General features: G+C 40.4%; 1 protein-coding gene, 2 long non-coding RNA genes and 1 other non-coding gene across 4 annotated transcripts; 2 read left to right on the top strand and 2 right to left on the bottom strand.

Annotated features, from left to right (window-relative positions):
* Nucleotides 1–14,410: 14,410 nt before the first annotated feature.
* On the bottom strand, nt 14,411–15,214 carry LOC134200501 (uncharacterized). Its single transcript, XR_009975461.1, has 2 exons — nt 14,988–15,214; nt 14,411–14,569 (listed from the first exon to the last, which is right to left on the bottom strand). It is a non-coding gene; the product is annotated as an uncharacterized LOC134200501 (long non-coding RNA).
* Nucleotides 15,215–17,923: 2,709 nt separating this feature from the next.
* On the bottom strand, nt 17,924–23,543 carry LOC119629782 (ecdysone oxidase-like). The gene is made up of 4 exons (XM_038016937.2): nt 23,486–23,543; nt 21,428–21,555; nt 20,434–20,567; nt 17,924–19,839 (listed from the first exon to the last, which is right to left on the bottom strand). Exons 1-4 carry the CDS (start codon nt 23,491–23,493, stop codon nt 18,253–18,255), a joined length of 1,857 nt encoding a protein of 618 aa, XP_037872865.2. The 5' UTR covers nt 23,494–23,543; the 3' UTR covers nt 17,924–18,252.
* Nucleotides 23,544–24,542: 999 nt separating this feature from the next.
* LOC134200420 (uncharacterized) lies at nt 24,543–25,294 on the top strand. The gene is made up of 2 exons (XR_009975341.1): nt 24,543–24,751; nt 25,001–25,294. It is a non-coding gene; the product is annotated as an uncharacterized LOC134200420 (long non-coding RNA).
* A 26,743-nt stretch (nt 25,295–52,037) lies between these two features.
* Nucleotides 52,038–52,152, top strand: Mir3423 (microRNA mir-3423). Its single transcript, NR_107702.1, has one exon. It is a non-coding gene; the product is annotated as a microRNA mir-3423 (primary transcript).
* The last annotated feature ends 18,622 nt before the right edge of the window (nt 52,153–70,774 follow it).

The raw sequence follows: 70,774 nt of genomic DNA on the forward strand, positions 1-70,774 counted from the left end.
AAAACGGTCTTCCTGATGATGGCCCTGGTAATCCTGATGGTCCTGATAATTATAATGGTCTTGATGACCTTACATGTGATTGCGTTGTTCTTTCCGTGCTGAAAAACCGTATTTCACTGGGTTGGTGTGCCAGTTCGTGCTATAAAAGTTTTTTTACAATGGTTTCATGTGCTGCTAGAATGCTCAGCTTTTCTCTCCTTCTCTCTTTCGGTAAACCTCTTCTCTTTTTATTGACTGTGCCACAGAGGTCTGTATTGCGAGAAAACATAAATTCTGTCAAAGGGTCGCTCGTGTAGTAGTTGTCAGTTATCATGCAGCGACCTTCATCAAGTAAACCTTCTGCCAATGTTACTACTATACTTCCGGTATCCAAACCAAATACTTGCACACTTTGACCATTGTAAATTTGGTATCCCCAAGTGTAACCTTCTGCAGACCATAGCTTCTTCATGTTATATTTATGTGTTCGAGGGTATGTATTGGCGGAAAAGTAGTCTGCCGCGGAAGTGAACCATCGATATGGTAATAAACTAACCATACATACGTCTACTGGAACCACTCATGAGTCTGGGGTACACGTTAAGGGTACACGGTAATTTAATTCATAAGTCCGTGTACCGCCCGGTGTACACGGGTATATCCGGGTCAACGACCATATTTTGTTACTTTTAATGCATCAGTCGATAAGTGGACATCGAATAATGGCCAAAAAATATATAATCACACTTGGACATATGGCGTGTTTCGGAACGCTTGTATAGGGACTGTTAACGTGTTAAGTTCAATTCTTTAAGAATGAATGCTTAAATGTGCCTCTACTGTTCAGTGTTGAAGCCATCATATATTTACAGTTTGTAACCTTTGATAAGCAATTTATATCAAATTAAAACGTAGTATTAATTAGCCTTCACTTATTAATAAGTCTAGGAAATTTATTGATGTGATGATCAAATAATAACGTGGCTGTATGTAACCGATACAGTATTTATTCTGTACGTGCCAAATTCTGTACTGATTGCAAAGAAAGTAGTATTGAAATTCGGTTAGAATGAAAACTTCATTTTGTTATCCTAGCTAGTAAAATTATTCTGACTACTTTTATCTTAACAGAATGCGGAGGTGCGCTCTTTACGTTCCTACATTCCTTGATTTACAGCCGGCTCTTTAAGGTAAATACATTCAGAGTTTCTGGTTAAGCGAGAATGTACTCTGTTAAAATAGTTTGAAATAACTATTGCGATGGCTTTGGTCTTTTCATGTTCAAACAAATTGTGTTTAACATATGCGTATTTCTATAACATATAACCGCGCATTTAATAGTTGATAGTAAAATGAGTGTACTCGTTTAGAACTTATTTTTTATTTCAATGGCTATGACACGGTATAAGTCACCGTGTATTTTTGTGTTGTAATTGTAACATAAAAAATTCAGATTAAGATACGTCATGATGTTATTCATAACCTATTCGTGCCCTCGTCTGACTATCTTCCTGAATAATACAAGAGAGAGCGAGCTTCCAAAGTCCAAAGTGATACTTTTAATCATGAAATTAATTAGCCTCAGAAGTGGACTACGAGCTTACTACAGCAACTACAGCGTTGCAGTTTAAAATATAGAATATTCTAATCTAGTACTATATGATCAATAGATTATGAACAATCCTGTGCACCCAACTAGCCGAGTTTCTCGTCGGATCTTTTCAGTGGGTCGCGATTCCGATCCGTTGGTAGATTCTGCGAAGCGCTGGTCTTGCAAGGACTAGTGTTACCGAATTAATTCAAGTTGAGCCCGTTAGCTCACCTACCCATCCGCACGTAGTTGGAATAGTCCCTTAAGTTCCCATCCAATAGGTAGGGGAAAAAAATCGGTTGTCTGTAAAGTCGGCTTACTGACGATAGTTGAACGTGACAACGTCATAAGAAAATACTGATGGAATGGTTTCATTTTTCAAAAGAAAATTTTAATTTTATTTGTTTGGTAGATATTTTGTATGGATATAGAGAAGGAGATATTGAATTGATCAAGTTACATTTATTTGTACGCATAAATACAATTATGTCAATTTTTTTTTACAATTTACATAGTTTTTTTACAAGTATGAATGTGCTTTGAATTGTATTATTGTATAGCAGCTGTCCACGCGGATGCATCGCATCAGAGAGAGGTAACGCCGCATGAGTCATTTTTTCGTGCGTGCAGCCGGCTCCATCGAATTATAAGATGTTGTCACATCAAAAAATTTACAACTGTCCAAAAAAAATAAAAATATACATAATCATACCAGATTCAATAATACCAAGCTAGAATTATCGACTACAAAAAAATGCTAAGGTTTTAAATGCGGAATCATTTTTACCGATCGCTGATGCTATTTGACGATCGGAAGAACGCACACATAATTGTTCTATGCCCGTCCTTGCCTAGGTCTTTTAAATGCAATTCGTATTACTTTCTGAATCATACCACCACAAGAAGCGGTCTGACATATTAAATTCACAAAATATCACTTTCCTTAAAATAACCAAGAGAAGTAATCGAAATTGGCAGCGGTTTCGGCGTGTTTACCCGCAAAACGTGATCAAACCTTGATCCGTGAGATCGTTGCCATCGATCTAATTCTCATTGAATTTGGAGTGTAGCAACAGACGACTGTATTGACTGTAATTTTAGTGGCACGGAAAAAATATAATAAATAATACTATATATGTATATAGCAATTGGTTTTCATTTTGCGCAAGATTCAAAAGATAAATTAAATTTATCGGATCTCTTTTTTACCTTTCTATGCCTATATACTTAATTGTACTGACTAATGCATTGTACCTTTATTAAGGTTTTGTTGTATTCAATTTTGTTGTATTCAACAAAATGGAAATGGAACATAATTAAAAAAGTTAATTGAAGTAAATACTACCAGGCTAAAAACGAATAATTATACAAAAATTCAAATGGAATATATCCAAATCGGTTTATTTATCGCATTCAAAAGTAATTAATAGTGGGATTAACAAACTCACATATATGAATCCTGAAAATATAAAGATCTTTTTTTGGGCAGTCGTGCATATAAGTGGCATCAGCAGTAGGACTACGTAAGACTTCGTGTCTTGAATCTTTGGGTCTTGTACCACGTATTAGGTAAGAGGCATGGCTTGGATTATCCATTTATCTCTATTTTACAATTATACAAACCGTTATCAGTTTATCCTTCTCTTAGACTTCTCCTTAGCCTAAATGCAGACTGCATTTCTAGAGATAGTTTTTTGGTAGATACCAGTAATAAGCAAGGTGACCTCAACATTTGGGTTCTATACCATTCTGTCTAAATTTGAAGACATAAAAAAAAAAAAAACGTGTGGCACTTAATATTAAAACATGAATAAAACAAGACCACGCTATATTAAACATTAATAAAAGCAAAACTGTCCCCTTCACAATCATAAGCTAGACCGCGCGAGAGAGAGATGGGCAGACTTTTCATGATGCGCACGCAGTGTGACGTCACGCCACGCGTTTATTCACAAACACTACACAAGCGCAACGTGTGAATGTGTTGAACGCGAGCTATATGGTAGGTGGAGTGAGGGGTGTTAGACAAAATCATTCCAGTTCCGATCGCAACACGGTTGAGCCCGGACGCGTTTTCCCGAGAAATTGTCGCTGCTGTCGCGATTGTGTGTTTGGATTGCACGACATTGTCGTCGACGTTGTTTTGCATTCCGGACGCTCTGTCGCTGGCATCGCGACCTTGAATCGGTAAAGCGTATTTCGTGTTCGTTAGTTTTGCATTCGAAACGACAACTCATTTATCATTCACTCATACCATATTATTAAATTTATTTATATTATTCGGCGAGCAAAACAGTCTTTAAAAAGACCCCCCACTGAGATCACCGCTTGTTGTGGCACTCACAACCCAGTGGGGCCCCCACCTTCCCAACTTCCACCCCAATCCCCAGCCGACTGCCGTTTTCACGGCAAAGGCACTCCCCCCCTTGTTGCTGGCACAGCGCAGGGGGTATAACTCCAACTCAGGGGACTCGCCTTTCGGCGAGTGTGCCTTAAGTCCCGGGGATGCCCCCCCCGGGCAAAAAACCGAAAAATGGAAGAAGAGCTATTAGGGTTTCTCGGGTTTCTTGCCGAGAAGTACCCGGTGCTATCTAACCTCACGGCCGAATTCGCGGCCTACAGGGCCGCCCGCGCAAGTTCCCCCCCGCCCGCGTCCCTCGCCGCGTCGTTCAGAGCCGCGCAAACATGCCCCGCCCCCAAATCCATTTCGAGCGCACGTATTCACGTAGCGACTCATGAAGCGCCTAGCGCCAGCGAGGCGCCTAACGCACCCGCGACGTTTACACCGATCTCGTCCGTCGCGTCGTCAATCGCCAACTCAGGTTCAGACTCCGATACCGGATCGGAGATGGACTTCGAGTCCGCGACGAGCCCGCAGCCCGGAACCTCGGATGGGTTCCAAACGGTAAAACGCGGGAAAAAACGTACTCGCGCCGTGGAGTCCCGGAGCTCCACGACAAAACAAACAAAGTCAGCGACTGCCTCCCGTCCGCAGGTAGTCGTGACACCGGAGTCGGACTCCAGCCGCCGCGCAACCCCACCGCCGCATCCCAAGCCCGCACCCGCGCAAAAAACCGTCGTCCCGCCCCCGCTGATTCTCCAGGAGAAGTCAGCCTGGAACCGCGTCTCCCAGGCCCTTCAGGCAAACAAAATAAATTATACCCATGCGCGTAACGTCGCGCATGGGATTCAAATAAAGGTCGCAACGCCGGGCGACCATAGGGCTCTATCCGCGTACCTCCGAAAGGAGAACATAGGTTTCCATACCTATGCTCTTCAGGAGGACCGCGAGCTCCGCGTAGTAATACGCGGAGTTCCGAAGGAACTCGACATAGAGTACGTCAAGGAGGATCTGACCGCTCAGTCCCTCCCGATAGTAAGTGTGCACCGGATGCACAACGGACGCGACAAAAAACCATATAACATGGTTCTAGTCGCTCTAGAACCAACCCCGGAGGCCAAGAAAAAGATCGCATGTCTCGCGACAGTATGTGGCCTATCCGGGGTTACCATTGAAGCCCCCCATAGACGTGGCACTCCCGGACAGTGCCACAGATGCCAACTCTATGGCCACTCGGCTCGGAATTGCCACGCGCGCCCCCGCTGCGTGAAGTGCCTCGGCGATTACGCCACGTTAGACTGCTCGCGAGTTAGGGAAACCGCGACCGAACCTCCAAGCTGTGTCCTATGCCTTAAGCAAGGGCACCCCGCGAATTACCGTGGATGTCTTAGGGCTCCGCGAAAACGTCCGACCCACCCAGCCCCCCGTACCGTCGGCCCAAAGACTTCGGTGCCTTCAGCACCGAAACCCGCCTTCGTACCGGCTGCGGTTCCCACCGTCTCGGCGTGGAATAAACCGCTGCCGTATACGAGGTCGGGAACACAAACCGCACCCCAGCCCCCGCTCGCGACACGTCCCGCGCCGCAGCCCCTGCTCGCACCTCCCCCCGCGCCCGCGTACCGTCCCCCGCAACCCTCAGCCGTCAACGACTTCACGCTCGTGCGCGACTTCGTCACGGCGGTCAACTTCGACCGTCTACGATCGTTCGCAGACGCGATGCGAAGGGCGGTAAACCCCGAACAACGGCTCGCGGCCGCGTTCGAATACATGGACGTTTACGAGTCCGTGGTCCGTACTTTCTAAAATCACCGGTAATCAATGGCGCAAAACGCTAGAGAGAAACCATATTCCCTTACGTTAGCATTCTACAATGCTAACGGACTCGCGCGACAACGCGATCAAATTTACGAATTCCTCCGCGACAATCTTGTAGATATTCTGCTAGTGCAGGAGACCTGCCTGAAGCCCTCGCGTCGTGACCCGAAAGTCGCGAATTACGTCATGGTTAGGAATGACAGACTCACCGCCTCCAAAGGCGGGACTGCCATTTACTATAGGCGGGCCCTGCACGTTGTCCCTCTCGATACCCCCTCGCTCTCACATATCGAGGCGTCAGTGTGCCGTATCTCGCTGACGGGACACCAGCCAATCGTCATCGCATCCGTTTATCTCCCCCCGGACAAGCCCCTTCTGAGCAGTGACATCGAGTCACTGTTCGGCATGGGAGACTCCGTCATCCTGGCAGGCGATTTAAATTGCCACCACACTAGGTGGAACTGCCACAGTTCAAACATAAACGGTAGACGTCTCGACGCGTTTATAGACGACCTTACCTTCGAAGTAGTCGGTCCCCCAACTCCAACATGTTATCCGTATAACATCGCGCTCCGTCCGAGCACTATAGACCTGGCACTGCTGAGGAACGTAACTCTGCGCTTACGCTCCATCGAAGCAATGTCAGAGCTCGACTCAGACCACCGACCTGTCGTTATGCAGCTCGGTCGCCCCCACAACCCAGTCACAGCTACGAGGACCATGGTGGACTGGAAGAAGCTGGGCAAATGCTTAGCCGATGCCGCTCCACCAATCCTCCCCTGCGGCCCGGATTCAACTCCATCCTCCGAGGACACAGTCGAATCCATAAACATCATCACGGATCACATCTCTTCCGCGATCATAAGATCCTCAAAAGAAGTCGATGTGGAGGATAGCTTTCACCGCATCAGACTGTCCCCCGAACTTAGGAACCTCCTAAGAGTTAGAAACGCGGCAATCCGGGCCTACGATCAACTTCCCACGCACTCAAACCGGATTCGGATGCGTCGACTACAGCGGGATGTAAAATCTCGCCTAAGCGACGCCCGAAATGAGAATTGGGATAGTTACTTAGAAGGACTCGCGCCCTCTCATCAAGCATACTGGCGACTAGCAAGGACTCTCAAGTCCGAAACTACCGCTACTATGCCTCCTCTCGTACGCCCTTCAGGCCAACCACCGGCTTTCGATGACGATGACAAGGCAGAGTTGCTGGCCGATGCACTGCAAGAGCAGTGCACCACCAGCACTCAATACGCGGACCCCGAACACTCCGAGGCAGTCGACAGGGAGGTCGAGCGCAGAGCTTCCCTGCCACCCTCGGACGCGTTACCCCCCATTACCTCTGACGAAGTTAGAGAAGTAATAGATAACCTTCAACCTAAGAAGGCACCCGGCTCCGACGGCATCCGCAACCGTGCGTTAAAACTCTTACCAGTCCAACTGATAACAATGTTGGCTACCATCTTAAATGCCGCTATGACGCACTGCATCTTTCCGGCGGTATGGAAAGAAGCGGACGTTATCGGTATACACAAGCCGGGCAAACCGAATAATGAAACCGCTAGTTACCGTCCGATTAGTCTCCTCCCAGCGATAGGCAAAATTTACGAACGACTCCTTCGGAAACGCCTCTGGGACTTCGTTACCGCGAATAAAATTCTAATAGACGAGCAGTTTGGATTCCGCGCCAAACAATCGTGCGTACAACAAGTGCACCGCCTCACGGAGCACATCTTAATAGGGCTAAATAGGCGTAAACAAATCCCGACCGGCGCCCTCTTCTTCGATGTAGCGAAGGCGTTCGACAAAGTCTGGCACAACGGTTTGATCTACAAACTGTACAACATGGGAGTGCCAGACAGACTCGTGCTCATCATACGAGACTTCTTGTCGAACCGTTCGTTTCGATATCGAGTAGAGGGAACTCGTTCTCGTCCCCGTCATCTGACTGCCGGAGTCCCGCAAGGCTCCGCGCTCTCCCCGTTATTATTTAGTTTGTATATCAACGATATACCCCGGTCTCCGGAGACCCATCTAGCGCTCTTCGCCGATGACACGGCTATCTACTACTCGTGTAGGAAGATGTCGTTGCTTCATCGGCGACTCCAGACCGCAGTAACCACCATGGGACAGTGGTTCCGGAAGTGGCGAATTGACATCAACCCCACGAAAAGCACAGCAGTGCTATTCAAAAGGGGTCGCCCTCCGAATACCACTTCGAGCACCCCACTTCCCAATAGGCGCGTAAACACCTCCGCCGTTAGCCCCATCACTCTCTTTGACCAGCCCATACCGTGGGCCTCGAAGGTCAAATACCTAGGCGTCACCCTCGACAGAGGGATGACATTCCGTCCCCACGTAAAAACGGTACGCGATCGCGCCGCGTTTATACTAGGACGACTCTACCCAATGCTTTGTAGACGAAGCAAACTGTCCCTCCGTAACAAGGTAACCCTCTACAAAACTTGCATACGCCCCGTCATGACGTATGCAAGCGTAATGTTCGCTCACGCGGCCCGCACCAACTTGAAACCCCTTCAGGTTATACAATCCCGATTCTGCAGGATAGCTCTCGGAGCACCATGGTTCCAGAGGAACGTGGACCTCCGCGATGACCTGGAGCTCGACCCCGTCAGTAAGTATCTACAGTCGGCATCGCTGCGCCACTTTGAGAAGGCGGCACGACATGAGAACCCTCTTGTCGTGGCCGCCGGAAACTACATACCCGATCCTGTAGACCGTTTGGTAAACCGTCGACGTCGCCCAAAGCACGTCATCACGGATCCTCCTGATCCATTAACGGTGCTTTTAGGCAATACAAGCACCGGTCACCGTCCTCGCCGAACCCGTCGCTTGAGACGAAGGGCTCGACGAGCGAATTAACCCACAGACACAGCCCACTGAGTTTCTCGCCGGATCTTCTCAGTGGGTCGCGCTTCCGATCCGGTGGTAGATTCTGCGAAGCACTGCTCTTGCTAGGGCGGTGTTAGCAATTCTCCGGTTTGAGCCCCGCGAGCTCACCTACACAAGCTAGGGTACGCTGAAATAGCCTCTCAAGGCTATCAGAATAGGTAGGAAAAAAAAAAAGGGTGTTAGGTTTTTTTCGTTACGGAATTTCATGATTCGGTCGCCGCGCTTAAGGCCCGCGATAATAGCTATGCAAACTTAAAAAAAGGACTATAAATTTGTATTACTAAAACTAAAATTAAGATAATCAGTTTCAATAAATCCGTAACTTTCATAACGATCAAATTTCTATTATTATATTGCGGAGTTTCTAAAGGGCAAACAGCTTTGTCCTTTCTACTTTGCCTTCAACGATGTTGTTTGATTGACAGCACAGAACGGAAATTGCTTATAAAGTCTAATATGAAGATAGGGCGTGCTTTCACAGGACTTTCATCTCTAAACATAACGACACAAACGGATGACCTAAAAATAAAACGAACAAACCTGATACTTTTATAGATATATATGTAAATACCGCAACAATGACAACGGCATAGGTTTTTAGGCCATGTGGAGCTCTGGCTGAGAAAGAGACTCCCTCGACTCGATATCGAAACGAACGGTCGTTACGAATACAAAGTCTCGTATGCTGAGCACGAGACTGGCATTTTCAGAGATACAACCCTACAGAAAAAAAATTGAAGGGTAGAAAGGGTAGATACTAGCTTTCAAAAGCAATCCGCCAACCGAAAGGTCCTGTAATCGCGTCCCTGATGACTGGCAAACGGGCACCTTGCTAAGTACCAAATCTTACCTCTGTTGCTTCAACTGTATTCTGTCTCTAGCGAAGATCAGACGAGGGTTGTTGAGCAATAGGTAGCTTTAGTTGGTTTGTTAAACCAGGTCATACCCCGTTCGCTATTCAAACCCATTGACTGCTTTAAGCTCCAAAAAAATGATGTCAATAGGATCCCCAAAAATGTTCGATTCTTAAAAATACACATTTTAACTATACCCGTCCTGATGCAAAAACTGGATGTATAATTAAGTCTTTTTTTTATTGCCTTTCTAGGCAGACGAGCATACGGCCCACCTGATGGTGAGTGGTTACCGTCGCCCATGGACTTCAGCAATGCCAAGGGCAGAGCCAAGCCGCTGCCTACCGCTTAATACTCTCCACAAGCCTCGTTTAAAGAAGGACATGTCATAGCGCTCGGGAAACACCGTGGAGGGGAGCTCATTTCATAGCCGGATGGTACGTGGCAAAAAAGATCTCTGGAAACGCACTGTGGATGATCGCAGTGGCTCCAGGTAGTATGGATGAACTCTACTCCGGTGGCGGGCGGTGCGATGGTAAAAACGAGACGTTGGTATCATCTCGAACAATTCCTCAGAGTACTCCCCATGGAACATGCGGTACAAAATACAGAGGGAACCGAAGTCCCTCCGCAAACCCAGAGGCTCCAAACGATCCGTGAGAATGGGATTATCGACAAGTCTTGCAGAAACGAGATAATGATAATGATACGCTGATACCTATTGTAAAACGAAACGAGAAACATATTATGTAAATGTAGTCATTTCAAAAATTTGCAACCGGGGAGTACAGTTTTAATTCGTCTTTAAATTGAGCCGGAAATTTGAGGGTTGTACAGTTATTGAGTTTGTCGTGATGTCGTTTTGAAAAGTTTAGTTTGTTAAAAACTACAATTTGGCCAATCACTGATAAATCTAAAGATATGTCTGGTTTTTTTATAACATCAGCGGTCGATACTGTTCTGATGTGAAAGATTCATGTAAGCAATATAGAATTATTAATATTTATTTATAATATGATAAAAACTTACGCTTCAGCCACAGCGGGTCATAGCAGGACGAAGTAAGATGCTTTCCACCTTACCCAAAAAAACATAATCACATAACACAATTTATTTGATAAAACCCTGAATCGCACAAACAAAAACTTGCTGATGTACAAATAAGCTCCGCATCATATTCGGACAGTCTTTCTACCGGACAAAGATAATATAGCGATCATGTGAAAAATCTCCCCATTGCCGCTTGTTCGAAACCATTATTTAGCGGAATTTAGCCAATCTCTCTGACCTTCGTATCGCGATATCTAAGTAATTCAGTAAATTTAGCAACTTAGCTCTGTGAACGTCATGAACTCATCAAATAATGTGTTGGAGACATTTTTAATTAAAATTTTCAACATTAAATAATTATTTTAAAAAAACCTTGATTTTATTAGTTTAAATGTATGTAAATCTAGCTACTACTCGTAGGACTAGAACGTCAGAGCAGATTTATAATAACGAAAGTAGGTACAAAAGAATAGTTGAAAACTAAATAAAAACTGAATAAGCAAATAAGACGCCACAGCTTTTTACGGCACTAATGAAATAGGAAAGACGAGAAAAAGATTTGCTACAGCTACTTTCGCTGTGATTCAAAAGGACTTTACGCTCTTATTATATGCTTTGAGGTAAGAAAATGAAAAGCTAGATATTATTTTAGTCTTCATGTCATTTTATACTTAGCTATTTTATTTGAAGAGTCTCCCCCAACCCTCGCCACAAAGATCAGTCCTGTGGCGAAAATCTCATACTCTAAGCCTATACATGTGTGTATAGTACTACCCTTCTATTTTTGGATAGAGTCATTCTTGCGTTGAGATTTGAAGGAAGGGATACCGGTTCTACAGTGTTGAACCATTTATCTGATAACTCGGTATCAATACCTCAATACCAGGTTGCCAACGGCATTTGTTTTGTGAGGTATTAAAAATAGAATTACAGTTTCACAATAAGACCCCACTTAAGTATCATAATAAATAATAATCGGAGATGTCGGATATTAACTATGTATCCGTAGACAAGCAGTTGCCGTTGAGTTGTTAGGTCTCCTTTGCAGGCGCTTGGGCAACTGTTAGCAAATACCATCCCCTCCTGCTTGAGCTGTTGCTCTTCCACCTGTCCTAGTGAAATTGGAAAGGCCTCCAGACCACCAGGAGATGGCGCTACGATCGTAATTGCTTATGGGTAGACTTGGTATTGACTCGTTCAATAGACCATGAATTATGGCCAGTCTCAGTAAATCTGTGGATAACGCGTGACGCTTAAAGAGTTACTCTATGACGGTAGGATGACTAGACAGTCATTCGAGAGGGAAGGCATTCTCTTTAGAGGCACCATTGCGATCGCATGCATCTCTGAGATCACTGCGTTTCTAATCTGCTATTATTTAATTGTGTTCTTATTTCGAGTCTGATGATCTCAACGTGATGAGCTCAACCCGACATATATATATATTATATAGACTTAGGTCTTCTTATAGAATCTAAATGTTTTGGTAAGATAATCTTAGTTATATTTACAATAGTGTGCTATTTATTAACTTTGAAGATAGGAAACTTCATTAGCACAAAGTTTTTGTTATCGATCCTACGTTCAGCTCTCTTCATTGTTCTAGAAGTTGTGTTGAAGTTTATCATTAAACTGTAACGTCTATTAGTATACTTTAGAGTTTGAAAGCTTTTGATTAATGAAGTTTGAGTAGTGGTGTTGTGTTTTTATGGTTACGGTATTTTTAAGAGGATCAATTTCTTAGGTGTTAAATCCGCAGCTGCCTGACACCGTACACTAGGGCTCCTTAACAATGCTTCTGTCAATTCATTTGCGATATTATGATAAGCTTTTAGCTATGAAGATGCTATTCTACAATACTGGCCATTTGAAAAGCGATTTATGTATGGTTGCAAATCGATTTTAAACTTAAATTAATTTTATTTAAAAAATATCGAATACTATTTTCAAATTCAGTCATTTGCTTATTGATTTGTGTTTTTGTTTTCACTAACTATATATTTATCATCAATCTGGGCACGATGAAAATATGAGTAATTAAACGAGGAAGAATACGATTTTCATTGCTGTAGCAATGTTGCACAGACGCCTAACAATATTGCGTGGGTGTGGCAAAAGGGCATGTATGTAATCCATATGGAGTTTCATTCATTTTGTTTTTCATGTTCAATTGTTCATTTTTTTAAAGTATAAATCAGATGTGCACCTCCCCAAGAAATGTACGTGGCTAATTCAAAACAAAAACTCGCTTAGTTATTTTATCTCCCATTCGTATAGTCCGTTGTCCGTAATAAACTTAGTGGACCCTGCCTGATGATTTATGACCAGTTTTTTAATATTCAAGTCCTTGATGTCATAACTTGGTGATTTATTTTCTGTAACACGGATTTTTTTTTATTGTTTGGCGACAATTTTCTTCCTATGCTTTCAGAGATGACGTGTTATAACCCTGTCTATACGGTAGCTCTCAACTCGACTCGCCAAAACTGACAATAATTATTAATTAATTAATTAATTATTAACAATTATTACAATGGAAGAAATGGAGTGGTACTATTTTAGACCGACACCACTTAGGCACTAGTACCAAGACTAATAGAAAAAACCTTAAAATAAGGTTCTCTGTGTGCCTTAAGGTGGATTAAGCTTCCTGTTACTACTTAGCATCAAATTGGCCATTACTATGTTCTTCCACACCAAACCCAGATCCCATTCAATTAAGCTTAACTTGAGCGCTACTGTACAACAACAACTCTAAATAGTTTTCCGGACGTTTCAAAAGATCGTTAACAGTTTACTTAATTGAAATTACCCTAGTCTAAAACGTGTAGCTGAATGCTCTAGGTTTGAACGCAGTCCTAATTAGCAGATATACTTTCAATTTTTTATTATGCAAACTATGCTATTTTATTTTAATAATATATTCATCGTCTTTTTTCTTTCGTACATGATCATGCAGTGGGGTTATAGCCAAGTAGAAATTTTCATTTGGTAGGGGCAATTAAATCTATTGTGGCATGCATACCGTAATTTATTTTAAAACATAAAGCTGCCTTTCCCGAGCTAGAGCGAAAAGCTTCCACTCTTTCTGTGACTTTGGCTCGACTCTTCACAGAAACAAACAGGATTGTGGGAATCACCGTTGCTGGCTTCATATCATGTTCTATCAACATCTACAGTTCTAGAGACAAGGAAGGAAAAAGAAAGAGTAGTATTCTATCTCAGCATTATTCTGAGGATATTTAATAACAATAAAGTATGAAAGAGTACGTAGTCGTATGAAATTATTTATTTTATTGCTAAAAAAATATAGCATTAATTTTCTTAGAAAAAAAAAACCAGATGTGATCTTATCAATTATGTAATTTCTTGATGCATATGAGTACTAAAAAGCCATGTCTCAAGATGTAAATGTGAAATATGTTAGAGCTGTGACAGAAGTAATATAATTATATTTACACTATCGAACACCCTATTTTGTTGGAAATAACCCAGTTTTCATTGAGGTCCCACGAGCGAATTGCCTGTCATTTGTATGCATTGAATAATGATTGCTTTCTGCGTTTCATACACGTGTTTATTAGGATCTTCACACACAACTTTTGTTGGTACGACACACCTGAACTTCGGTCTCGAGAATCTTACGTCATAGTTTTGAAACCTCATTTTGGGTAAACAAAGGTCATTGATCGTAAAGTATACTCGTAATACATCTCGTAATATTAAATCTACGTATAAAATCATTTAAGTGTGTAAGATTCTTTGGAAAAAAGTAATAAAAAAAACATTCCTTAATTTACGCAGCTAGTTTGTTTCAATAATACAAAAAGCAACTCAGTGTAATTTAAAAATGAAACAAAATGGTCCATTAAATGTTGCTATATTAAAGTTATAAAAGCCACGTTTTTTATTGTTCTTGTAGGCAGATGAGCATACGCCCCACCTGGTGATGAGCGGGTACCTTCGTTCCTAGACATCAGCAATGCGAGGGGCAGAGCCAAACTGCTGCCTATCATTAAAACGCTGAAGCAATTATCAGAATGAAATTAAATGGGTTCCGATTTTGGCCAATAGCCTACGGAAAACTTATAAAACCCTCACATGTTCCAAAACTTCAGAATTTGCAAGAGAAAGCTAAGCTAAGCTAAGAATAGCTTAAGCTCATTGCATTTGAAATCATCGATCATTCACATCTGAGTCTGCGCGGGTGGGTACCATCGCCCTGCCTATTTCTGCCGTGAAGCAGTAATGCGTTTCAGTTAAAAATCTTCGTTTTCTTGAATATTCAGAAGCTCAAATTGGCTTAGTCTAACTTTTCATTCAACTAATTACTGCAATTAAACATGTATTAGGCCACATTACGCTCACGACATATCTTCGTTGGGTAGCTTCGTTGGAATTATTTTTATTATAATATCAAATGTACACTGATTTTCATTACCGCTAAGTATTCCTTGTATTTCTCCCGTCACATGAACAGTGTTACAGGAAATTGACGAAGCCAGAAACAGAGGGTGAAAATTCCTTTTTAGGGCTATCAGAAAACATAGAAAAAACACAAAAAGATTTTTAAAGATCTTAGCTTAGCTGTTTCAGGGCTCAGCTGAATGCTAACAAGCCGCAAAAAACATTTATTTATATAAACGAGTAAAACGTCACATACGTACTTATACCGCTACTGTCATTTGTCACTTATCCGTCTAATTTTTTGTTTATTCTATTTAGAAGTGGAAGAAGTAATAGTTCCAATTCTATTGTATTTTTCGTTTAAAATTAAACGAAAAATACAATAGAATTGGAACTTCTACTTCTTGACGCAAGGTAGGCAGGAACATTTCTGATGTCTACGGGATTCCAGTGATTATTTAACACCAATAAATTCATGAATTCGTCGGCCTCGGTTTTGAGAGTTCGCATTTTGTGATTCCTGACACAATGAGGCATCTAGCAGACCCCCGGCTCCCGTCTTAAGAAGGCGTTGACCACACGTGTCAGGTGACGTGTAATCGAGTTACGTACTACGTCTGCTAATGCCGCACATATATTTCTGAGCAAATTTTCTAGCGCTATCTTTATGAAATTGAGCAACAATACAGCCCGGATCTGTTTGTATTTTAGGTGAAAGAAAATGTCATAGAGCATGATTTACACGGTGACGGACGTTCGTATGAGCTCAAGTTAATAGATAGCTAAATTTGAAGTGAGGTATGCTCAAATATTTGATGAGCCAAATATTTTAGGGGAGATGAAGGCACGGAGGCTCGGATGGCTCGGACATGTAGTACGTATGGAGCAGGATCGGGCTGTAAAACGGGTGTACGCGGGTGTACCGGAGGGACGCCGCCCCGTAGGGAGGCCCAAGTAACGCTGGTCTGACGCTGTGGAAGGAAATTTACGGGAGCTCCGAGTGTCAGACTGGCAAGGTGTTGCGCAGCGCCGGGATGAATGGTAAAGTTTATTGTCGGAGGCCAAGACCCACTTCGGGGTCATAGCGCCAGCTCAGCAGTAGTAGTAGTATGCTCAAATAGCCTTCTCGATTTGATCGTTACAGTCTTATTAGACTAGATATTCATGAAGAGAAAAAGGCAACTATCAGCCCTATGTCCTGTGTGGCCAGTGTACCCACTGTTCATGTCTCATATTAATCACGTCGCTGGCTTCACGTCACTTGGGATTTTTGTATCGAGTTCTCAACAAGATGGACATAATACAATTCTGTTTAAGAATCTACCGAAAATCATCCGCGTATTTTGTAAGAGCAATTATTAATATTTGGGCTTCCTATGATATTTAATTTTGTTTTACGGAAATTTGGTTAACGAATTGTACGTATTTTTATTGCATTAAGTGATCAGACAATCTATCGGATTTTTTATTATTGCCCTTTTAGGCAGACGAGCATACGGCTCACCTGACAGTGAGTGGTTACCGTCGCCCATGGACTTCAGTAATGCCAGGGGCAGAGCCAAGCCGCTGCCTACCGCAAGCCTGGTTTTGGATTACCTGGTTTTGTGAGTGGTTACCAGAAAACAAATGCATCATAAGGTTAAGGGTATCACTGTTTCATCGGATTTCTTACCAGTACTGCGTTATATGACTATTCTACCCTTTAAACCGGAATATACCGATTCACGGCAGAAATAGGCGGGATGATCCATTTCAGATGCTTAAATCGAATATTATACAAAACGAAATAGTGATTACAATTTATCTGTACAAGCAACGACGAAGCACCTAAAATAGTCATAATTGCATTTAATTTCATATAAAAATATATATATAAAAATATAAATACAAGTTTGGATGGATTTGCTCACCACGGAATAGGAAAGGTGGAGTGACCACTAATAGTAATGGTAGCAGCGTCTCGGCCTTGCTGTCAACCGAGGACAGAAAGAGAGCTCACAACCCACCTGGTGTTAAGTGGTTACTGGAGCCTATAGACATCTACGACATAAATGCGAAACCAACCTTGAAATATCCGTTCTAAGGTCTCAGTATAGTTAAAACGGCTGCCCCACCCTTCAAACCGAAACGCATTACTGCTTCACGGCAGAAATAGGCAGGGTGTTGGTACCTACCTGCGCGGACTCACACGTGGTCCTAGCACCAGTAATTACGCAAATTGTAATTTTGCGGGTTTGATTTTTATTACACGATGTTATTCGTTCAACGTGGAAGTCAATCGTAAACATTTGTCAAGTACGTATTTCATTAGAAAAATTACCTAAATAAGTAACAGAAAAAGTCCCTCCCTTTGGCATATTGCTATGGATATAACTCAAGGAGAGTTAACATCTGGCAGGAGACCGGCCTTAGACTCATACCAAATTCTCATGCAGCTGATCAGAGGAGATGCTGCGCCGACCTCACGTGATGTGAAGCAAGAAGCAGAAGTTTTAGAGGATAAAGGATTTGTAAATTTGTGACGTTAAGTTTTATAACATAGTAAGAACATCCACAAAACCCCTTATTGCAAAAAAAATTATGACTCACAAGACAAGGCACTGCCTACAGGTAAGCTATTTTTTTTAAAAGCTCGATAGAAGTAGAAAATATCATAGCGCTTGAGAACACAAATGAAATCAATTAACATTTTTTGTTATAAAATGTGTAATTTAGTTCACTCCGTAAAATAACACTTCACTATTTTAAACAAAAATGAACATGCCTTAAAAATCTTCTCTAGTGCATATTTTTTTAAAAGGAGTCATTTGCTTCCCTTGTGGATATTTATTAAAACAATGCTAAATTTCCTTGAATGAAGCTGAGGTATATCGAACCCTCGTTACGAGGTCGTGTTCGCATAATCACAGAGATTAAACACGAGTGCATATTTAAGAGGATCAACTCGAATTCCGTTTACCTATTATCTTATTTTCGTGAGACGACAAACCTTGTTTTTGGATGTGGGTTTTATTTGAAGTTCGTAGAGGTTTTCGGTTTACAGTTTTTATTTTACTACTTCAATATTTATAGTCTGTCTTACATATATCCATAATGACCGTCATTTTAACAGCTTAATAACCTTTTATATGTTATGTTATCTTAATACATTGATTAGTTGATATAAAATCTTAATTACATTACGGATACTGGAAACTTAAAATAAAATCACTTATTTGGCTAAACTGAATCATTACTTACTTGTTGGATATAAGAATAAAAGGTAAATTCATAACCGAATGAATACAGCAAATAAATGATTAACAATAACTATGATCAATGGGTATGCCATGATCCTCTTTTATCATGTCAGCGCCATGTTCAGCAATCATGTATGTAGGGCCATTAGTATTTCCACTTACTATTGTTGGCATTATACTTGCATCTATAACACGAAGTCCGTTGGTAAAATGTACTTTCAGACGACTGTCGACGACGCTTGTTTTCGGGTCTAAGCCCATTTTGGATGTACCTACAGGATGGTATATTGTGGTTACTAAAATCAAACAAATGCATCTCCAGTATTCGTCACTGTCTAAAGTGAATTTGTTACAAGATGGCCAGTTTACCCGACCTAAAAAACCATTAATAGATTTGAAGTAAGTTGTATCCACTATTTTGGTGATTATTTTTATACCTTTGATCGCTAAATCTAGATCTCTTGGATCTTGGAAATAATTTGCCATGATAATCGGGTGTTCCTTGGGATTTTTCGATCGAAGGGTTACATTTCCTCTTGAATATGGATGCAATAAGCTAAACCGGAAGTTATAGATTGTGTAATTGCTGTTGAAATATTCTAGGTCTTTCACTATTTCATCTCTATAATCGGAAACCATGGCATTCCCTTGAATATTAGGTGAATTCTTCGTTATTATACCTAAATGGTTTTGAAAATCTGGGTATATTGCATTCTTGTCAAGCGCATAAAAGGCCAGTACATCAGATATTCTAGTTTGAGCTAAGTATCCTGTACGATTATATAAATACAAAATTTGTTCAAATTTCTGTTTAATTGCATCCTCTTCACCAGGTTCGTTTCCATAAACAAATATAGGAACACAAGAATGATCTTGCAGATTCTGCCCAACCATTGGTAAATGTACTTTTGGGTGTATATTTAATGATTTCAAATGTTCTGTTTCACCTATACCAGACAACATTAATAATTGTGGAGTGTTTATTGTTCCAGCGCTCACGATCACTTCAAGCTTGGCAAAAACTATTTTGGTTTTACCATTGCGTTCTAATTTTACCCCATATGCTCTATTCGTAGAATCAAGTAAGATTTCAGTGACTAATGCATTTTTATACACTTTTAAATTCTGTCTATTTCGAACTGAATTTAAATAGGCCTTCGCTGCACTAGCTCTTCTGCCATCTGAATGAGTTCCACTAAAAATACCTGATCCTAATACATTTGCAGCGTTCAGGTCAGGAACGTTGCTAATATTTAGCTCTTGCCAAGATTTTAAAACTTGAAGTGTGAGGTTTCGATAAGTACTATTGAAACGATTTATTGATAGAGGTCCACAATGTCCATATGATTCACTTACAAAGGGATCTTTTAATAAATCATAGTTTTGCAAGTTTTCAAGTTTTTTGAAGTACTTTTTCACAGTATCCGGATGCCATTCCTTGTTTCCAGCATTATACCATCGCTGATAATCGTATGGGTTTCCTCTGATGTATATCATGCCATTGATGCTGCTGGAGCCTCCGAGCATTTTACCTCGGGGCCAAAATACTATTTTATTTTTAGTTCCCTCGTTCGTGAGACCGTTGTAAGTGGTTTCGTATTGCCAGGCATATTTTGTTTTATAAATCAAAGCATTTAATGCTGGTATCTAGAACAATTAATTCATACGCGAAAATTAAATGAATTATTAAAATGCGTATTGAAAATGTATTGAAGTATTTAAGCTACATGGTGCCTATCAAGTTTTTTTTATTTTTTTTATTGCTTAGGTGGGTGGACGAGCTCACAGCCCACCTGGTGTTTAGTGGTTACTGGAGCCCATAGCTATCTACAACGTAAATGCGCCACCCACCTTGAGATATAAGTTCTAAGTTGTCAAGTATAGTTACAACGGCTGCCACCCTTTAAACCGAAATGCATTACTGCTTCACGGCAGAAATAAGCAGGGTGGTGGTACCAACCCGTGCGGACTCGCGAGAGGTCTTACCACCAGTAATTACGCAATTTATAATTTTGCGGGTTTCATTTTTATTACACGATGTTATTCCTTCACCGTGGAAGTCAATCGTGAACATTTGTTGAGTAGGTATTTCATTAGAAAAATCGGTACCCGCCTGGGATTCGAACACCGTTGTATCGCTCAACACGAATGCATTGGACGTCTTATCCTTTAGGCCACGACGACTTAGCACGAGTTAGCACATTGAACATATTTTACGGTACGCAGCTCATTAGTACATACAATACTTTCACTAGGCGGATCGCCACCTGCTTCTATGAGTAGTATATTCCAGGATTTCACTTCACTTAGCCTATTAGCTAATACACAGCCGGCGCTACCCGCTCCCACCACTATGAAATCGAATGTTTCATAACCTGTAAATAAAAATTAATTTACAAAAACAATTCTGTGCACATTGTTGAATCTTCTCATACCAAATAGTGCCGTGCTTCAATTCGAAAGCCTTTAAGCAATGCTTCTTGCCAATGATGACACATGGCGCTGTGGCGTGATCGCTCACAATGATACGTGTTAGTAGGCCTAAAAAGGTTCCCAGCAGACCTATAGTAAACCAAATAGCCTTAAGGATTGCGAGGTTGAAACGGCAGCCCAAAAAGTACATAAGCGGAGAAAGCGCACCAGGCGGACGGGGGTAGGCATAAGAGAGAATGACTACATTTTTAAGGTCGCGAAAATCCGCTAGATGAGGGTAGTCCAAGGTATTCATGCTATTGAGCCTTAACAGACATCTATTTCAGGCAATGGATGTCTAATGGCTGAAAATAATCATGGCGAAATCGTTTGAAATAGCAAAACTAAAATGATTTGAAATAAACTAAAATCTGTTTAAGTGTGTGTTGTGTTTTAGCCTAGTATTGAATCCTTTTGAAGTAAACTAAAACCGATATAGTTTATTCTTTTATCTCATATCTCAAGACAAGTTGTGATAATCTCTAAACACCATAAGCAATACAATAAAATTCATTAGTCTTAAATGAAACACACACAGTTAAGAATACACTGAATTTTGACTCTTTGAAAGACAATATTTTTTGTGCTTAGCTTAGTCTTAAAGAAGTAAAACGATCTCAATTGTATGATATTTATGATCCCTCCCCCTCCTTCCTTCGAACTAGAAGACACAATTAATTTCTCACGGTATAAATAGCGAAGAAGGTCTTATATGTATTATGGCTTAAGTGAAATAAATAAATGAGTTTGGAAAATTGCTTACGTCTGACTTTTGCATCTCTCGGCCAGTCCTCGGTGATAAGACACTGTGCCGCACTGAAAAACTTCAGAGCTGATGCGAAGAGATCCGGAACATATCCAGTCGTTGGAGTCATGCAAGTTTCATTGAAACTAATTTTGAATGAGCAACATTTTAATAAGCAAAAGGAATTGGAAGTCTGTTTGTTAGGTTTTTAAAAAAAAAAAAAAGTTTTTTTTTCTTTCGAAAAGAGCCAACACATCAACTATAAGGGGCAAATGCTTAAATAGGCAAAAACATACGGGAATTTAGTTTTTTACCCGGGACAAATAAAAAACAAAATTAAATATTTATTTTAATAATATTTGTAATTAAAATTAAAAAATTTGATATATCTCCGAGGAGCAAGTCAGTTTTAACATATTTATAAAAATCTTTACAATTATAATCGTTTCGAATACGGGACAGAATCAGTCTCGTCGGGACATTTTAAACTAAGCCTAAAATACGGGACGTCCCGGGAAATACCGAGCCTTTGGCAACCCTATATTTGAGTATACAGTAGTAGACCAAAAATATATAAACTATAAATAAAAAATAGATTTATTAGCATTTATATATAGGTTGGGGAAAAGGTTTCTTCGCATTTTTTAAGAAAATTCACAACCTTTTTTTCATATAGTTTATTTACATTTAACTAAAGTATGTAGGTACCGTTTTGTTCGATAACTTTTTGCCGTCTTGTAGGTAGGGACATGATCCCATTGTTATAGAAATTTTGGGGCTTCTGATCAGAATACCGCTACAATTGGTTTTGGCAGTCCTCTCGTGATGTTAACCTGACACTGCTTAAAGAATTCTGAAGAGATCGAAACAGGTGGAAATCTGAAGGTGCAAGGTCAGGACTATACGGCGGATACATTAATACCTACCAGCCAAGCTTTCTTAATTTTTGCTGATTGGCTAAAGATGTGTGAGGTCTAGCGTTATCATGATGAAAAACCACACCCCTTCTGTTAATTGATTTCGGTCGCTATCTCTCAACTTCTTGCTTTAATCTCATCAGTTGTTCGCAGTAGAGTTCAGAATTGATGGGTCTACCTGGTGGTAACAGCTTATAATGAATAAAGCCCAATCCCACCACACACACAGCATCCCCTTGTTGCGCGTTACCTGGGTATCGCCACAGTCTGTAAAGCCTGACCGGCCTTTGATCACGACCTTTTTTGCACTTTCTTGTCGCACGTGATCCACTTTTCATCATCAGTTATCAGCTTCTTCAAAAATGGTTCGGTTTCATTACTTCGTAATAAAGTATCACAAATGAGTACACGGTTCATTAGGTTTTTTTCAGTGAGCTCGTGAGGTACCCAAATATTGAGCTTTTTTGTGTACCCAGTTTTTTCAAATGCACCAAAGCTGTTTTTTGGTTAATTCCCAGTTCTTCAGCTACGTCGTAACTACTGATATGCCGATCTTGCTCCACTTTTTCAAAAATGGCATCCATTTTATTCGTAACAGGGCGACCAGAGCGACGTGCATCTTTGACATCAAAATTTCCGGATTGAAAACGCTTAAACCAAATTTGTGCTACTCTTACAGACACTGCACTAGGTCCACAAACATCGCAAGTTTTTTTTTTGCGGCTTGCGTTGCATTTCTACCTTTTTTGTAGTAAAATTTTAAAATGTATCGAATTTCTTCATTGGATTCACTCATCTTGACAGTACGAAAAATAAATAAAAATCACACATTTTCCTAATTTGAATTTGGAATTATCTTCTTTAAAATTTAAACTTTTAATGATACCAAAATCAGCCAGATACAAATAGTGTAGCCAAAGAGATTTTATTGTAAGTTCATACATACTATAATGCGAAAAGACTTTTTCCCCAACCTATTATTAGCATTATATTCGAAGCAATGCGATCATCAAACGGCATTTACATTTACTGATGTTAGTTAGTGATTCTCTTGTTTGTGCACATTCTCTAAAATTTTATTCAGAAAACTTATTTATTATAAATATATGCAAAAAAGTGAAAACTCATAAAATACAATTTTAAATACTGGTCGGCTTACCAAGACATGCTGCCTGTAACAACTGCTTGTGAAGTTTTCGCACGAATTTTTTTCACACATTTGTAAAAAAAGTATACTGTTATTTTAAAATTTGCAATGCTAATTCGTTATCTCATTAGATTAGTTTAATTGCGTGCGCATGTATCAAGTTGTTCGTTTACAGCTTTGTTCTCGATTTGATGTCATTTGAGTTGATAATTCGTTTATTTGGAATTCAATAAAAATGTTTCTTATTCTTTTTCTTTTGGAACGATGTTCCTTATGGGACGATGCGGAGGGGTACTCTAATTGGGAAAAAACGTCCGTAACGTAAGATGTTTATTAGTAATGCACACAGTGTACGACTTAACTTTGTAATAACGTACAAAACATAACATATTTTTCTATCATTCATTGACCACGATCTCAGAGCGTTCGTTTGCGCAATACACTAACTCTTATGCAAACAACCGTAAATTAAGTGCACCACAATAAGTTCGCACGTTACCGAAGGAGCGTGGGTTGTTGCGAAACCTCTAGTTTTATTTTCTTTATACCTCGAATAGAACTTAAAATTAATATTTTTATAATAAGGAACTTCGTTCCTATCCGGTGTCCCACGACACCACACATCTTTTATTTTTATTTTTGTTACTAGCGACCCGCTCTCGCTTCGCTTCGAAAACATTAAATTCTATTATTGATAGCGGAGTCCCGCGATGTAACCCGCGGTTATTGTCATACCACGGGTGACGCCGCGAGGCAAAGCTACTATTAAAAAAGGTCGCCCAAGCTACTCCTTATATCATCAGCTACCTTTCAGTGAAAGTCCCTTCAAAATCGGTCCAGCCGTTCCAGAGATTAGCCGGAACAAACAGACAGACAGACAGACCAACAGACAGACAGACAAAAATTGTAAAAAATGATATTTTGGTGTATGTACCGTATATATTGTAACGTAATGTTACAACTTAAATCGTCTGCAAAATAAAAAGATAAATACTAAAGCAGTTATTTTATCGACTGTACCGCTGAGGTGAGAACAATAGTTCCCACCTCCCCCCGAGACGTGGGTTCGGCTGGCGCAGACACTGCGCAGCCGCCGGAGTCGTCACTAGACTTCCTTATTAGTCTTACGTTTGTATTCGAGTTCAGTTAAAGTTCGTTTTCAAACCTAGACGACTTACCTACAAATAATTTATTTAAAAAATATATTTAGTACAGCAATATCGTGTGCTGTTTAATATTAACACGATTAAAATAAACGGATTCGACCCCGCTTTTAGGGTGAGTTGGAAATGGCATATTATTATTTTTTAACGCATTACTTCTTTTCTATTTTTTTGCTAATGATGCACAGCTATATTTCACTTGTTTTTTTTGCTTTCATTTTTTATTGTGAATTTACTCCGTTCTGGTTGTCCACTACCACGATAATCTCGCCACAAGATGTGGGTACCTTGCTCGAGTTCTCGTTGGTCAACCAGATCGGAAGGTAGATAAACCAGTTCGTGAAATTGGTCTTATCGCTTCCAGGGTTCATGCCTTGCTGCCTTTCACGCTTCTTGCTTCGCTTGATAATCTGCGTCTGTGCTGAAAAGGTCATCTCCGCACAGTAACCCGTACCCTGGTGATCTAGCCAGCCCAGGAAACCTCCAGGAGTCCAGACGTGGTGCTTCAGCGGGTCAACCCACGTCCGTTGGCTGCCGGAATTCAGGAGGGTAACCTACAGAGGGAGAGTCAGATCGGCCGAACAACCACGCCCTACAAATTTGTGTGCTCAACTGCCTGTGTTTTTTTTTGTGTAATATATATTTTTTTTTACTGAGACACTAGTGTTTTGTTTTTTCCTAAGGGAAAGACTAAGCAGTTGTCACAATATAAGTATATTCATATGCATGTAGTAAAAAGCGGTTATTTCAATGTTACAAACAGACACTCCAATTTTATTTATATGTATAGATTACTATACGGTTCTGTATGATATTCTGTAGAACTTGGTACTCAGTAGTACTCACACATAAATTCTTACGGATTCCGAATGCAAACATAGGAATTCGCTCAGCAGCTTTGCTGCGAAATCTCTCGGTTCTTAATGCAGTCAACCATTTGTCGCCCTGCTTTGGTGTAGTTTACTTTTAGTTTTATTTATGCGCAATTACTTTGCCACGAACCTACTGAACAAACATAAAATTTAGTATTCTCATTGGTTTTCCAGTCGTAGATATTATTAGAATAACTTATACTGTTTAATCAAGCGTTTTTTTACTGTCGTTATCTTATTTGTGATGTTTCCAATAGTTTACAGATGTCGTCGTGACGAATGACCGGTCGGTTGTTAATAGAAACACGAGATTAAGCCGTAAACTGAACAGAAACTTATAGTGCGCACGAACCTTGTCGATAATCCCATCTTTACTGACTTTGGTTCCCTCTGTATTTTGTACCGTATGTTCCATGGGGAGTGCCCTGAGGAATTGTTTGAGATGATCCCCTCATCTCATTTTTATCATCGCACCTCCCACCATCGGAGCAGAGTTCATCCATATCATCTGGAACCGCTGCGTTCATCGACAGTGTGTTTCCAGAGGTCTTTTTTGCCACGCACCATCCGGTTATGGAATGAGCTCCCCTCCACGGTGTTTCCCGAGCGCTATGACATGTCCTCCTTTAAAAGAGGCTTGTGGAGAGTATTAAGCGGTAGGCAGCGGCTTGGCTCTGCCCCTGGCATTGCTGAAGTCCATGGGCGACGGTAACCACTCACCATCAGGTGGGCCGTATGCTCGTCTGCCTACAAGGGCATTAAAAAAATAAAAATAAAACCTATGAAAATTTAATTTGCGAAAGCTCGGGACGTTTCGCGGATTTATTGATTGAAATAAACAAGTATTTTTTTTTGTTTCTTTATATTTTGTTTGATCTAGGAAACCATAACAATGAACTGTTTTACGCAGTTGAGCTTTCAAAGGGAAATGTTTTTGACCGGTCAGCTATAGGATTTTGAAAGGAGAAGAAAAAAATACGTTGTATCGATAAAATGATACTTTTGTATACATTGTGTAACGTAATATAATCCAACTTTATTGTGCTTTTTTTTTCTTTGGTACAAAATAATTGATGCCACACGGGACGTGTTTTTCTGAGTCGTACAATTGTTTTCTTTCGTTTCAAAATTCACATTTGAAAAAGATTTCACATATTTTGTTAAAATTTAATTGATACATTGAACATAATAAATAGTTCGAACACCAAAAAGTTATAAAGCGGCAAACTGTTTTTGGCTTTAGAAGCAAATAACTCTCAACTATTAACTAACGTGTTTTTGAAGGCCCATCCAATAATATCCCATAATATGATTTTATGCAATTTTTTTATTGCCTGATTGTGATTGGTTACCGTCGCCCATGGACTTCAGCAATGCTAGGGGCAGAGCCTACACTACAAATCTTAGTCACCGCTATTTCTTTCGAGATTACAAAACTTATTACTTAGTGATTTAAATAACCTACTTTCAATTTTGCCGCTAAATAAAATATCTGTGACAAACAAACGAAATGAGACCTCTAGAGTTTTTGTTGGTTTTTGCTCACGGATCCCTAGAAACGCCTTCTTAAAACCTTAATAATATAACCGCATCCTACATAATTAGCGTTCAAAGCCTTTTAGATCCATTGTACACGAAAGGTGGGCGTGATCATTTATTGATAAACAATGAAATTCTTTAAGAGATTTTTAATTACTAATTATCGAAGACTAAGGCACGAGGCTTAAATGACAGAGCGGCGGCGTATTGTGTGATCGAATAATAGAATGTATTTTCATGAGGTGCTTTGACCTCACAATCTCAACATACGGTTAAATTGGTTAATTAACAGAAATACTCTATGAAGCTGTATAAAATATACCTCACTTATCACCATGGGTCTTTGCTTTGAGTCTGGACTGGTAATGATTTAAATGTAATTATTGTTCGATTTGAAGAGATTCGTATTCAATCCAAGAATTATAATGCTTATTTACATCCCTTTCACTTAATTGTTTTTTTTTTATTTCTCCGAGACTAAGAAGTTTTCACTTAATGATTTTAGATCAATCTGGAAACCATCTTATTGTTAAATTTTTTGTGCTAGCGTATCCTAATTTCTTATAATTAATTACATGAATCTTCAACGTTTTTTAACATTGATTTCTATTTACTCTTAATCCGAATAATTGTCTTTTGATCATTATAATGCGCTTAAGGACGCAGGTTTCGAAACAAAAACCCAATCGGTGTTGTATTTAAACTGACTATCGTATTGGGATTTTTGCCGCCAGTCCAATAGCTCACCAATAAATAGCCAACGATCTCTTAAATCTAGCTTGTCTAAGCCTTAAAAAGTCTCATAAGCCTCATAAAAGTCTGAATACTGCCCGATGAACATTTGAACCGTGAATCACGAAATCAAAACATAAAAAAGTTTACAAGGACACTCGTTCTGAACTGAGACGTGTACAAATGGCGGACATTATTTACACGCATCTGATTAAAGTTTGGCCGCAGATTAGAAAGTGATGAGATTCGCATCGACGATTTCGTAAACAAGTATTAATGATCATGTAGGCGTTTAGTAATTACGGCCGAATTAATTCCTTTGAGAGTTAAAACTCTTTAGAGTTAAAACGTATTGATTTATCGTTTTGCTTCGGATGATTTTTAGGAAATTCAGGTACAGTTAGGAGGTAATACAGAAGATTTGGAAGTTGTCGTCGTCCAAGTCGTCATGGCCTAACGGACAAGATGTCCGGTGCATTCGTGTTGAGCGATGCACCGGTGTTCGAATCTCAGGCGGGTACCGATTTTTCTAATGAAATACGTACTCAACAAATGTTCACGATTGACTTCCACGGTGAAGGAATAACGTCTATACTAATATTATAAAGAGGAAAAATTTGTTTGTTTGTTTGTTTCGAATAGGCTCCGAAACTACTGGACCGATTTGAAAAATTATTTTTCCATTAGAAGCCGACATTGTGCCTGATGAACATAGGCTAATTTTTTAAATTTTTTTTAATTTTTTTTTTATTTTTTTTTTTTGTTTCATGTGTGTTTTAATGTTTCCGAAGCGAAGTGAGGGCGGGTCGCTAGTCGTGTAATAAAAATGAAACCCGCGAAATTATAATTTGCGTAATTACTGGTGGTAGGACTTCTTGTGAGTCCGCGCGGGTGGGTACCACCACCCTGCCTATTTCTACCGTGAAGCAGTAATGCGTTTCGGTTTGAAGGGTGGGGCAGCCGTTGTAACTATACTTGAGACCTTAGAACTTATATTTTAAGGTGGGTGGCGCATTTATGTTGTAGATGTCTATGGGCTCCAGTAACCACTTAACACCAGGTGGGCTGTGAGCTCGTCCTCCCATCCAAGCAATGAAAAAAAAAAAAAAAAGTTGACAGATTGCTCAAAGCCGTGACAGGACAGAGCACATTACCAGGATGGATTAATGTGGTCATTAATAAGACCCCATGCACTGCAAACTTTTTAGCAACACACGTGAAAAGAACAGATCACGAGAATGGACAGACGATATAATATTAGCAACAAACCAGTTGGATGAATACACCTAATACAAACGAAGGTGAAGGAAATTGGAGGTATGTATTCGACAATGAGCACGAGATAACGTTAGACTTTTTTTTCAAATATTGTGCTTTTAAAAATGAATAAACATTAAGAAAAATATCGTTTAAAGTTTGAATTTTAGAATGTTTATAGCTATGGATGTGTAGTCGAGAAAGCAGTAGCTTTTGATGGATGTTTTGACAACGAACTGGGCACGTGCCAAAGTGAAATTGAAAATATTTTTCTGAAAAACACATTAATATATGTGTGGTATTTTTATTTCGAAATTGTTTGCGTATATTTCTTTTATCTTACAATTACGTCGGAGGCTACGAATACTTTATAGTTTTCGTAGTTATAAAATAGAAAAAGGATGGTGATTTTCTATAGTTTTTGTGAAGCTAATCTGCTATACAGCCCACTGAGTTTCTCGCCGGATCTTCTCAGTGGGTCGCGTTTCCGATCCGGTGGTAGATTCTGCGAAGCACGGCTCTTGCTAGGGTTCGTGTTAGCATCGTCGTCAGGTTTGAGCCCCGTGAGCTCACCTACTAGCCACGGTTACGCTGAAATAGCCTCTCAAGGCTATCAGCTTAGGTAAGGCAGCTTAGGCTATCAGCTTAGACAAAAAAAATAAAAAATAAAAACTGCTACACATTAGAATAACTTGTCTTTAGCTAAACGAGTATTAATAATTTTCAAGAGCTAAATGTATCGGAATTTTGTACCTGCTATTGCCGGTCACCATTTTCTATTGTATCAACAACAAAAAAACCTACAACTTTGAAGATTCCATTTAAAATACCATAAAGTGTGTATTTTTGTATTTTTGTTTGCCCTTTCATATGTAAACAACGACAACTTTATTACCTTCAACGCGAAATGCTTCTCACGTGAAAACATCCGAACCTTTGTAACGAATAATTTTATAAAGAAAACGCACGGATTTACGGAGCATACAGACAAAACTGCCTCCCTAGCGCCTATTGTGGTTTTTCGTTTCAACCCATTCGCAGCATTTTCTGTGAGCACAAGTAACATTATTTTGTCCAACTAACATGTAAATAATTAATTGAACTTTCTTGTGTAATAGATGGGAATGTATGTATATGTCACAGAATGGGTAGTCGTGCAAAGAGATTGCGCAGCACTAAACGATGACAGTTCTGAGACGTCTTCACTCTTCCTAAGTCAGGCAACTAGACATGTGTAAGTGTGCCATGCAGTACGCGTAATATAGCACGACCGCGTACTGTAACAGTACCTATTAACCGGCAAAATTTAGCGTGTCACATAACACTAAACATGACTTCATATCCTAGAACATTTATAAAAAGGTCGGTTCTTATCTAGAGGTCCGTTGTCCGTTGAATTCTGTTCTAAGTACTGTAATATTGTACATGTAAAAAAAAAATGTTGCCACTATGTACTATTTATAAGTTGAAACTCAAAATGTAAACATTAATTAATTTTATGTATACATTTAAAAAAATCTAATTTAAACTTGTATAGGGTTTACTTGGTAATAATAAAAGGTCTATAATTTATGACACCCAAACATTCAGTACAATAAAAGATACGTAATTGTTAGCGGGCTATACAAATTAAACAATACAGGCATATTTCTGACAGGTCATGTTTAGACTTTTAGAATAACGTACTGTACTGAGTACTGTTCTAATACTAATTAAGCGGCTCGAAATGTCACGCCATATTACTTCATAGAGTACTGTTTTGTGCATGTCTACAGGCAACGAATGTGCTTCAACACAACCCGAGCGATGACACTTCGACCCTGTCGAAGCACATCACCCGAAGGGAGTCGATGTTTGACGAGTGGTTGCTGCTTGCACCCACTAGGTGGCGCGCTTTCACCTTGTTTGTCGTGTCCGGATGTGACATATAACTTTAAATATATTTGTAACAGCCGTGATGTGCGCCGGCACGGGTATTTGGCGCTATATTTATTTACATCGCAAAATAAGCTTGTGTTCTGTTTGCTAGGATAAGGCAGCGCTCATATCAAAATTATTTAGAATGGTATATCTTAAAGTGGTGCGTGCATTCATTATGTGAATGTATTGTGGAATAATACGTCAATATGTCGGAATAAAAAAATCTGCATTTCACCTTTATTAAGTTTGATAAACACTTAAAATACTACTGTTTGTTATTTGTTTTATTGTTAAGATGGGTGGATGAGCTTATGTTAAATGGTCACTAGTACTTATTGACATCCTTAACGTAAATGACTTCTAAGTCTTAGTTATTACAGTAAAATTACTCTCCCACCATTGAAACAGAATGCATTACTGTTTCACGGCAGAAATAGGCACGATGGTGGTAACTTACCTTACCGTAACCTGAAACACTAGTGCATCGTTGTATATCTGTGATTGTTATAGGAAGACTGGGTCCCATAAATCCCGTAACATTTCCTAAAACAAGGTTATAGGAAACACTGGTTATTGTTTTCAATGAAGATCCTTTATCGTGAACTTCTTTGCACGGTTGACGAACTGTCTAAATTTCCTTGCCCGGAACTTATTGCCGTTCTTGGCGTGATACAGTTGTTTTGCTGCTGAAAATAGATTCTCGTTCAAACCGCCAGAGGGTTTGCATCAAAGAAAACACTTTCACTTTCTAAGTAATTAATTTTAGGTTAACTTTGCCATTTACCCTGTTGCAAACGATAATAACTAAAGAACAGATACATAACATCATACAAAAAAAAGCGGAAGACATTTCGCTTTTCGAGAAAGAAAAAACATTATATTCATCAAAATATTATAAATTGTTTCGAAATTTAAACCTACTTAAAAGTTCTTTACGATAGAGTACCTACTTAAAAATAAAAATAAGTTATATCAAAAATAATAATTTGTCGTTAAAATTTTGCGCGACCTAATTTCAGACCGTATGTTTTGGGTTGGATTTTGTAAGAACTTACGCGTGGAACGAAAAGCGAGATCACATAAAACGAAATTTTGTAAATAGAATCATTTGATTGAATATTCTATGGACGAGAGTCGGATAAATGTCTAACCAATACAAACTTAATAAATTGAACTTTAATATTTTGATCACTTGATTACGCATTCAATGAACTGCCTTTTAACACGCTTTATTGGCTTAGTGTGTGTGAAAGTTTGTATGTGTGTATGTATGTAGCGGAAACTTTGAACGTCATTTTCACTAAATTATAAATGTCCGTTTAATTTAAAAATTCGCATATGTATCAAGAACCAATGACAATAAAATATTTTTATAAGTCCGCTCTAATAATCTGATCAGTATCAACAGTTAATTGTTGCTGTTTAAGTCTGTGTTTATAGTTTTTAAATTTACATATACTAGTTAGTCGTAATTAAATTATATCTAGACAATTTCAGTTAGACTAGACGTGCAACTAGACGATTTTTTGCATAGCTCGGCAAACGACTCCTTGGCTTCGCTCGTATCTAATCGTTACTGGAGCCCATAGACATCATAAATGAAAGCCACTACCCACCTTTAGACTTAAGTCGTTATGATCTGAATTGCAATATAAATACGAAAATTATGATTTTTGCAGATATAAATTTTATTTTACGATTTTATTCCTTTAGGGCACGATTATTCACTCTACCTTGTATTCTATAAACTGAAGTCATCTTTAGATCTGACGATCCTTAAAATGTAATTTCAAATAAAAGTTAAGTAGTATAACAAAGGTTCCACATTGCACAAGTACCTATATCCCAAGGTCTGACAGTAAAATAACGCGAGATTAAACCTTAAAAGTTGTTTATGTTTGTCACTCACAAAACTGTGGAGAATATATCTTTACCACAACCAGAGATGAAGGCCGTTATTTAAAAAAAAAAAAAAACCATTTGTATGCACTTGAATGAGCATTTAAGTCAATTCGTTCAAGAATCGACAGCTGTTCCAAGTTGTGTGAATGGTTTCATTGCATTCGAAATGGTAAAGGTAAGTGCACGATTACATTGAGAATTCCTAAGTTACTAATGACAAATCTTCTGCTTGTTAAGCTCCTTAAATATAAGATGCACTTTTTTTTTTTTTTTTTCCACAGGAGAAAATCGCCGGATCCCCACCCGCACGGCAGGTGGGGTATGTGGGAGTCGAACCTCACTAAAAACTCCTGCCGCTCACAGCCGGCGCCCTACCCCGGACCGAGTGGGAACCCAGTCGGAGTTATTGAGACGGCGGGACAGGGTTTACGCAAAGCACATTACATCCATCCCGCCGTCCCCCAGACGCCGGACCGGCGGCCGCCAGCAACATGACCGCCGGTTCCCTCGGTCGACGGGCCAAGAGCCCGATTGATAGCGCCGCGCTACACCTTCCCCCGGAGCGGTCGGGGGAACGCGACCTACGACGCTGCCCCACGCCTAAGCTCCTCCCCGCACAAAGCGGGTGGAGCCCGAAGCTCTTAGGGGGCCGGGTTACGGACGGGACCCCGGTCCCGACCCCCTGCTCGGCGGCGGCGGGTTTCTGCGTAGTGAGGAGAGCTTTGCCTCACTCGCCCCGCCGCCTCCTTCTGCGAGATGGTGCACTCGCAGAAGTCGAGCATAGCCTTCCAAGACTCGTCGCCGCCAAGCATCGACGCCACGACGCCAGGCAGCGACAAGTCTGGTCCTATCTTTGCGACAAGGACACGGCGCTGCACCTCCCAAGCGGGGCAGACAGCGAGCGTATGCTCCGCCGTGTCCAGGTCGTGTCCACAATGGTGGCACCTCGTCGTCGGCTAAGCTCCTATCCGGTGCAGGTACTTTCCAAAGCATCCGTGCCCAGTCAGCACCTGCACCAGACGGAAGGTGAGGCGTCCTCGGCCACGATTCACCCAGTCATAAAAGACCGGGTAAACCGCCTCGACGGTCCGTAGACCCCACGTGGGGTTGGCCAACCGCCTCGACCACGATTGGAGCACGGACCGCCGAGAATGGGCCTTCCGCGCCCGCAGCTCACTTTTGGAGGGACGCGCCACGCCCAGAGCACGAAGCTCACTGCGCCACCGATAGTCGGCAGCGAGCGACTCCGCCTCCAGCTCCCATGGCGGCGTCCCCGCCAACACACACGCCGCCTCGAATGAGACGGTGCGATATCCACGGATGACCCTGATAGCAACGGTGCGCTGCGGCCGGCGCAGGAACCGAGCCATAGTAGCCCGATTGCGCGGCTCAGCCCATACAGGCGCACCGTACAGGGCCATCGATCGCACCACCCCAGCGTAGAGGCGGCGTACAACCTGATCCGGCCCCCCGATATTCGGGAGCAGTCGGTTCAAAGAACCGGCTGTCCTCATTAATCGAGGGACCAGCTCCGCAAAGTGAGCACGAAAAGCCCACCGGCCGTCCAACACGAGGCCGAGGTACCTTAACTGCACCCCGACCCCTATCCGGACGCCCCCAACCACGATGTGGGCGTCGACAGGTGGCGCTCTCCGCGGCCCGTGAAACCACAAGGCCTCGGATTTACTGAGCGCCACGTCGAGGCCCAGTCTCTTGATCCTCCCGACGACGAGGGCCACTCCCGCTGTGGCGAGACGGGCAGACTCTCTATAATCATCCCCCCGGGCCACGACCAACGTGTCGTCCGCGTAACAAATAACGCGGAGACCCGGGAGGAGGGCACCCCTCAGCACCCAGTCGTACCCGATGTTCCACAAGAGGGGTCCGAGAACCGACCCCTGCGGAACACCACGCACGACCGGAAAACGGTGAAGGGTCCCACCGTACCCGGTACATTCGACCGACCTGGCCTCCAAATAGGAGCCAACCAGCCGGCGGAGGTAGAGGGGCACCCCATGCCTCTCCAGTGCCCCCCCTATCACAGACCAGGGCAGGGTGTTAAATGCGTTGGCGATGTCAAGAGACACCGCCAGTGCCACCCCACCCCGTGAGACAGCCTCGTCCGAGAGGGCCCGCACGCGAAGAATTGCATCCACGGTCGAACGGCCCTCCCGGAAGCCGAACTGCTCCGCCGACAGGTCAGGTCCAACCCCGACCAGGTGCTGAACGATGCGGGCAGCCAGAATACGCTCCAGCAATTTTCCCGCCTCGTCCAGCAGTACGATAGGACGATACCCGGCGGCTGTATCCACCGGGCGCCCCTCCTTTTTTAACAGCACAAGTCTGCCCGTCCGCCAGAGCAACGGAAACCGTCCCGACTCCAGGCAACCATTAAATAGCTCCAGGAGCCGGTCCCCTAGGGCATCGAGGGCCAAGGCCAGCACCCGACCATGGACTCCGTCCGGGCCGGGGGCCGTGTCCTTTGCAGTCATCCTGACAACGGCCACACGGAGCTCTGCCCCAGTAATATGGGGCACCTCAGCAGGGGCTTCGCCGTCGATGGCGTCCGACGGCTCACCCATAGCAGGGGGAACAAAACCCTCCCGCTCCTGCGGGAACAACGCCGAAACGATGTCCCGCAGCTGTTGAGGCTGAAGTCGCTCAGTCAAAGGGGGGGCCCACGGGCGCAGTTTACCGCGCACCAGCCTGTACGGGCTCCCCCATGGATCCGCTTCGAGCGCCTCCAAGAGTCTCTCCATGTTCTGCTCCTTGGCCCGCCTGATGGCCAGCCGCAGGGCGTCCTTCGCAGCGCGATATTCGCCGTGCAGCCGGGTCTCCTCCTCTGCGAACGCGACGGGGTCGTCGCGCCGCAGGTGACGGCGACGGCGGTGTCTAGCACACTGGCGGCTCGCCCGAATGGAGACTGCACGCAATCTCGCAATTTCAGGCGACCACCAGGGCGACTGCCGCCGTCCGCAATGCCGAGGGCCGACCCGGGGCATCGAGGCATCGCATATGCGGTGCATCGCGCCGCGGAACCATTCGGCCTCAGCCTCCACATCGAAAGGGTGTGGGCGCATGGGCGTCCACGCCGCCACCATAGAGGCCTCCACCAGGAGCTCCTTCTTCAGGAGCTTCAATGCCCACCTAGGGAATGACCGGGATGCACTCCGCGGGGGGTTAACCCCGCGAGCGCCTGCGGCCGGTATTGGCGTGGGAGCGGAAAGATCGAACCGGATATACCGATGATCCGACAACGATTCCGCCCCCACCACCACGCCCCAGCCGAGGATGCGCTGTGCGATGGACGAGCTCGCGAACGTCAAGTCCACGATAGACTCTCCCGTCCACCGCACGCATGTCGCGACCGAGCCCCTGTTAACGATACAGAGATCGGCCGCGACCGCCCACTCCTCCAACAGCCTACCACGAGCGTCCGTGGATGGGGAACCCCAAGCGACAGACTTCGCATTGAAGTCCCCCGCCAGTATTACCGAACGGGGAGAGAGGTGACGAGCGATCACCTCTAGCCCGTCCAGAAACCGCTCGAACTCGACGGTAGGCCGATTTGGAGAGAAGTACACCCCGATCACGACGGTATTTTCTAATTGTACCGCGACGATCCCGGGGCCCCTGGTCACCATCGCCAGGGGAGGAATCATCGCGGATCTTCTTATATGTATGGCCGCCAAGCCATCAACGTCCCCAAACCAGCAGTCGTCCGCTGGGGGAACGAAGTACGGCTCGGCGACCACAGCCACGTCAATTGACCACTCCGCCATAGTCTGGAGCAGCATGTCCTGAGCTCCGGCGGAGTGGTTCAAATTTCCTTGGAGGAAGCGATAGGTGTGATCCATTAAACCTGGACCACATCCATCGCCCCCTCCCCTACTCTATTGTCCCCGCTATCGGGCTCGAACGCCTCAGCGGGGGCCAAAGTACCAGCCGGTGCTCCCCCGGCCGACCGCTTCTTTTGGCGACGCTTAGCTTGGCGGCGCCAATTTCTAATTGCATTTTTGCCGGCCGGGGGGCATGCCTTGCCCCCGGTCCGGTGGTCAGCCTTGCGTCCGGCCGCCGCACATAACGAACAATGCGGCGCAGCCAAGCACACGGCCGCCTTGTGTCCAGGCTGACCACAGCGGAAGCACAGTCCGCTGCGGTCAACCGCACTCACGCACCTGGCGAGGCAGTGCCCAGTGCTGAAGCACCTTAGGCACCGCCAGGCACGCGGTTCTAGCAGGCGCACGTGGGCTGCTATCCAGCCCACGCGCAACCTGCCCGGATCCCCCGAGCGGGTGTCCCGGGCGGAGGAGCAGCCAGGGCAACGGCCGCCTCCACCGGGCAACGTACCCACACGGAACCAGCCCCGGTATAACCGGAGCGCAGCTCGCCTACTGTTATGTTCTGCAGGGCACAGTTGCCCTGGGCAGCGACGGCCGCCGCCACCTCCTCCCTGGTGGTGCAGTCGTCCAGGCCGGTCACTTTCAATTCGGCCATCTTGACCGGCCTATGCACCCGCACCTCCTCTTCAGGCAGGACCATACGGAGCCTTGCCGCCAGACGCTCCGCGATGCCGGGACTATCGGCAACGGGACATTCTAGCAGTTTGGCCCCATTGGCTGTCTGCCTACAGCGGAGGCCCTCCCCCGCCCCGATCTCATCCAGGTCAACTGCCGCGCGCGCCCGAGCAATGACATCTCCGTATGTCATGCCCTTAGCTTTGGCAGCCGGCAGCAGCGTTAGGACCACTGCCGCCGACCGCGGCGCGCGCGGTTGCTTCTTCGTCGTTTTTTTTTTGTTTTTGTTTTTAGCGGCTACAGGCACCCGACCCTGATGGGGAGCAACCTGAGCCGCTGTAGCCGCTGGCGCTCTACCAACTTGTGCAGCTGCTGGTGGAGCCTTCTTGGCACCCCGCCGGGCCACCACGTTCCACCCTTCGTCCATGTTAGACGGGGGCGGAGGCAGCGGACGAGGCTGGGGTGCTTGCGATGGGCACTTCGCGTTGGTGCCCCCCCCCCGCTTGGTTCTATCCCGTCCCGGGCCCAACCTAGTGGCTGGAGCCCGTACGGGGGCGGAGCGAGCGGCTGGAGTACCCGACACCGCGGCATATGCCGGTCGCCGAGCGTCAGCCGGAGCAATGAGCTGCGCCTCGAGGGCCGCCAGCCTGCCGTCCAGCCTTTCTAATACAACCTGGACGGTGCGACTGATGACCTCGTCCAGGCTGAATTTTCCAGTCAGCTCCCGTGGCCCTACGAGTGCTTGCTGCCGCTTGGTAGCGGTCATCTCCCTAGTGCGCGGCGACGGGAGACGTGGCCGCTGCTCAGCCGCGCGCGGTGGCGGCAGCACAGGCCACCCATCGCCAGTCAGCGCCGGGGAACGGCGCTTCTGAGGCGCCCCGGCGATACATGACGTCGCTGCCGGTACATGGGCCGGTGGAGTTCGCAACCCAGTGGCCCGGGGCAACGCGGGCGACGGCGTCGACGCCGCTGCCTTACTCGAAGCAGAAGCCTCATCATCAGGCTGCTGTTGGGCTTGAAGTAGTGCTCGAAGCCTCGAATTCTCCGCCATCAGCTGTACCACCTGGTCATTGGCGGAAGCAACCGAAGGCAGAACCTTCGAGACCTGCGAGACTACCTCTCGCAGCTTACGGCCAGCGGCTTTGGTCTTAGTGCCGTTGGCCGCATATGACTTGACGGTCCTCATGGCCCTGTCTATGACCAAGGCAGGGTCTTGAAGGCCGCCTTCTTCCTCCTCTGTCGTTCGCCCGTCCAGTGAGGCGACAGACATCGACGCCGATGACTGCGCCGGTGACGGCGCGCCCCTCCTCCGGGCGGGTCTTCCTTTTGGGGGCGGCATCTCCTCCGCAGCAGAGGCCACATCGGAGACTACCAGAACCTTCTCCGGCGGGGCATCTGCGCCAGAGGATGACGTTGGCTCCCCTCCCCCCTCGCGTGAGGAAACTCGCTGGGTCTTCCTTTTCCGCCTTATCTTTTTGGCGGTTGTCTCTTTCGAGCCAGCCGCCTCGCTGTCACTGACGTGCCCAGAGTGCGTCAAGTCAGCGCTGGCGTGTCTCTGTTCGACGGGTTTTCCGCTGCCCGTCGCACAGTCCCCTTCGTCATGGCAAGCTTTGCCCCCCCCAGAATACGCGGGGCAGCGTGCTCCCACCGAGATGGAAGCACGGAGGGATTCTCCACCTAAGGTGGTACCCTCCTGGGGTAAATTTTTTAAAAACTTTGCCATCATTTGTTTTTTCCTTTGATGTTTAACCAGGGGTCGGTCCCCTGGGACGGCCCTCACGACTGGACTCCCTCCAGCCACTCATCCCATCACCGGGCACGTCACAAGCTTAGGATTAGGGCATTTTTTATAGAGGTTCGCATCCTCGCGGCCCCTGCTAATCAGCGGCCCCCGTCCCCTACTCGGTAGGGATTACGGTATGCTTCTACGAAGCCACGCCGGTAAACCGGTACCCCCCTCTGGAGGGCCTTCCCCTGTAGCTGCCAAGAGGCAACCGGGGACATGGCAACCAGCGACCGGAAGGGAGTGCCCTCCGGTTCACTTCTCATCCTCTTGGGGTCTGCCATTACTGACAGACCCACACGTCTGACCATGATGTGGCCACGCCGGCGTACCGGTACCCCCCTCTGGAAGGCCTTCCCCTTTAGCAACCAGAGAGCTGCCGGGGACATGGCCTAGCATCCAAGAAGGCTCCAGAAGGGAGCCCTCTCCCGCTTCACGCACCCTTTGTCCAGCAAAGGTGGGAAACGGGAACACGGTGTGCAGTCTTCTTTGTTCACAGCACCCCTGTGCAGACAACGCTGCTCCACGGTATCGGGGTGCACGCTTAAGCCCCACCGCCGCGACAAGGCGAGACCACGTTCGGTGGGGAAATATAAGATGCACTGGTTTATGTTAGATAAATATAATTGTTTTAAGTTATTGCTACCTTCAGAACTTGTGTATCTTTTTTTTTTTTTTTTTATTGCTGACATGGGTGGACGAGCTCACAAACCCACCTGGTGTTAATTGGTTACTGAACCCCATAAATGCGCCACCCACCTTGAGATATAAGTTCAAATGTCTCAAGTATAGTTACAACGACTGCCCCACCCTTCAAACCGAAACGCATTACTGCTTCACGGCAGAAATAGGCACAGTGGTAGAACCTACCCGCGCGGACTCGCAAGAGGTCCTACCACCAGTATCTAAGCACTGTTTGTATCGCTTGTAGCTCCAGTATCAATGTAGTTCTAAAAGAGATTAAGGTTCTATTGCTATCTTACCTTAGAGCTTAGCTAACAGTGTTGGGAAGCCACTACTTAATGCTATGAATGGAAAGGGATTTTCAAATTTCATTTTAATACGAATATTTCATACTCCTAATTTCTGTTATAGGTATATTTTCTCTAATAATAGACATAGTTTGGTAGTAAGTTCATGTCAAAAAAAAGGTATCTGAAAGCGCTCTATGGATAAAAGATGAATATGGATGAATCAATTCAATGGTGGGCGGTGCGATGACAGAAATAGATGACGGAATTATCTCAAATAATTATTCAGAGCGCTTCTCGTGAAACATAATATAGATACAGTTCTCTTTGGTTACAAATGTATTGTTAAATTTAAAAAGTGTTGTCAAACTACTTTAAGAATGTAAAATTGAGTGTATTAAAAACACCATAAAACCATATCGAAGGCGCACAACTACTGCTGCTGTCGATATAGTGTAGGATAATATTATGTATAATGCAAGTGATTTTGTCACCGTGAAATGGGATTTGCTTCAAATAATTCGACTTGTCTAAAATTAGGTTGGCTACAATTTCGAACGCGGACACATGGGAATGCGACGCACGCAATGACATCCACTATTTGCACATAATGTCGCAGACCGAATACATCTTGTATTGTGTGGATTCTCAACGATTCTTTCGATTATCAAATTTTTAGAAAGCCACATAAAGTTATTCTTATAAATTAAAGGTTAAATTTTGCTACGATAAATATTTGATATCCTAACCGGACCGGATTTGTAGACACTGCCCGAAACGAAATGATAATTTCTGTTCTCATTAAATAATTATTTTGTTTCTAATCTTGATGTTGAATAATATTTTTTAAATCAAATTGTTAAACTAGTTTGTCTTTGTTTCTGAAAGCTATAATCATCGAAATATGACCTGATCGTGAATTTAACAAGTTGAATGTTTTTTTTAGAAAATATGGTTGTTTTTTTTTCGGGGAAACATTAGGGTTGTAGCGAAACCAAAGATATTTAAATGACCACTGAGCTTCAATTTGTAACTAGGGCGGGCCTTACACAGAAAATAACTTAATTGGTGTATTTTTCCATTCCTAAACGTCTTTCTTATTTATTTGTCTTTAGCTTTGTTTACGTATGATTCATTGTCAAATAGTTGTTCACAATAATAAATATGAAAAAAAAATCAGTTATAATGTTATGATCTGAGTTAGATTATGATTGAATGATTAATCAATCTAAGAGTAAGATTTGATGACAGCTGTAGCGGTAAAAATCCATAAAAATCATACAATACAATATATTTGACAGATGCCTGAACCATGTTTACGACTTTTTCAAGATAAACTTGTATATATACAAGTTCTGAACATTGGGATCGTCGGTCTACTCAGCAATTTCACCCGCTTGGTGGAAGATCTTTCCTTTGTCGTTATTCCCAAACTGCCATCCAATTTTATTCTAAAGTTTGATATTTCAAAAGGAACAATCGTAAAATCTGCTCAATAAGATTCATTTGGCCTTCGAGCACTATTCAAGCGTTTTACGTCTAAAAGCGATAGAAACAACTTTACACAGATTTCGTAATAAGTCGGTAACTTCAAGAATTTAGTATTCAAAGGAAACAGTTTGAAATTACAAGTTCTGAACCGAATTTATTTGAATACAGCGGTTGTACCTTTTAAAGTTACTTTATTTATTCTTTGCTACTGACTTTTTAGTTGGTCCAAAATTTGTATATATGTATATATATTTTATTGCTCTTGTAGGCAGACGAGCATACGACCCACCCGATGGTGAGTGGTTACCGTCACCCATGGATTTCAGCAATGCCAGGGGCAGAGCCAAGCCGCTGCCTACCGCGATCTGCGGTATCACTTATTTTTAACAGTGGTGACTGATTTTTAGGACATCCGTAATATCAGAGGTGCATTCAAATGGCCTTCTATTACCATGCATTTTTCTAATATAATGTAAATAAAATTAAAAACTAAAGCGCTTAAAGTAGAAACCTAACAGGGCGGCTAATTGTTAAGGCAGATATTGATGGATCAAGTGATATATTTGAAATGACCCTACGGTGGATTACTTCAAGCTATGAAATATATTCTGGCAGTAAGTGAGACAGTGGTAAATATTGGCAAGGTATTGAGAAGGGTGGTGAGAAGGGTGGACTTCTCGTTGTCATGAAATAGTTATACCAACAAAATCCGGTAACATGAAATTCTTCGAACATTAATGAACAGAATTTAAATGATAGGTTGTTAAACTTGATCGGATAAACTCGATCTGTGAAGCGATTTATAATTCTCCATCATCAAAGATCCTCCAGTTACAAATCTTTTATAAAACCCATCAAAACGATAGACATCAATCACCCGAGCTTTTATCTTCAACTAATTCCTTTCTTTCAGAAGATTTTTTAATGCGGAACCAGATGTTTTTGTGTTCGCTTCTTAACTGGCAATCAGGATTCATGAAATTACACAAATATATTATTATGTTTAAGATGTATTTTAAAATAGTTTTAAAATCGAAGAAAATATGGATAATGAAGATGATAATTTATTGAAGCTTGTTTATTTGATACAGGCATATTTTTGTTAGAGTAATAAAATAAAATAATCAATAGTAATGAAATGAGAAAACTACATTATATAGTTCTAAATTAAGAAAAAAACCTTCTGTGATGTAAAATTATTAGTAATCGATGACAGGAAACTGTTAATATAAATGAGCTAAGACGATATAGCCCATTTAGTTTCTCGCCGGATCTTCTTAGTGGGTCGCGTTTCCGATCATATGGTAGATTCTGCGAAGCACTGCTCTTACTAGGGCCAGTGTTAGCAACATTTCCGGTTTGAGCCCCGTGAGCTCACCAATACGTTAGGGTGAAGCTAAAATAGCCTCTCAAGGTTAACAGCAAAAAAAAGAAGAGGATAGAGTATGAGTGTGAATAACCGAAGAGATTATTACCATTTTAAGATTCTCTAATTTTAAAATGGTATTTGACTTGTTTCTGAGGAAATATCTTTTTCAGACGAAATGTAATTGTGAAAAATTCACGTATAGTTTTCGTTGGGAGCTCAGCTTTAATTACTTCCGACATTCGGTTCGCCGCAGCACCCGGCTGTGACTCCGGTAAAATAAATATCGTCACCACGTTTCATGGCACGCGGAGGCCTCACCTTGCACAGGGCCGAAATAAATATTTTTACATTTTCAATGTTTCAAATAACATTTTAGAAGGACATGCCTATTTCATTAAGACTCTTATTTGCATGTGGGTGATTTTTTTCATTATCTATCCATTCAACGCTTATGCAATTTAGTTAAAGTTTATACAATTGTTGTTGGCACTGCTAGGAAATTCAGTTAGAGGCTCTACCAAGATGAAGCACGATCAGTTTCGTCGACCATTTGTTTTTCGTAAAATTAAACTTTCGTAAACATTATCGTATAATATTGGGCTACTAAATTAATTTACACAAACAAACACACGTTATACTTTAAAACTCCCGAGGTTGATCTTCTTCCTACCTTATAGGTAATGACAATATACATATTTAAAATAGGTACACCTAGAACACCGTGGAGAATGAGATGAGGACTGCCAACGTGACCTGGAGTGATGTCAAGGAGCAAGCGCAAGACAGGGTAAAGTGGAGACAACTTGTGAGGGCCCTATGTACCAGCGGGGTACCTTAGGACTACAACAACAACACCTAGAACACTAAAATCGAATATGTCGGATAAAGATATTGATTCCAATTAACAATGAGTAATATAACAATTAATAATAGGTATAGTAATTATTGGTAATTACTAAACCAACGAGGTAATCAATGTAATTTGGATTATATGAAATGGATTTTTCCATATACATACATATTTAATTTTTTAAATTTCACTCAAAGTATAAATTATATGGATAAACCATGTTGGGAAATCGTGTCGGCACGTTACAGAGCACATTTTTCGCGCAACTCCTTTGCAAGGCTATCAGGGGAAATATGCACGTGGGTTTATCGATAAAGCTCCGTTGAAATCACTGCCCAATGAGAAAATATTAGTAAAAATAAGACAGAAGCAGGTGAAATAGACAAACATTATCTATCCTAATATATAAATCTACAGTGGTTCTTACGGATGTTCCGTTATAACTACTGAACCATGCATCTGATTGTCTTGAAACTTGGTATCCATATGGATAGGCTCATATTTATATGAGTGTTGAACTCCTTACACCAGTTGCGGGGGCGTTAATAATGAGAATCTTTGTGGGGGTGAGAAATAATAATGTTAATTTTAAAAACCCAGCGAAGCGGACGGGTACGTACAGCTAGTCTTATATAAATCTGTTTTTCAAGCCATACGGATCGTCGGATCAGTTTAGTTTGAAGTTGCCGTGGTGATTTTCAATCACAGTCATTTATCGTAAGACTTATTTTGGGCTTCAAGATAAGCGGCGGAAATAGCTGTATTGAAGTAGCTGTATCATAGCTACTTCAATACCTCAATTCTTTATTCACAGATAAAAACTACAGTACAGATCGCTTGCCTCAGAAAAAAATTGTCAAAGACCTAAGCAAGACCGGCCCTGTTTCAAATTCGAGTATGCAATTACAGACTCTGGTCGTGGCGCATAATGACAACGTGCACAATTTGGATGGAGCGACCGTGCGGCGGCACCAAGGGAAATATGCACGTTGGTTTTATCCACAAAGAGTTCGGGTCGGGAAAGTGAAATACACTTGGCTACACCGGAAGAAATGGATAGCAAAGAAAATAAAGCACCTAGTCAACAAATTTGGGTGTACATTAACAGTTTTATTTGTAAGTCATGCGGGCTTGCGGTATAAAAGTGTTTGGGTAGGAAATGTATGGTAAAAATTACGATTCTGCAAATGCATAACGAAAAACATAAACAATAAAGTTCAGACTCATTTCAGAATTTTATTTCAGTGCCTAAAACGAACCATAAATCAAAATTATACCAGGTTAAATAGTTCTTGTTGTAAAAAGAATAATTTAATTGACAACTAAGGGAAATCCAGCATAATAGCCACAAAAAAAAAACAATTCAAACCCCCAAAATTGGCTCCTAAGAGATTACAATTCGTCTTTAAAAGTACTAACGACGAAAGAATCTGTTAAACAATGGCTACTTCTGGTTTGTTTTATTCTTCTGCGCGTCAAGGCGTGGCTGGTTCGCCTTAATTATACGTCGTGCCCTTACCATAGTGTTTGTTTACGTTCGCCTTTAAACTATGACGTATAATTGGTTTCGAATGTTGTTCCTAGTACTTACTATAGTTTTCATCACTATATAATATCTAGAGGAAGACCAGGTGGAAAGATTTAGTACGGGAAGACAAGAAGGAATGCAATGTTGCTGATGAGGATATCGAAGATAGAGCGAAATGGAAGAGAAAAATAAGAAAAGCCGACTCCACCACCAAATGAATAGCTCGGAGAAAGGAAGAGAGAGAGAGAGAGACATAACTGGATTCAAATAATTAGTATATATTAGGTTTTTCAGAAACGCAGTGCACCATTCTGATTATTTCTTGATCACTCACGCGTACCGGTTTAGTAGGCGAGACAGCCGTTCACGAGACATCGACCTCGAGTTAGGGCGGGTGCCGGAATTCGCGCCGAACTGTCCATAAGATCCGGTAAAAGACAAAACAATAAATAAATAGAAAATAGGTAAATTCTTTTTACCAGATTTCTATTATTGAATTGTCGAAATCGCTTCTTTTAGCCATTATCGAGCTTTGGTGTTTTCAATGATAAAAATGTTTTTTTTCCTTCAAAATGTCACTAACAGTTTTTTTTAAGAGGTGATGGTAAGGCAGCGTAATGTGGTTCCGGGGGAAGATGCAGCGCGGCGCCATGAAGGCGGGCTCCTGGCACATCGACCAAGGGAACCGGTGGTGGTGTCGTCGTTCAGTACGGGGTCGGGCGCCGGCTGTGGGTGGCAGGAGTTTTTGGGTGAGGTTCAACTCCCACGGATGTGGATTGCCACCCAAGCGACGTGTGGGGATCCGGTCATTTTCTCATATAAAAACAGGTTTTTAAGAGATAATTAATCGTAATCTTACTATTTTAGTAATTATCGAATATCATGAGTCCTCTAAGAAAAAAAATTATTTGGATAGGTTAATGACAAAGACTGCAGTTAATTTCTATATCGCGGTCGTAAGCAATAACGATTATAAGCAATGTGAACAGAATTCATAGACGAATCTCTATCTCTTTTTCTCTCTCTCTCTTCTTTAACCTGTGTCTGCCCAAAGTAGGTAGTACCGTTACTGTAGGTCTCATCATATTCACTCCATTCTTTTCGGTCTCTTGCTTTTCGCATCCAGTCCTTACCAGCTATTTTGACTAGTTCATCGGCCCACCTCATTGATTGTCTGCCCAAGTTACGACGTCCAGTACGAGGTCTCCACTCCAGTACTTTTGTTCTTTTGGTTGAATACACATTTCAAATTATACTATCAAAAACATTCAAATTGATTAGGAATATACATACGTTTTGATTTAAATTGAATCCTGTTTCACAATATTCAAACCGATAGTAAGGAAAAGGTGTCTGCTTTCTCTTAATTACAAGGAAAAAGGATGGGTCGGTGTCGTTCTAAATAGCGTTCATGACGAAAACGAGCCGCCAACTAATTTAATGTATTGAGCTTTGAAAGTAATTGATACTGAAGTAGGAGATGCATTAACCTGAATGCGAAACGCACTATGTCCGTACCGAATGACGTTTTAACAATAATACGTTAAAACGTTTTGGAAATAAGAACAACTACGAATTAGGCAATAAAGGCAAAAAGGCATCGATCGTTTGACTATCCGATAAAAATAACATTTCTGTGTTATAAATTTACAAATAGTTTTTTTTTATTTTTTTTTTATTCCTTAGATGGGTGGACGAGCTCACAGCCCACCTGGTGTTAAGTGGTTACTGGAGCCCATAGACATCTACAACGTTAATGCGCCACCCACCTTGAGATTTAAGTTCTAAGGTCTCAGTATAGTTACAGCGGCTGCCCCACACTTCAATAGTTCTATAGTTCAACAGTAACCGTATTTTATTATCAATTCAATATAGTACTAAAATTTTAATTCAAAGGAAATTTTCATTTGATTTTATGCGTTTTATTGAGATAAAACTTTTAACTGCACTCTTCTGAGTGATGAATAAAATATTTTATATTTATGTCCCCCATCAGAAGTTACTAGAGCGTTGTTATTGATTGGGTTGGTGAATTTTTGTATGAATTCGAATAAAGGACCAATCAGGTGAGAGTATTCGTACTATTGAACTCTTTCTGCCGCCGCCGTAAAATCGTGCAGATAATAAAAAAGTTATGAGGCGTGAGCTATTCACGCGGGAGAGATGAACAGTGCTTCAGAGACGGCTGTCTTCGGCACGATGCCAAATTTTAATGACTGTCAGTCCTTAGCAGCGAAGAAATTCGGGAGCGTCCTTGAATTCTTTGCCAAATAAATTTAATACACAGCCGTGTAAGTTCTATTCCAAGGGACGTAAGCATCAATATCGCATAACAAATGCAAATTAAATGAAAGGCATCAATAAATGAATCGATCCCCAACGGTGGAACAGCAAACAAGAAAAGACAGTCTGTGTAGTTGTAGTTTCAATGTTTGTATTTCGTTGAACGTAAAGTTTGAGTGGAATCGATTCTTGCTGTATTTCAGTTAACAGTTCAAAATACTTGCTGTGTGTGCTACTAGGGTCGGCCAGATTAATAAAATTACTCCTTCTAAAATTCTCAATCTTGCTGCTACCTTACAGGTACACTCAATAATCATATGCAATTACTGTGGCAGTTATATGCAATTGGAGAGGTCTAGAGCACTGCTATAGGCTGATTGATGATGATGATGAATCACTGTCGTGTGTAAACTAACATCACCTTGGCTCTTTCATCAAGCAGTTACTCCCGGTGATCAGAAATGGAGTACAGCCAATCCACTGCCTATGCACTTATGTGGTTATCGGCGCCCATAAACATCGACAACTGAAGTGCCCCCACCCACATTGAGATATGGGTTCTGAACCTCAGTTCTATGGACTGCTCCATCCTTCAAACCGAAACGCATTACTGCTTCACGGTAGAAATAGGCAGGCTGGTGATAAATACACGTACGGACTCCCAAGATATTCTATCACCAGTAATTACGCAAATCATAATATTTGCGGGTTTGATTTTTATTCCACGTTTTTCAGTACTCGTCATTACATTTTTTGTGAAAAATAATACTATTTAAGTAGTACCACGAATTAAAGCTACATGGTTTTTTATCTCAAAAACTGCACGGTCACGCCAGGCAACGAAATAATTTATTTCTAAAATCAAAATACTGATCATAAATTGAAATATGGAATCATATAGAAAGAACCACTTCAGAATTTTCAATTTCCTCCGAACAGCTACAATACAAGAAATATTCTAACAAAACCTGTCTACCCTCGCTTACCGTACTTATCTTCGGGTTTACCAACCATGAAGGCAATCAAACCCGTACAACGAAACCCTTTCCCTAACAAACGATTCTTTTTTTTTCTAATTACGTAGTCCCAGTTTGAGAAAAAAAAAACAATAAAGTTTTTTTTATTTTTTTATTGCTTCGATGGGTGGACGAGCTTACAGCCCACCTGGTGTTAAGTGGTTACTGGAGCCCATAGACATCCACAACGTAAATGCGCCACCCACCTTGAGATATAAGTTCTAAGGTCTCAAGTATAGTTACAACGGTTGCCCTACCCTTCTAACCGAAACGCATTACTGCTTCACGGCAGAAATAGGCAGGGCGGTGGTACCCACCCGCGCGGACTCACAAGAGTTCCTACCACCAGTAATTACGCAAATTATAATTTTGCGGGTTTCATTTTTATTACACGATGTTATTCCTTCAACGTGGAAGTCAATCGTGAACATTTGTTGAGTACGTATTTCATTAGAAAAATCGGTACCCGCCTGAGATTCGAACACCGGTGCATCGCTCAACACGAATGCATCGGACGTCTTATCCGTTAGGCCACGACGACTTCATGCCACGTTCACGTTTTGACTTTTATTATTATTTAAATTATTACTAAAATTTCATGAAAAAACAACCTGTTTAAAATTATAATATCGGATGGATTGTTCTAAAAATTTGGACTAGCTTACTTTGTACTTATTTCTAGAGTCGAAGCTTTTTATCACTGGACTCCGCTGTAAAACTTCATTCAAACTGAAACACAGGGGTGTTTCACCGAAGAAATGTACTAAATTAATGAATGAATAGATTAAAATACCTATCCGAACCGGCTCGAAATACAAGCTCTGCGAAAAATGTCTGACCTAAAATTAGAGGTGTATATTTTCGTCTCGGTCTTTTCATGGTCAATTGTGACTCGATTACAGGTTTACGTTTGGTCCTTTGTGAACGACAAAAACATAAACGAACACAAAAGCAAATCAAATCTAAAAGGAGCCCAGTTCCATAAAAATAATAGCTATTATCTATAAAAAGACGGGATGTGTCTCGTTCTGTTTTATGCTCTATGGCTTCGACATAGAGTCCTTTTGAATATATATTTTTTTTCAAATTTTTATTGTAGCAGTCCGAGCTGTAAAATAAATTTGTATGGGACTGTCGAATGTGAATAGGCCTATTAAGGAGAATTTTGATTACACTGGTTTAGTTTGCTTTTCACGGACTACTTGAAAATTAATTAAAAATCATATTAAAATTTGTAGTTTAAAAATAATAATAAAAAACTTTTTTCAATAACTAAGCGAAATAACACTTAATTAAAGCCAATTCAATACCAATCAGGATATTAAAGCGAATTTATAAAATTATTATTTACATAATGTCACCTGTGCTTGATGCGTGTACAAATTAATATTTTATTTTCTATTTTTGTTAAAAATAATACTGATAACCTTGAGAGGCTATATCAGCGTTACCCTAGCGTGTAGGTGAGCTCACGGGGCACACGGAGGTGTTGCTAACACTGGCCCTAGCAAGAGCAGTGCTTCGCAGAATCTACCACCGTGTGGACTTTCACTACGAAATCATTTTTATTTTTATTGCTTAAATGGGTGGACGAGCTTACGGCCCACTTGGTGTTAATCGGAGCCCATAGACATCTACAACGTAAATGCCGCCACCCACCTCGAGACATGAGTTCTAAGGTATCAGTTTGCACCGGCGTTCGTCGGCGCCACGACCACCAGCCCTCTCGGTCGGCAGGCAAAATAACCTAGAAAATTTTATTAAGCTTATTTATATTGGTTTTAAAAAACGTTGGCGCATAGAGCCTTACCTATATACTCGTATATATCTAATATCTATTTCAGCCGGGGTGACGTCAAACGTGAGCGCCAGCTATACGTAGGTTATACGCATAATTTTTTATTTGATGACCGCTTCAACTATCGGGTTTTTTTTTTTTTTCATTTACTCATTTGGTTCTACTTACTAGCGTTTCTCTCGCAATAACTGATGCTTCATTTTATAGGACTAGTCGGATTACTAGCTTTTAAAACTTGTTCTGTTGGTTTGTAACAATTAGAAGAAATTGCAAGCCCGAACCCGTGAAATATGGGACAGAGAACAATGGTTTGTCGTGTTGAAATGACAAACTTATGACTCTTTCTGGGTTACGGGGGTTGAATTTTTAACATGGCACAGTGTAATTAGTGAGAAAAAATAACCCTCACTTATTGGTTTAAAAGTATTCATACAACCATAAGTTTGAAATAGCTAGATATCTGAGGTGAATCTTAAACTTGTGTTCTGTAAGGTCTGGAAATGGACTCTCAAAATGGAACTTTTTCGCAGCATAAATAGGCAAAATGTCAAATTAGAAGTCGTCGTGGCCTAAAGGATAAGACGTCTGGTGCATTCGAATCTTGCGATGTACCGGTGTTCGAATCCCGCTGACAAGTACTAATTTATACCACCACCCTCCCTATTTCCGCCGTGAAGCAATAATGCGTTTCGGTTTGAAGGGTGGGGCAGCCGTTGTACTGGAAAAACTAAGACCTTAGAACCCATATCTCGAGGGGGGTGGCAGCGTTTACGGTGTACATATTTATGGGCTCCGGTAACCATTTAACATCAGGTAGGTAGGGCGTGAGCTCGTCCACTCACCCAAATAAAATATATAAAAAAATTTGAACTCAAATACTCGTAGTACCTACATTTTCTTGGAGAAATGGATAGGAAGTGGAAATGTCTAAGACCGAGCAGGTGATAATGCACGGTAAGCTGATGGTTCAAATGCCGTTTCGAATTTATAGACACCTATATGAAAGCTCATCTTGTGATTATCGTCGGCGTGATTCAGGTTTTTGTTGGATTAGTTTTATTCTATTGTTACGCGCTGGGGTTCGGGATAAATAAAAATTCTACCGGAGTACAACTTAAAAACTGTATTAGCACTTAGAACACTTAAACACTCAAAAACACTTTAATACTCTTAATTTGCTTCTTCCGCTTCGCTTCAGGTGATCCGTTCGCTGTTTCGCTTCGAATAGTTCCGATTACTGACTGACTGCGCGCCATCTCTGCAACGCTTTTATAGCCGATACTACATCCCTAGAATTATCGAGAATATTCCACACATTTCTAGTATAGTGTTTTCGCTATCTGACCATAGATGGCGTTGTACTTCTCGAGCTTTCTAGGTGCTACTAGATCCTTCGATATTCGTTTGACTATTCGGCGATAGTTGGCGTTACTCTTACCAGCGTCACACTATCATACTTACAGCTATATTATTTGAATTCGATCGTATATTATTTGAGTTTTAAACAGTTGAACAAACTCATGGCCGATCTAGTAAATCGGTTACAGGAGCTCATTGACACAAAACAGTGAATTCCACCACCCACATTAATACTTTAGGTCTATTGCATGATAAATGCGAAAATTATTATTATTTTTTGCGGGTTTGATTTTTATTACATGATGCTATTTATTGATCGTGGAAGGGTCTCGTAAATTTAATGTCTTTTATTAGGAAAATTGGTATCCGCTTTCAAGATTTAAACACCGGGATAATCACATCGCTCGATGCTAGTACGCAAGGCGTCTTATCCGTTAGGCTAGGGCGATTTCAAATTGTTTTTATTTATTTGGTACCCTCGTATGTAGACAATAGTGACATTATCAAAACATCCTCGTGTGAAACCAAAACTCTGAAAATGTTTGTGAAACTTCACATAGCATTGTTATCCAAACTTTGAGAAGACGCAGCCTTGTACTATGTCGTACAAATTGAAAGCTACATCGTAACGGACATTAAGTTTCGCTTCAGCTATGGGTCACTGAACTGACAACTCAAGTTTTGAAGCTAAAAATAGTCATTCAGAAGTTGAAACTGAGTTAATTCGTAAAGATTAGTGGGCATTTAATTTACAACCTTAATTTAAAAATGATTTTATTGTACAAAAGCGGGGGGTGTTTTTCAAGTATCATCAAAGTAACCCTTCTACTCATAGCTATCTGTTCACGCTTTTTTTACAATAAAATCATTTTTTCTTAGACTATTTTTAATTCAAATTAATTAAATTTTATTTTCAATTTTTTAGTTGGATTTTCTATAAAAGCGTATTTTTTTTTGTTTTTTAAACTATTATTTATTTTTCATTTTTTTGTTTAATTTCAATTTTATCACATTTTTTATATATATTGAATTGTCAGCGGCCTTTAATAAGTATGCCAAATTTCGTGTTAATCCGACGTTTTGAAGGGAGTCAAAATCATGTTCAAAGTTTCCGTTACATACTAACATACATACGTCTGAAGCTAATAAAAGCGTATTAAAAATACACTTAAGCTGGTAAGTTCGGTTACTAAATGATCTAGTGGTTAGTTAAGCGATAGATGTACAAAGACCAATCTGCCCATCTATAACACGAATGAAACGTTTTTTCTTATATCATCCTGGAATTCAATTACAGCATTTCGAGTATGATTCGACCAGGCGTACCTACGTTAAATAACGGATGCCTTTTGATAATAGTTTTATACGAGGAAAAATGTTTTGGAAACATCACTTCGTTTCAGATTCGAGATTCGATTTTCAATGGAGTTTTGCGATCGTCTGGTGTTCTTTTTTTTTAATTGCTGATTTACTTGGACGGACTCACGGTCCACTGGGTGTTGAGTGGTCATTGGAGCCTGGATAGATATTAACATTGTTAATACCACCACCCATCTTGAGACATTAATTCTAAGCCTCAGTTTTGCTTCATGCATGCTATTTCACGTATCTTCATTCTTCTATATTCGTGCGGGCTCACAATAGGCTCTACCACCAGTTCAGTAACATTGTTCTATCCATATTATTCTTTCAGATTCATACCATGAATATTGGGCTGATACGGTGAAGTACAATATTAGTGCTTCCGCCTTATGTCTCAAAGTGATTGGCAACATTCACTTCAAGTTGATTGATATCTCTGGTTTCCAGAGATATTTGAACAAAAGCGATATGTGAGTTCGTATTCTGTAAATAAATAAAAATCCTTTTCTAGCTCACATTCAATTTATTCTGCTCCTATTCAGTACATATCGCTCATAAAACATAATAATGGGATATATTTTTATTGAAGAAGTAATATTCCAGTCGTACGCTACAATTCATACAAAAATATCTTAATAACGGTACGGCTCGTAATATCGAAGTCAAGAGAAACTATCCGGTTAAATACAGAGGGTATGATATTAAGTTGGAACCGGTAAAGCCACTACTAATAATTATACGGTAACAATCTTGTTTTGTAAGTTTAATTACGTGTTGTCTGTTTTAATTTGCTTTACGTTGCGTGTAAGTCGGTCGTTATCACGAAAATCGAAGTTTTTTTTCGATGGAAATAATGTAATGACAATAAAAAACGCGAAATTAAATCGTAAATGTTGTTCTCATTGTATCTACGACTCGCTAAAATCTAAGACAGTACTAAAATCATTAGTATGTTTTTTTTTCTTGTTTAAGAATTATTTGTTATATTGCTTTTCGAGAACTGTTTTAATGCACTTTGTATCAAAGTACAATTTATAATGGAAACCATGAGAGAGAACATTTAAATTATTTAAGGTTTTTCTTTATCGAATAGTCTAAATATATTCCAAAATGCTTAAATATAAGGCGCACGGGCAAAGGATCGACAAATGACAACTCAATAAAATATTGTTTTTAAGCACGCTTTCCCTAATGCTGTGTCTGATTATTTAACGGAATCTTACAACGTAGGTATTTCGTAAAAGATGATTCCGATTTATTTGATATTTGCACTCGAGTCATTAAGAGTCACCGACAATATTTTATTGTTTCACTCTGATATACGGCAAAACAGTAGTATTTTTTTTGTTCTGTTATTTTTTTAATCTTAGCAGTTGTTTTAGTATTTTTTTTGTTTTGCAACGTAACATAGGGGAAGTAGGGGCGTTCGACATTTGCATTTGCTTGGTAAAAGTTTCTCCTCATCCGTCCGGAGCAGACATATACTCACTGATTATTCTACCTAAATTCCCATAATCCTAAATTTTATCTTGAGCAGTAGCAATAAGGTATGTTTTGGCTCGAGCCCGTGGACAACACTGTGTAGCTCAGCTATCAGGCGGAGTTCCGATGCAATTAAGACTTCGAATCTGCGTCTTAATGTAACCACTATGCCTTCGTCTCATTCACGCTATGGGCGAAATTTAATACTACTTGACCGAGTGACTGATTCAACAAGCCTTGCTCAAGTAATAATAGATTATTTCTACAGTATATAGAATTGTTATTTTTAATTATCAGATTATAGTATAGTCTAATATGACATGGTAAATACCATCATTGATTTTTCTGAGTCATAAATATTATAAAAATACTACTGCTATATCTAACAAGTATTTTACAGTTTCGGCGGTCACGGATGACAGCCAACTGTATCCTAAAGGTTAGAATAAAATACCATAATAAACGTGACATTAAATAAAAGTAGTTTTAATAACGTTCAAAGTAACTATTAATGTTTTTTTTTTACGGTATACGCAAGCACTTATTCCGTACGTAACGTCATGACACAATCATTGAAATCGTATTTGCTTTGGGAGACACAAAATAAACACAGATCTGGCAGAATGTTATTTACTCAAAGAAAACGGCACGTTTTTATTTTTCACGAGGGCATTTACTTCGTTAAATCGAGACGGACCGGACGGGCTATCTTTTTCAGATTTTATAGCGCTATTCGATCGTAAAAACAAAGAGAGGCTGCCCTTTAAGTGCATTTACCAAAAAAAACCAGTCAGATTTAATTCAAAGCGTAATCTGAGGACAGTTTGGACTTAAATCCTTAGTGACATATACACAAATTCGTATACTTATATATATGTATGCGAATGTTTGTGAAAACATTACTATCGGAATCACAGAGACACGCTTTTTGTAGTTATAAGTTATGCAAATAAAAAAAAAACGTGTGGCATTCGGGAACTGCCGCGGTAAAGCTATTGCATAGCATTTTTTATCAACTTATGCAATTATAATCAGACAATGATAATTTAATATTAAAACAATAATAAAACAAGACCACGCTATATTAAACATTAATAAAAGCAAAACATTAACTGTCCCCTTCGCACTCATAAGCTAGACCGCGCGAGAAAGAGATGGGCAGACTTTTCATGATGCGCAAGCAGTGTGACGTCACGCCACGCGCTTATTCACAAACACTACACAAGCGCAACGTGTGAATGTGTTGAGCGCGAGCTACATGGGTGTGTGTAGTGTGTAGGGGTGTTAGATTTTTTTCGTTACGGAATTTCATGATTCGGTCACCGCGCTCAAGGCCCGCGATAAAAGCTATGCAATAGCTTAAAAAAACTGTATTGTGTGTGTGTGTGTGTTTGTGTGTGTGTGTGCTTGTGTGTGTGTGTGCTTGTGTGTGTGTGTGCTTGTGTGTGTGTGTGTGTGTGTGTGTGTATGTGTGTGCGCGTGTGTGTGTGGTTATTTAAGTGACATTTGTTTTATTTGTTTTGTTTTTAAGTAAATTCTTCCCGGTGATGAGGCGTATTGTTAGGTACCGGGTATTACTGTCTTGTCTGTTTGTACTGCGAGACAGTTTTTTTTTTATGATTGATGGATTACTGGTGGCCCTGAGGCCTTTCCAGTTTCACCAGGATAGGACGACGAGTCCGAACCTGTTCCACGAACCGTTTGCACGTGTGAAATGTGATTAAAAAGTTTCGTTATTTCATAATTAGCGTTTGATTTTGAAATTTTGATTGCACGGACAAAGTTTCTCAAATATAACGAGTTACTTTACGCAATAAAAAACGTGTAAGTACATATTATATTGTGTTTTAACAGTACCTATATGTTTGTATTTAAATATTTACCTGTTAGAAGCCGGTATAGAAGGATTCCTTGAGCGAGGCACCAAATTTGAAAAGGCTTTGAGATAATTATGAAAGCAATAGCATTGAATATAAAGATATGCAATGGAATATAATTTTAGAAGGAGGTATTGCTGGTGATTTGGCGGCCTTTCTCGTTTCACCAGGACAGGTGGGCGAGCCAAGGCTCAGCCAGGAGGGGTGGGATTAGCTAACAGCTGCCCGAACGCCTGCGAAGAAGACCTAATAACTCGAGAACAGCTGCTTCCCGGATGAATCTACTACTGGATCGGAGTCGCGACCCGCTGACAAGTCGTCGTTTGAAATCGAGAAGTTTGAAGTCGTCGTGGACTAAAGGATAAGACGTCCGGTGCATTCGTGTTGAGCGATGCACCGGTGTTCGAATCTCTGGTAGGTACCAATTTTTCTAATGAAATACGTACTCAACAAATGTTCACGATTGACTTCCACGGTGAAGGAAAAACATTGTGTAAAAAAAAATCTAACCCGAAAATTTATAATTTGCGTAATTACTGGTGGTCGGACCTCTTGTGAGTCCGTGCGGGTAGGTACTACTACCCTGCCTATTTCTGCCGTGAAGCAGTAATGCGTTTCGGTTTGAAGGCTGGAGCAGCCGTTGTAACTATATTTGAGACCTTGGAACTTATATCTCAAGGTGGGTGGCGCATTTACGTTGTAGATGTCTATGGGCTCCAGTAACCACTTAACACCAGAGGGGCTGGGAGCTTGTTCACCCATCTAGGCAATAAAAAGAAAAAGAAAAAAAGGAAAATTATTTATCATAAGTATGTAAGTGTTTTAAATTATTAAGAGTTTCTGCAATATACTTTAGATTCTGAAGAAATTCAAGAAAACTGCAGTTGAGTTAATCATCCAAGGCCATATAAAAATCATAAAGTTTCCTTAATTTAAATATCAAGTATAATAACAATATTATGCTAATTTAATTGAGACTCCAGAGCATTGTGTAACCGCTTCGTATATTAGCTGTCGCCACTTTGAATCCAAAGCATTTCCAACAACACGACACGTTGCGAATTTTATTAGCAGAGTCTCTCTTATTATTTTGGAGTTGAAGTACTTTGGCTATATTCTTTTGTTACTCGTTTAACGATTTTTTTTTTAATAAATTAATTTGTTTATCGTAGAGGTTTTGGTTTTCTTCACTTAAATGCAAAAACTTGAGCATTTTAGCAATATATAAGTAAGTTTAGTATTAATATTATGAAGTCCTCGGCCTCTCCAAAGACATTAGATCAAAATCGTAATTCCATGGCAATAACAGATCTTAGGTGGGATCGTTGGGAAGTTTGTACGATCCTGTATTTTTCTGTCTAGATACAGCCCTAGCTTCCGTTTAGAAGACAGAGCCATTATAACATACATTTACTGGTGGTAGGACCTCTTGTGAATCCGCGCGGGTAGGTATCACCGCCCCGCCTATTTCTGCCGTGAAGCAGTAATCCGTTTCGGTTCGAATGGTGGGGCAGCCGTTGTAACTTACATGAGACCTTAGAACTTATATCTCAAGGTGGGTGGCGCATTTACGTTGTGGATGTCTATGGGCTCCAGTAACCAGTAACCACCTAAGGTGGGCTGTGAGCTCGTCCACTCATATAAGCAATAAAAAAAAAACAATTAAGACTTCTCTTCTACAATTAAGTCTTTTAGGGGTCCGGCATGGGTAGCGAATAACAAAGAATGCCTTTTTATAGAAATGATTTAATAAAATTCTTTGACATTGTTTATTGAGTAGATGGTTTCAGTTTTTAATGTGCAATGCTCCTGTGACTCTTTCGAAATCTGGATTAAGTTAAATAATTGGTAAAGTCAAAGTGGTAATTCAAACGAAGTGGCGCCCAAATGATTACCCATTCTGTATCAGCTATTGATTCAAGTCGAATCACCGAGATTCTTTAGTGAATCGTGCAATATATCACAATGTTTTTTTTTTTTTTTTGACTGTAAGAATCCGAAATGTTGCTTTTGTTTTATTTAACTTCTGGGCAGATTTACGATGCAAGCTCTCATTTAGTGGCATCGCGAGTCATTTTCATTGTTTTCTGTATTTAGTTCACTTTTTGTTTGCAGTAAGGGCGTAACTTCGTTAATTTAATTTCTAAATTTTAATGCATAAATGACTATACGGCTCACGATTTTAGATTACAATGCTACTAAAATCAGCCCTGATTTTTTGTCGGAATTCTTTTGTATTTTTGCAAAGTACTGCTCTATACGCGTACAAGCTTCGTACTCGCTGCCGCAAAAAACACAAGGACATTACACGGTTTAATTACTTCGAGAAAGTAAATTTGGGTTTTCGGGAAGTTACCTGTTCCAAAAAACAACGTTCGCGTTCTAATCTAACTTATATTTGTACTTTAGTCGACCAAACAATAGCTGATTCGGTCTCAAAGCTATTCGCAACGATGTCAAAAAAGCGTGGGTAAAGTGATGACAAGACCTGATATTGTGTTCCAGAATAAGTCACGTCATGTCACGACACGCGGAATACTTGGAACGCACAGCTGCGGCGAGAAGTACGTCTGCTTTTATTACAGCTCGATTGACTTGTGACGTGCTTACATGTAATAATGTATTCGTCAAAAAACCTTTCGAATATTTTTTTTATTGCTTCAATGTGTGTACGAGCTCACAGCCCACCTGGTGTTAAGTGGTTACTGAAGCCTACAGACATCTACAACGTAAATGCGCCACCCACCTTGAGACATAAGTTCTTAGGTCTCAAGTATAGCTACAACGGCTGCCCCACCCTTCAAACCGAAACGCATTACTGCTTCACGGCAGAAATAGGCAGGGTGGTGGTACCTACCCGTGGGAACTCCCAAGAGGTCCTACCACCAGTTATTAAACTCACTTCAACTACAGAAGATAAACACAACCCACTCAGATACAAATAAAACACACAAGTAAACACAATTTTACGTTGACTAATTTTACGTAAGTGACAGTTCTCATTTTCCTTGATATACTAAATTAGTTTGATAACACGTTTGATTAATTTTTGATGCATCGAATATCTTTTTTTTTTCTTTCTATATTTATTTGCAATCGGCTATGTAGCCATAATCAGATGTGTTCAAAGGGGCTCGAGTTGTAGGTGACGTTACATTAAATGTCATCAATTACAGTACTAGTAAAGGACAATGCCCATTTTCTTAGGGCGTTTGGGCCCCTAAAAAAAGTTGTCGGGTCTTAATGGTTTTAACTTAATTTGATAGACAAAGAAATATCGTTTCATATTCAGAAAACGATTTTTATATTCTCACCCAGGTTTAAGAGAAATCTGTTTTTTTCTGCAGCTAAAATTAAGTTGTTAATTGTTTTCTTCGAAATCAATAATCGCTCTCATCGTTATTTACAGTATTAAATAAGTTAATTGTGGTTAATGTTGCTAGAAATAAGCCCTTACGTACATTTTATTATTATTATATCCTCATAATAATAATAAAATGAAATGAAAATCCGGAAGCCGGCAACTAAGTTTAAAATTTGCCATCTTTTTAAACGTTTCACATCTCTAGTTGTGTCTAACAGGCACTTTGCCAATTCATTTGAGTTCTCATATAGTCTTGCTTTGTATCTCTTGCTGTTCTTGTTGACTTTCTCTCTAACAGTCGGCATTTCTAAATATTCGTGAATCTCACTATTTCTTACAAGCCAATGCGCGTTTGAGATAGTTCTAAGAGCAATGTTCTGGAATCTCTGTAAGATCTCGATCTTCGAGTTGCTAGCGGAACCCCACAGATCTAATCCATAAGTCCAGACAGATTTTATAATCGCTTTGTAGACCAGGAGTTTGTTACTTAGTGATAGTGGGGACCGGCGTCCCAGTAACCAATTTAAAGATTGGATATAAATAAATTAATAGTAATAAAAAGTATGAAATCGGAATGCTAACTCATTTTCAATTTTAGCATAAAAATTACATGTCATTTATAGACAATTATTATAAATAGTGCGTTTGCTAACGTATTCTTCTCTCATATGGTACTTGAGCAATTGATTTTTTTAAAGTTCTCTTAAAGAATCCGTAGAATTAGAGTCGTATGTGACAAAAAAAACTGATGAAACTAATCTTTTAACTTCATAATAACTTTTTGATTAATAATTCACAGCTTATAAAATAACTCTGAATAGAAAACTGAACAGAGAATTAAAAACAAAATACTAGAAAACATAATAAACCTACAGATCATACTAAATTATACGGTCCTTTGTGTTGTAGTATTTTCGAAATTTTCACTAAAATAAACGTCAAGTCAGTCGTCATTTTCGCGACGAACAAAGACAGGGTGGCGTACAAATATGTAATTACGTTGCTTCGTTGGGGTGAAACGAAATTTTAAAATACATTAACCTCCGAGCTCGGTCCAAGGACAGATCTTATCATTGATCTTACACTCAGTCTTTAATGTTGTAGTCGTTCAAGAATTTTATATCGAAGTTATAAATTATTTCAAATCGCTTTTTTAAGATGTAACGCTCGTGTTAATGGTTCGGGAATCGGTTAAAAATTGCTCATTTTTGTAATTGAGTGAATTTACGTCAAATTCATCGTGTGAATGACAAACTGATAAAAGCAAAATGACTTCTAAATTATTGTTGTTTTATTGTAGGTAGATAGATATAGTGAGCTATCTACTTTCTGGAGGATTGAGCTATCCATATCGGGTATTCACTAAAATGAAAGAAATATGGTACGAACCAATAAAATAAATATATGTATATACTCGTATTATAAGTACATAATATGTTAAATTTTTTTTTTATATAGATATGTCTTTTTTTCTTCATTATTTAATGATGTGCTAAGAGGTTTGGTTTATTTTGATAGATCACTCGAAATATTGTTAATAATAGCACACCGCAACATACACACATGCAGTGTTTTTTTCAGAATTTCTCAAAATACAAAGATTTGTCTGGAAGACATCCCTTTTAGCGGTAAGACCATCTATTGTACTATTTTTTGGGCCGACGGCTGACCCGTAGTCCACGGGCGGGGTATTTGAGTCTGGACAGTCCGCAGAAGTTGGGTGTGGACCTAAGAAGGTATTAGGGCCCTATCTAATAAACCACTCCCCTAAACTCTCACCCAAGCGTTCGATTGTCATTCCTCTGCAGCTTTAAAGATCATCCTTGCTAACCTACAAGCTGATGAGATGCTTGGGGTTGAAATTTTGAGAGCGAAGGTAGAACCAAGATGGCTTCAAATATTTCGGGAGCTCTCTACCACAGGAAGCCGATGTTTGTCTAGCAGAAAGCGTGGATTCAAATTTGCGTAGACTCTTACTTCTACATCTCAGGGCTCATATCTATCAACTACATCCATTTGACGAAAGCTTTTGCTATCATCGAAAATCCTAACCTGACGGATCATTTAGAAACCATTAGAAATGTACGGATTTTGTTTCCTTATACCGTATGCTTCCACGCAAGATACGCTCTCAGTTTGATTAATCTATTCCTAATTAAAGCAAGAGTCTCCTCTCCAAACGCAACATTGATATTGCGATCTGTTTCAACAGCGTTAGTTCTGCGTCGGAACTCGATCAGTCAAATTTCCGAAGTATCCATCTTTCTTGTCAAAGCTGAATGAAAAAAGCAACTGATAGTCTATAGTCAAATGTTGCACATTTTTTAAAAGAAGAACCTAATAGGTGGTACCATTTGAAAAAAGTTTCACTCAAACCATGAAGGTTCTATGTCAATTAAAAGTACCTATTACAATAAAACGGCAATTTTATACTTAACCCCTATTATATAATTCAAACACATTTCAAATTTGAATACGTAATAAAATAGTTAAATAAAGGGAAGAAATTTACTTATAGCATGCGTTTATTTCTCCTTAATACGTCACTACTTTTAATATACCCTTAATTGACGAGTGTCTGTTTTCAGAGGCGATGGCAGACAGCCAAATTGTTGTGTGCACAAGTGACCATTCCCTTACGTAAAATATATCTTTTAGCCGTGAAATATACTAATAGTTTTCACAGCTTGTTTATGTGTTTATATCGTTCTTTGGAAATAATCTTTGCATTATCATTTACAAGAAAATTGGTATTGTTAATGATGTGAATAGTTGTGATAAGATATATTTATAGATATTTTAATATGTAAAGTAGCCCTAAATAGGAAATTGAATTCAGAAAAATATACGAACGAAAAATGGTAATGACGATAATGAATGATAATTATGTTTGATTGGTGGATAATTTACTGGTGGTAGGACCTCTTGCGAGTCCGCACGGGTAGGTACCACCGCCCCGCCTATTTCTGCCGTGAAGCAGTAATGCGTTTCGGTTTGAAGGGTGGGGCAGCCGTTGTAACTATACTGAGACCTTAGAACTTATATCTCAAGGTGGGTGGCGCATTTACGTCGTAGATGTCTATGGGCTCCAGTAACCACTTAATATCAGGTGGGCTGTGAGCTCGTCCACCCATCTAAGCAATAAAAAAAAAATGATGTACGAGTTTGCAGATAATATATTAAGTTACAATTTATTATATTCAAGTGTGTATTCTTTATTCGGAAGACGAGGTTCTTCGTCACAAATAATAAGATATAACATTTTAGCATACATTTTTACTATTGACAATGATTAAATTTGAATTGCAAATTAATAAAATACTCTGGAATTAAGAGAGAAATGGAATTTTTCAATTGGGCATTAAAAGCGCTTTTTTCCATTTTCAACAATTCAATTCTATTGTAAGCTTAGTTTCATGTTCAAGTTGCATGATTCATTGTAACTTGAATGCTAGCCAGCTTTATGCGTAATGCACGTTCAGCTATATTTATATTTAGAACTGTGTAGACCACGAATAGCTTGGAAATGAGATCACTCAAGCTAAATTCGCACTTGTCTTGTGCTAAACTAAGTATACGTATAATAATAGACGGACCGACCACCTGGTCAAAATAGCTGTTGAGCACTGGATGCAAAAGGGCCGAAAGGAACCGAAACCGAAAAGAATCGAGTGCATATGAAAATACCTGTTTGAAGTCGTCGTGGTCTAAAGGATAAGACGTCCAGTGCATTCGTATCTAGCGATAGTCCAGTGAGCCGGATCTTCTAAGTGGGTCGCGTTTCCGATCGGGTGGTAGATTCTGCGAAGCACGGCCCTTGCTAGGGTTCGTGTTAGCAACATCGTCAGGTTTGAGCCCCGAGAGCTCATCAACTAGTTAAGCTTACGCTGATATGTTCTGTTTAGACCGTCAGCTTAGGTAGAAAAAAAAGGTGTTGGAATCCTCCAGGCGGGTACTAATTTTTCTAATGAAATACGTACATAACAAATGTTCACGATTGAATTCCATGGTGAAGGAATAAGATCATGTAATAAAAATCAAACACAAAAAATTCTAATTTGCGTAATTACTGGTTGTAGGACATCTTGTGAGTCCTCACGGGTAGGTACCACCAACCTGCCTATTTCTGCCGTGAAGCAGTAATGCGTTTGGGTTTGAAGAGTAGGGCAGCCGTTGTAACCATACTGAGACCTTAGAACTTATATCTCAATTTAAGGGGGGTGACGCATTTATGTTGTAGATGTCTATGGGCTCCAGTAACCACTTAACAACAGGTAGGCTGTGAGATCATCCACTCATCTAAGCAATAAAAAAAAGAAGGATTGGGTGGACTCAGATTGAAGAATTGAAGAATTATTTGTAGAAGTTTCAAATTTTGTTATCTTAAACTGGTAAACTATTAATTGGTTAATCTAATTAAATATCAATATTTAGATCTATGATTAAATTTTATTTGATACTAGCAGACCCGACAGACTTCGTAGTGCCCCAATCGATAAATAAAAGACCTAATCTTTTGTATAAAATAAACTTAAAACAAACAAAAGAAATCCGTCCGACGGGGGACACATCAAAGGAAAAACAAAATTGTTATTTTTATTTAATTCCGAGCATTTGCATATTTATCTTTTAAACCTTTTCTGGACTTCCACAAATAATTTAAGACCAAAATTAGCCAAATCTGTCCAGCCGTTCTCGAGTTTTAGCGAGACTAACGAACAGCAATTATTTTTTATATATGTAGATTATATAGACTAATAAATCATTTATACGTTCGATCAGACAATCTAGATGCTTACATAAATGTTCGATAAAGCGTAATCGCCACGCAAAGGTATTAAATTTATACTGGTGGTAGGACCTCTTGTGAGTCCGCGCGGGTAGGTACCACCACCCTGCCTATTTCTGCCGCGAAGCAGTAATGCGTTTCAGTTTGAAGGGTGGGGCAGCCATTGTAACTATACTTGAGACCTTAGAACTTATATCTCAAGGTGGGTGGCGCATTTACGTTGTGGATGTCTATGGGCTCCGGTAACCACTTAACACCAGGTGGGCTGTGAGCTCGTCCAACCATCTAAGCAATAAAAAAAAAAAATTGTCAAAGGTATTTTTGTATAAGAACATAATTCCTTTTTGGATACCGTCGAGTCGCCGACATATTATACTTCAACGAAATAAGTCTCCCAATGACTACTTTAAAAGCTCAACAGCTCTTCAACGGGCACGTTAAGACTATAAAATACCGTAAGAAAATTGGGTACCTTCAATAAACGTCACGAATCTCTGAAACCTTTGATATTCAGCATTCATTCCTTCAGGGACGAACTATCAAAAAGGGCTTGGATCTTGAAATTTGATTGCTCTTTGAAAAGCAATAAGATCTGTGTAAGTTTAGATATTCTTTTTTGGACTTTAAATGTGTTTTTTGTAGAACCCACCGGGACTGGTTTCACTGTAATCTCGGTCAAGATTTACTTTTCGTATTCTTGTGAAAAGGATGCGAAGATGAATAAAAATTTTTTTATTTTTATTGTTTAGGTGTGTGGACGAGCTCACAGCCCACCTGGTGTTAAAGCGGTTACTGGGGCCCATTGACATCTACAATGTAAATGCCGCAACCCACCATGAGATATAAGTTCTAAGGTCTCAGTATAGTTACAACGGCTGCCCAACCTTTCAAACCGAAACGCATTACTGCTTCACGGCAGAAATAGGCAGGGTGGTGGTACCTACCCGCGCGGACTCACAAGAGGTCCTACCACCAGTAAAAGTAACAAGTTGTTCCTGACGTAGACATTCATAGTGTGACGTCGTCACCGATCTTAATTATGGAGACAAAGTTTCTATTGGACGCTATTATGATAGTTCGTATATTCTCTCACATTAAATCTCTCAAAGCAAAATGCCTGGCTGTTGGTTATCTTGTAAAATAAAAAATACATCTAATTCTTGTAAAAATTAGTGGCACTAATTACAGAATTGAAACCTAATACCTTCTGAGTTTGTGGTGGTAGCTATCATATTTGACAGAGACCTGTATCTCGCTAACGACATTTTTAAAAATAAATTTGCATATTATCCAAATTCCGAACAACAACATTTGGACCGTCGGTCTACCGAGCAATATCACCCGCCCGGTGAAAGGTTTTCTGTTTATCCTTAGCCCCGGAGATGTTGTATATATGCAAGCTTATCTTGAAAATGTCATTAGCGAGTTTAAGGCCTTTATCAAATATATTAAGTTCTATGATAGCAACCGTCACAAGTACAATTTCATTATTGTATTTTGTATTAACATATACTAGTAGTCCTCCAGTAGTCGAATAGTTACTTGAAATTATAAGTTTGAATTGAAGTATGGTTCTACTGTCGAAGACTATTCTATTATCACAGATTTTGCCAAGACTACACTATAGACAAATAATAATTTATTAGACAAACAACATTAATCTATTCTCAATTTGACCACAGACTTTAAATAATAACAAAAGTTTGACAATAAATATCGCAAAATATTGTACAATGTATAGGTATATATAAATGACAGATTCCAAATTCAAATGTAATATTTTGTTTATTTTTAATTGTAACAGTATTTATGGCCAGACTAGGTAAAGAGTATTATAATATTATGTGTTAATATATTATCAAATACATGGTAGTGTGTGTAATGTTTAACATGGTAAGTATTTTTTTATAGATTTAATTTATTTTTTGTGCATAATTAAAAAAAAAAGGATTCTGCAGCCCTTCTCCGTACACTCTATAAGTGTGGGAAATTTCATTATGCTCCGTCCACGCAATTTTCGTAAAAAGGGGTACAAAGTTTTTGCTTCACGTATAGATATACACATATAGATTCCAGTAATAAGAATTGTTGATTTTCAGTTAGCACTGTTATTTTATTTATTTATTTATACTTTATGCGCAAAACAAAACTTGTACACAGGCGGACTTAATGCCATGGGCATTCTCTTCGAGTCGACCATAGGGTTGTGCAGAGATGATGCACGTTATTTTCTCGTACCGTTTGTCTAACATCACTCCAGTATTTTACAATCTATTAAATGAAGTTTTCGTCTGTACCACGACTCGCCTAATTCAACAAACCGAATATTACGTACAAACACGTACAACGCCCAACGTTAACTCAAATGGGCGGCAAACCTTCAATGAAATTAAGTTGTATCGTTGCGTTCGGCTGTGAACGTTTAAATTACGCTCCGGAACCATTTCGTTTCCTAATATTTCCAAGGTCAGTTTGTATTACAATCTATATATATTAATACGTGAAGCAAAAACTTTGTATCCCTTTTTACGAAAATTGCGCGGACAGAGGAGTATGAAATTTTCCATACTTATAGGGAATATAGAGAAGAAGTGCACAATGCTAATATTTTTTTTTTAATTAATGCATAAAATATACATTAAATCAATAAAGAAAACATTACACACACTACATACCATGTATTTGACGCACACACGCATGCATACTATTTATTGTCAAACTTTTGCTCTTGACGTCTGTTGTCAAATTGAGAATAGATTAAATATTGTTTGTCTTTATTTGAATTTTTTTTGTAGAGTAGCCTTGGTGAAATTTCTGATTATAGAAGTATAAAATACAATCATAATAGTGTACAAACTTACAATTCCAATTAATTATAGTCGAATTTCGACTACTGCGGGACCTGTAGTTTCCATAAAAGTGCCTCCAAATGAAAGTTCCAATTCCGTCTCTTGGTTGAATTTTTTTTTATTGCCTAGATTTGTGGACGATCTCACAGCCCACCTGGTATTAAGTGATTACTGGAACCCATAGACATCTACAACGTAAATGCTACACACACCTTGAGATATAAGTTCTAAGATCTCAGTATAGTTACAACGGCTGCCTCACCCTTCAAACCGAAACGCATTGCTGCTTCACGGCAGAAATAGGCGGGGCGGTGGTACCTACCCGTGCGGACTCACAAGAGGTCCTACCACCAGTAATTACGCAAATTATATTTTTGCGGGTTTGATTTTTATTACACGATGTTATTCCTTCACCGTGGAAGTCAATCGTGAACAAAAATTGTAGACACAGCCGGCTATAATCTGAATCTGTATTAGGTACTTAACTAGCTTTCCGTTCGTTTCTTTGTCTGACAGACAGCGTGGGCGCAGACCGACAATAAAAAGTGGAGTGAAAGGGGCTTAGATTTTTCGCAGGATTCAAAGTATTTCCAGACTGAACTTCTGCAAAATCGGTTGGGCGTGAAAACGTGGCAGACAGACATTGTTATTTTTAGATATTTGTTTGTTATGTTAAATCTTTCAATGACAATAATTCTATTTTTGAAACACGACTTCAATGAAACGGCACTGCTTCAATTTAATATCTGGCTATCTTCTAAAACAACATGAAAATTAGTTCACTCGTTCCAAAGAATAATTTAAAAAATCGCCGGTTTGTGTTCTGCTACTCAAATACTAGGGGGTTCTTCACCTTTTATTGCATTTATACAATATACAAAGACAACAGATGCTACTATTTTATTGCAATAAATAGCAATTACATATATTGGTTTCTGTTATGTATTTGTGAATAAAACTATAGTTAAGTTTTACGTCATATGTGTATGATCTACACGCGCGTACATTTTAGGTTCGAATTTTAACCGACACTGAAAACCGAACTCAAAACTTACCACCATAACGTAATAAAAATAGTTAAAGACTTTTTAATAATTAAAACCTAAACACAAACAAAAATAACACTCTCAGAGCTCCAATACAACGAACAAATAAATTTATCCAGTAAAATCGCGGACATCTCTTAATCGAGCAGAGAGAGCCTTTTCTGGCGAATATGAAAACCGCAGCGTTCATAATTCAGGAACATTCCGAAATAAAAGTCAAGCGTCATAAAAAAAAATAATAGCACTGCCGCTACATTGTATGTTATCAACGTAATAGATGTCGGTATGTCCCGGGGCATATTGCGGTGGCCCACCTGGGCCGGTCAAGGGAGGCCCGCAATTTAATGACTTTTATTGGGCCGCCCTTCCTGTAAGAGGGGACAGGAAAATTTACCTGCCCATGAAAGGTCGGCCTTCTAGAATCACATTATTGAACGTTTATTAGGTAACACATTGAATGGACGATACGAGCCGAGGGTTTAATTTTGTCCGGCCGCAGCGAGCGTCTATTCACGGCTCGGGTTACTTCGGGCTTTCGGAAGATTTAGCGGCCTGATTTACGGAATATTTGATGCGTGCCTTAATTAATTTATTGTTACAAAAAATGAGAGCACTTGATAAATGGGCCTCGACAAGTTTCATAAATCTTTTGATGAGGCGTGGTGTATTTATTAATTAGCTTTTTTTTTCATTTAAGTATCAATCATGTATTCGCAAACATATTTTTAATATTACATGTGGAGTTTGATTGATTATGATTGAAGAGATGCCGCCTATATTATTATATTATCTTGAAAAGTTAATTGTTGAAAAGAATCTGTATATTCTTAGTTCATTCATCGTTTTTGGACAATTTGGATTTGTACATACAGTTAATTGAGTAAAAAAATATAAACACGTAATTTCCTGTAGAAGAAAGGAACTTAGTCGAAAGTTTTCTTTGCTCGATTTCTCTGTTTGTATCTCCACTTTTTAAAATTTCTTTTAGTATATGTTAGCTTTTAAGGTTGTAAAACTATTTTTTTTTATTGCGTATGCGAGTGAACTAGTCACCGCTCATCTGTTATTATGTGGTTACTTACCGACGAATTTAAAACAGCGAATGCCGCCACCGATTTGTAGACGTGGATACGAATTAAATAAGGGCAAAACGTATTATTTCGATTGCCCTTCGTCTAACCCATAGACACAGCCCACTGAGTTTCTCACCGGATCTTCTCAGTGGGTCGCATTTCCGATCCGGTGGTAGATTCTGTGAAGCACTGCTCTTGCTAGGGTCAGTGTTAGCAACTCCGGTTGAGCCCCGCGAGCTCACCTACAAACGTTAGGGTGAAGCTGAAATAGCCTCTCAAGGCTATCAGCATAGGAGGAAAAAAAAAAAAAAGATTCACCGTCAGATGGGCAAAATTATCATCTACATTTGAATAAAATGAAGCTTAAATTAAGTATATAGTCTTTATTTCGATTTTCGAGCCTTGCACATAATAAAAAAAAAAACTAGTTTTTTTGTAGAATACTTTACAGTTTTTGTGTTCGTTGACGACTAAAATGCTTGTCTACATTTAGTATATTGTATTGACTACCGTCCAATTTTTCAATAAAAATAAATCATCATACAAAAGTCACAACGATTGCATTAACAGTTTGATTTACAATTTATTTTAGTATTACATGTATGTATGCATGTACTTACAGTTTTATTGTTTATTAGAATACGTTGTAAACGGAAAATTAGGGTTTTATTCTATTCAGAAGTGTATTGTCATTAGCCGATCGCTTAGTAATTGGCCCAAAGCTTCAGAAATTACAGGACAACGCCACCAATGGCCATAACCGAATTAACCGCTACGTGACTACGTCTAGAACTAACGAGTTCGGTAAATTTAGAATAATATTTTGAATAAGGGTACTTTTTAAAATCGCCCTGATCAAAACGATAATCGTACATTAAAATCTTGCGAGCAGGCACGAAATTTTCAAATACATACCCAACACGTGCTTACGACTCATCTATATTTTCATCTATACGTGAAGCAAAAACTTTGTACCCACCCCTTTTTACGAAAATTGCGCAGACGGAGGAGTATTCAATTTTCCACACTTACAGAGAATATAGAGGAGTGCAGCATGCTAATATTTAAAAAAAATTATGCATTAATAATACATTAAATCAATAAAAAAA

The sequence above is a fragment of the Bombyx mori genome, chromosome 17 (assembly GCF_030269925.1).
Source record: "Bombyx mori chromosome 17, ASM3026992v2".
Lineage (NCBI taxonomy): Eukaryota > Metazoa > Arthropoda > Insecta > Lepidoptera > Bombycidae > Bombyx > Bombyx mori.

Excerpts from the sequence above, each read along its gene's own strand:
- LOC119629782 (XM_038016937.2), bottom strand. Across the intron at positions 20,568-21,427 it reads GAGAGATGCAAAAGTCAGAC|GTTATGAAACATTCGATTTC; the intron begins GTAAGCAATTTT and ends TTTTATTTACAG. Across the intron at positions 19,840-20,433 it reads ATCCGCCTAGTGAAAGTATT|ATACCAGCATTAAATGCTTT; the intron begins GTATGTACTAAT and ends TAATTGTTCTAG.